The sequence below is a fragment of the Zea mays genome, chromosome 8, assembly GCF_902167145.1.
Source record: "Zea mays cultivar B73 chromosome 8, Zm-B73-REFERENCE-NAM-5.0, whole genome shotgun sequence".
Taxonomy (NCBI): Eukaryota; Viridiplantae; Streptophyta; class Magnoliopsida; order Poales; family Poaceae; genus Zea; species Zea mays.
The window spans coordinates 135,045,715-135,106,662 of record NC_050103.1 but is presented as its reverse complement, the minus strand read 5'-3'; the positions used below and the strand labels follow the sequence as shown (position 1 = coordinate 135,106,662).

At 50.5% G+C, this 60,948-nt stretch overlaps 1 protein-coding gene and 1 non-coding gene across 2 annotated transcripts; one reads left to right on the top strand and one right to left on the bottom strand.

Moving 5' to 3' along the window:
- The first annotated feature begins 16,371 nt into the window (after positions 1-16,371).
- LOC100381404 (uncharacterized) lies at positions 16,372-17,422 on the top strand. Its single transcript, NM_001174245.1, has one exon. It carries the CDS (start codon positions 16,570-16,572, stop codon positions 16,843-16,845), a length of 276 nt encoding a protein of 91 aa, NP_001167716.1. The 5' UTR covers positions 16,372-16,569; the 3' UTR covers positions 16,846-17,422.
- A 966-nt stretch (positions 17,423-18,388) lies between these two features.
- Positions 18,389-19,429, bottom strand: LOC103637297 (zinc finger CCCH domain-containing protein 14). Its single transcript, XR_002264422.1, has 2 exons — positions 19,425-19,429; positions 18,389-19,112 (listed from the first exon to the last, which is right to left on the bottom strand). It is a non-coding gene; the product is annotated as a zinc finger CCCH domain-containing protein 14 (transcript).
- Between the last annotated feature and the right edge of the window lie 41,519 nt (positions 19,430-60,948).

Sequence of the window (60,948 nt, the reverse complement as noted above, 5' to 3'; positions counted from 1 at the left end):
TTTTCTTTACATACATAAATAAAGTCTAACTGTCAAGGAAGGATCAGCCTTGCCTCGGCAAAGCCCGACCCTCCCTCGGGGGCTAGAAGGGGGGAACCCCCTCTGCGTCAAAATTTTCCTCGGAAAAGTCTTTTGCCAGAACGTCTTTCGCGCTTTTCGACTGCTTCGATAGCGGGGTCCTAAAAACGACGAGAGTACACGTAAGCGGCAATGCCGACCGAGCTGAGGGACTCCTACGCCTCCGGGATACGGATACCTCACTCATCACCTTCCGCGAAAAGTAACTCACGCTCGAACGAGGGATTCTGCTGCCGTACAAGTCCTAACGCTTGAAAACTTTTCTGCCAGAACGACTTTCGTGCCGCTTCGACTGCTTTGATAGCAGAACCCTAAAAACGACGAGAGTACATGTAAGCGGCAAGGCCGACCGAGCCGAGGGATTCCTACGCCTTTGGGATACGGATACCTCACTCATCACCTTTCGCGAAAAGTAACTCACGCTCGGACGAGGGACTCTGCTACCAAACAGGTCCAAACACACGAAACAAGAGGAAAGAAAACACAGCTTTATAATCCGGCGTTAAAATGTTTAGGCCCCAGCGGCCGCGAAAAAACATATGCATACTTCAGACAAACTGTTCCTGCAGGTTCAGACATCGGCAGGGGGAGCAGCAGCACCCTCGGCGACGTTTCCACCCTCGGCAGATCCTGGCCCAGCCTTGGACGGCGACTCGGGCTGAAGGATCTCCACCTCGGAGGAGGACGCTAGCACCGCGCTTGGGCCCTCACGACCAGGTTCTCCGCAAGGGTTTCGGCCCGAGCAGACACCCCGGCTAGCCGCTCCGTAGCCTCAGCCGGCTGTCCCCCAAGGACCACAATCTGGCTCCTAGCCTCGGCGGCGTGACTCCGGATTGGTCTCGCTCGCGGACGACCTGGCCAAGCTCCAGCCGCCGCTGCTGCACCTCCTCGGCCTAGGAAGCCACATGCTCCCGGGCCGACGAAGCCTCTTTTTGAGCCGACTCCGCCTCTGTCCACGCTGACGCCGTTGCCTCCGGCTCCAGCTCATCGCAGAGCGGCCGAAGGTTCTAAAACTGAGCAAGAGAAGCCTTGAGCGGCAAGGCCGACCGAGCCGAGGGACTCCTACGCCTCTGGGATACGGATACCTCACTCGTCACCTTCCGCGCAAGGCAACTCACACTCGGTTAAGCGGTTCAGTTAGCGGACAGGTGAGTCCTAGTGCTCAAAATGAGGAAGAAACACGGTATTACACTCAAATACCCAGATGTTCAGGCCTCGATAGCCACAATGAACAAACACCCATACTCAGGGTACCATTACAAACGGGACTCCGGTTCCACTCCCGCGGGTATGAACAACCTCCACACCAGAGGTCCTGCGGGACAACAAACTCCAGGTGGCTCGTCGGCGACCGCTGCACCAGCAGCGCGGCAACGACCTCCGTCTCAGGTGGCTAGACAGCAGGAGCGATGGCCCCAGGGCAAACGCTACCGCTGGAAGGCCCTCGTTCACGTCCCCTCATGGGGGACAAGAACCAGTCATTAAAGCCAAAGAGCCGGAGGCCCAGAGCGCAGGTGGCACTGACGGTCTCGTCAGCGGGGGCAACCGCTTCAGCAGAAGCAGCCTCACCTATGGCAACCACCACCTCAGCACCGACGACAGCAGCCACCTGCCCACCAACACCGCACCAGCAAGCAGCGGCCGCCCCAAAGCGCACCGGCAGGTCCTCACTCCCGTTCTCGCTACAAGAACGAGAACGAGACCGTCCCAGAACACGAGTACCGCCCTCGCGGCGTACGACGTGCTGTGCAGCCGACAGCGTAGGGAGGGCCTGGACGTAGCCGGCCCGCGCACGGCACGACCGCTGCTCGGGCTGGAGGACGGACAGCTGCACCCTGTCCAAGCAGTAGCAGTTCACCTTCCCCTGCATGGCTGGAGGACGCCTCCTCCACACAGTTGGAGGATGCCCCTCTCCCCCGAACGCCGGTCGCCAACCCACGCGGAGGCAGGGCCCAACTCGGTGCGCCCCCTCCCCATCCTGGATGATGAACATCCTTGAAGCTGAGGGCGGGGCAGAGGCCGCAGCCCGGCTTGCTTCTCCCCACCACGAAGCTGGTGGTCATCATCTTGGATGACCATTGGTGAGGGAATGCAGCACGACTGCATGATGAAAATCCTTGAAGCCAAGCGATGGCTGAAGGGCGCCAACCCCCACGAGGTCGCGCTCCTCCAACAGCAGCAAGACGAAGGCAATGCGGGTGCTCCCCATCCGGGGGCTCGGAAGGCGGAAGGGCGCGATGCATGAGGGGAGTGCGAAGACATGGCTACCGCTCGGGGGATCGACCCCATTTTAAAGGCGGCTCTCCCCACTCGCATCCTCAAGCGTCACGGGCAAAGTCTTCACCGACGTGCTCCAGGGTCCTCCCCCTACGACACGGGGGCTGGGTCCCACACGTCATGCAAGCTGACCCGAAACGGAAGAAGCCAAATCGCCGCAAGCGGAGCATGTAACCGCCCCGCGGTTACAAGCACTCCTCCACCCTCGCCGAAACCAGCGGTCGAAAGGGCGGACAGCCATGCAGGTGGCGTGCAACCGCACCGCGGTGGCGCACCCCTTCGGCTTCGTCGCATCCGGCATGGAGGCCCAGGCCCACACGTCATGTAACCGACGCGCCGGTTACTACGTGCAAGAAACCGCACCGCCACTTGCGCCAATGTCGCGCCTTCTCGACTGCGGAACCGGTGCCGCGACTCGAGGCAGCCCTGCGCATGACCCAACAGTGCCAATCGAGCACAACGATCACGGGTCACTCAGTCGCAGGAGGAGGCGCGACGGTTGATGTGGCCAAAAGTGGACCGGCTGTAATGGCGGCAGCAGACGAGCGGAAGCAGCGGTCAAATCGCCTGCAGGCTCGCGTCCCCTCCTGAAGTGACAGGGGAGCCCTCTCCCACGGCGTGAAGATGACGCGCCCGTGTTCCGTTCCTCGAACGACCCGCCCACGCGGCCGCCCCGCGAACCGCCCGTCCCATCGCATTAACTCCTCGGCAGGGCAAGCGACACCTTTGGCAGGCGAAGCGGGCGTCGTTTCACATCCGCCATAATGACCGCGTCAAAAAAGGTGCGCCACACTATTTAAATTCATATCCTTTTCCTCTTCCCCTTTCCCTCTCTTGCTAACAAGGACCGGGAAAGGGGATATTTCGAAAGGGATCCTTCTCCGCGAAGGAAGCGGGCCCTGAGCCCTCCTACTGATCAGGGGTTCGAAGGCTGGCCCCTCGGAAGGGTTCGACAGCCGCCCCAGAGCACTCGGGCTCCGTGCCCACTACTGATCAGGGGTTCGAAGGATGGCCCCTCAGAAGGGTTCGACAGCCGCCCCAAAGCACTCGGGCTCCGCGCCCACTACTGATCAGGGGTTCGAAGGCTGGCCCCTCGGAAGGGTTCGACAGCCGCCCCAGAACACGCAGAGTGAGGGATGACTCTGGGTACGTCAGTTACATGGCTGAGGCTCGAGCTACGCTTCCGAGGTACCCTAGGACATTTCGGAGACCATCAGGAGCAATTTTGTAACGGAATCCCACCAAAGGGAGGCATCGAGCCCTCGGACCCTATCAAACGGGTCCGGGTCCGGCAAATCACCTACAGGTACTTTTGGAGCGTGCCTCTGGGCCACTAGCCGACCCTTATCGAACGGGGCACGGGCGTCCACTCGGATCACCCGTTAGCAACTCACTGGAGACACCATGTTCGGCGCCCTCCAAGGGCAACATGGCGCTTCCCCCCCTTCCTCCTTGCGGAAAGGCGACGAAGGGGCGTATAATAAAAGTCGAGACAGTCCTTGATCGTCCTCTCGCTCCGTGCAGAGGCTCAGGGGCTGCTCTCGCAACCCGGCTACGGCCAAACCGTTGACAGCGTCAACAAACCAGCCTAAAAACTCGAAACCTGACCATGCACCCGGGCTACAATCAGGTCGCATGAGGGAACAACCAGGCCGGCCAAGGCATCACGAAAGGCATTAAGACCTCAGAGGAGTCAAACCACTCCTCCGAGGCCTCGGGGGCTACACCCGGCGAGTGCGCTCGCGCGCACCCACCGGAACAAAGTATAACCGAGAAAGGCTGGTCCCCTCGCAAAAAAGTGTCGCAAAGCCTCCAAGCGAGTACCAACACTCCCTTCAAGGCTCGGGGGCTACTGTCGGGTACCGTAATTAGGGGTACCCCCAACACTCCTAAACACGGCTGGTAACGACCCTCAGCACAAACCGCAAAGACTAATGGGCACGGTTCAGGTCAAGGCTTCGTCTACCCAAGGGACGCGATCTCGCCTCGCCCGAGCCCAGCCTCGAACGGGAACTGTAGTCCCGGACAAAGTTACGTCTCGCCCGAGGGCCTCCTCAGGCAGTGGGCACACCCTCGGCACGCCCGAGGCCCAGCTCGGGCAGGCTTCGTCGAGAAGCAACCTTGGCTAAATCGTCTGTCCAACCGACCGTATCGCAGGCGCATTCAATGCGAGGATCGCCTGACACCTTATCCTGACACGCGCGCCTCAGTCGGCAAGGTCGAAGTGACCGCAGTCACTTCGCCCTTTCACTGACCGATCTGACAGGAAAACAGCGCCGCTCACCCCGCTCCGACTGCTGTGCCAGCCACCCGGGCAAGGCTGACAACAGCAACTTCAGCCTCGGGCGCAACAGGAAGCTCCGCCTCGTCCGACCTTAGGCCTCGGCCTCGGGAGGAGGTCTCTGCCTCACCCGACCCCAAGACTCAGCCTCAGCCTCGGCCTCAGGAGGAATCGCGTCCTCGCCCGACCCCGACCTCGGCCTCAGGAGAAGTCTCCGCCTCGCCTGACCTTGGGCTCAGACCGACCGCGCCACAAGGGATACATCATTACCCTCCCCTAGCTAGCTCAGGCTACGAGGGAACAAGACCGGTGTCCCATCTGGCTCGTCCCGGTAACAGGTAATGATGGCTCCCCACGTGCGTCCATGACGACGGTGGCTCTCAGCCCCCTACGGAAGCAAGGAGACGTCAGCAGGATCCCAGCAGCACCGTCAGCTGCGCTTCTACAGGGCTCAGGCACTTCTCCGACGGCCACGTTATCGCCTACGCAGGGCTCAAGCACTTCTCCGACAGTCACGTTGGCATGTACACAGGGCTCAGGCACTTCCCTGGCAGACACGTTAGCGCCTAGCTACACCCCCCATTGTACACCTGGACCCTCTCCTTGCATCTATAAAAGGGAGGTCCAGGGCCTTCATGCGGGAGGGTCGCGCGGGGGAACGAGCTAACGAACAGGCTCTCTCTCTCTTGCGAACGCTTGTAACCCCTACTACGAGCACCCCCCTGGTGCGAGATAACACGAGCCGCGTTTCCCTCTTGTGTTCTATCTTGCGCCAACCCATCTGGGCTGGGACACGCAGCGACAAATTTACTCGTCGGTCCAGGGACCCCCCGGGTCCGAAATGCCGACAATCTTTTTTATAAGTTTGAGTTCATGTGACTTATTTTAGAAACTTGAGCTCACAAACTTTCTCTTATTTGGTCTCTATATAGTGGAATTATCCCATTTTATAATCTTTGTTCATTCAGTCAGTCGTTGTGAACTCTTTTCTAATCGCTTACTTCATTGGTCGTATTGTACCATGACATATTGAATGGAGTAAACAATAACATCAGTTAACCAAATCAAATAAAAATTATACGGAGAGCGGAGACAATCAATAAAAAATCTTGAATTTTTTTGATGGATAGTTTACGTGGGTATTGTTGTAAGCCGTCGCAACGCACGGGCAACCGACTAGTATGGTTTAAACTGACTTCGTATCTAGTGAATCTGGTTTTGATTGGCCTAGCTGAGCGCATGTAATATAGCGTATTTGGTTATTTGTACATATTCCTCGTGGTTCATAAGAAATGTTGTTTGGTTGCTCGTATGAATACTTGTTGTATGAGTTAAAAATTATTAAATAAATATATAAAACTATTAATAGATGCTAATTATATGTTAAAATTACTTAATAGATACTAAATACATGTTAATAGACACTAATTACATGTTAATCTTAATCCCATAAATTTTTAAAATTATATATATATAGTATGAGTGGTTTAGTTTTATTCGAAAATCTCAGAAACATAAATATAAAATCGGTTCGGTGATTAAATATTTTAAATAAAATATATAGTAAAAACAAAATAAAAGCTCCTCAATTCGCGTGCACGAGCAACCAGCCAGCCGGTGCCTCTCGGTTCGGTGATTAAACATTTTAATTAAAAGATATAGTAAAAACAAAATAAAAGCTCCTCAATTCACGTGCACGAGCAACCAGCCGGTGCATCTCCCTGCACGTGCGCAAACGAACTCGGCGGACGTTTCTCCGGGGCCTGACTGAAGCTGCTTTAGGGCCTGTTCGGTTGTCAGGGAATAGAAGACCGGAACTGTTCCGGCCCGGATTACTTCTCTAATTTGTATAAGTTTTGATCAACAGGAATAATTCTTGATGCAATCCTACGGAAACGAACAGGCCCTTAGGCTTTGTTCGTTTACGTCGGATTGCGCCTAAAATTGTTCCAGCTAATCAAAGTTTATATAAATTAAAGAAGCAATCCGCCTAGTAATCATTCCGACCCACCAATCCAACACAAACGAACAAGTCCTTAGGCCTGCCGGATTGATGGGTCGAAATGATTCTGTTGAGCACCATATTGAGCGGGCGGACGGTCCGGCCCTGAGGCCGGACGGTCCGCGGTCCGGACAGTCCGCGCCTGTGGGCCGGACGGTCCGCGCATGCGCAGAGCAGTTTAGGGTTCCGAGTTTTGTGCTATGTTTGTTGGCTAAATTTGCGGAATTAACCCGGAATCCAGTCGTGTAAAGGGTCCAGCCCCCTCCTCTATATAAAGAGAGGTCTACGGCCGATTTGTAATCAACAATCGAATCAATACAACTTCTATTTCGTATTTTATCCTAGGAGTAGTTCTAGTCTAGTTTAGGATTAGCCTCTCGATCCCTAAATTCTTCGTCTCTCTTCGACTCTACGTCGATTAGAGGAGTCTAGGTCGGCCGGCCGGCCCGGGCCTAGACACCACCTAGGATCTCTACTCCCCGACGGGATCCCTCCCGGGAGCGAGATTCAGGCGCCGTCGGCGATCTTCCGCCGCCCCTGCGTACGCGCGGACCGTCCGGCCCCAGGGCGCGGACCGTCCGGCCCCAGGGCGCGGACCGTCCGGCCGTCAGGCAGGGAACCCGGGCTCCTGCACCAGGCCGCGGACAGTCCGGCCCCTGCGCGCGGACCGTCCGCCCCTGACCAGAGAGCACCGCCGCCTCGCACCAGGCCGCGGACCGTCTGGCCCCCGCGCGCGGACCGTCCGCCCCTGTGCAGAGAGCACCGCCGCTGGTTCTCTTGAGTAATTGGCGTCTCCAAAAAGGCGTCAACATACTTTTTGGCGACTCCGCTGGGGAAAAACACATCTAAGCTCCTCAAATCGACCCTCAATGGCCGGTTCAAGGGATAGCTCTGATATTTCTCCAAGCAACATCATAGAGCCGACTTGGGAAACCTTGCCGGCTGACGAGCAGCTCCAGTTCGAGGAGCACAAGGAGCGGATGATCCAGGAGGCGAAAGCAAAGTTCTTGGCCAACTTCAAAGTGGACAGGAACAACAAGGTCGTCCGACATCGGGCGACGGATCCAGCTTCGCTCCAACCCACGCCAGATATCCCCAATGTAAGTAATACCAACGATCTGCAATCTCTTAGAAATTATGTAGAAGATCAGCGTGAACAAATGCAGAACATCATAGGGGGTATGCAAAGCGATCTTAAGAGACTAGTACGTGCATTTGATAAATCTAGTATCGCAAATTTTCCTTCGCACGAGGTTGAGTTAGGAGGTAACACGGGTAACACATCGGCTACAGGTTGTCACGACCAGTCACAACCCCTTTATGGGATGCCGATGGACACATGCCCTAAGCAACCGCAAATCGGCAGCAAATCAGCCGATCTGCACATGCCCGGACAGTCCGCACGTGAGCGCGGACCGTCCGGGCCAGCGACAGTCGGGCCTATTTCTAATGAGTTACCTAGATATGCACCTGAGCCACCACACACGGCACAGGACCCAAACTACCCAGTCGGACGGTCCGCATACAACGACGGACGGTCCGCACATAACCACGGACGGTCCGGGTACATATCCGGACAGTCCGCGCATGAGTCTTTTGAGAAGGATTATTACCTGAATCCTCACCCGTCCCAGCAACACTTCCCATCACACTATGCAATGCACCAGCCCATTAATTCAAGATCCAGAGCCCAGGAAAGCTTTCCGGCCCCACCCAGGAGGCCGGAAAGAAACGATCAAACCTATGACCCATATAGGGCAAATGAAAATGCACCACGTAACTCAAACCAATGGGGGGAAAGACAACATGCTAATATCCAGCCAACCCCACCGATGTTTGACCAGAGAGCCGGTGGTCTCGCACTGGCTGCCATTGATATAGTAAGGGAAGAAATAGCCGGGGCGTTCCGAGATAAGCTCGGAGTAAGCATGGTCCCTGGGGGGCAATCATATCGGAAACCTTATGACAACCGATTTGATCACCACCCGTACCCACAGGGAACTAGAATACCCGAATTCGCAAAATTTTCGGGTGATCAAGGGAAAAACACGCGAGAACATATAGGCCAGTTCTTAGCACAATTGGGAGAATTGGCTGACACAGAGGCATTTCGCGTGCGTTTATTTTCATTATCTCTAACAGGAACCGCGTTTGCATGGTATGCCACTTTACCTCCTAATTCCATTTCATCATGGGGAGATCTAGAACAAAAATTTCATGATCATTTTTTCTCCGGTGACTATGAGTTGGATTTGGAAGATTTAGTGTCATTACGACAAACAAAAGATGAATCGGTTAATGATTACATCCGGAGATTCCGAGATACAAGAAACCGATGCTTTCAAATTCATTTAGCAGAAAAACAGCTAGTAGGATTAGCCTTTAATGGTCTACGATATTATTTAAAAGAAAGACTAGAAGGAATCCAATTTTTTACACTAGCACAGTTACACCAGAGAGCTTTGGCTTGCGAAAGCCGGAGCAAAGAAACTGCTAAAACAATGTGTCATAACGTACACATAGTAGAATGCGACCAAAGTAGCTCAGATGACGAATCAGCAGAAGTGTACGCTGCTGAAATGGTTTGGCCGAAGCAGGCCAAATCTTCGGCTTATGCTTCCTTACAGCCAGTTCAAAAGAAACGGCAAGAGGAGGTAAAGTTTACATTTAATGTTGGTAAATGTGATAAAATATTCGATGAGTTACTTAAAAATGGCAATATTATAATAAATCACACTGTTCCATCCGCCGACGAGCTAAAACGTCGTGCATACTGCAAGTGGCATAACTCATTTTCTCATGCCACTAATGATTGTAATGTATTCCGTCGACAGATTCAATCGGCCATTAATGAGGGACGATGAAATTTCAGGAAATGCAGGTGGATACAGAGCCCTTTCCAATGAACATGATCGACTTCGAGGGCAAGAAAGTCCTGGTTCGGCCAAACACGGCCGATAAAGGCAAAGGCAAAGAGGCAATCATTGGCAATTCTAAAAAAAGCCGATGAGGATCATAAAGTTTCTTGCAGGAAAGTGGTAGCCGAGAAGACTCCCGATGGAGGGGAGACCCTAAAGGTGACCATCACAACCTCCAGTACTGGGGGGCAAGCACAGACAGGAAGACAGATACATGAACCCATGCTGCGTATCCCGGACGGTCCGGAGGGCTCCGGCGGACGGTTCGGCTGTACTCAGGACTCACAACGTCCACGTACTTTCAAACCACGACGACTAGAGATAGGTACGTGGAAAACAAATACGTTCAAGGCAGCTGGTCGGTTGGTTAAAGCCGACCCAACTTTTGATCAATTATTGTCTAAATACGTAAAAAAGAAGGCCGGCCCCAGTGACCGGCCAGCAAAGCGACCCCGCTCACCCATTCATGAGCAGCGTCAGGTCAGGCCGATTGGACCACCCCACCAATCGGAAGAAATGAAAAGTCATATTGTACAAGTGAGACCTAACATACCTGCATGGACACCTCCACCTCCATATCCACCTATGCCATATCCATACACATATTTACCTCCGCCATATGTCCCAAATCAAATGTGGGGCATGCCACCATATCCATTTGGGATGCCACAGTACCCCGCCTGGGGGGCACCTCAAACATCTGTTTTTGACAGGTTGACGCCACCAGTACAAAACCGATTGAGCACTGCTCAATCCGGTCACTAGGCACAAACCCAACAGGATTGCCGGACTACTCGGCCTTCAAGGCCGACCAATCCGGCAGGGGGGCATATGCCTGTAGCAACTCAAAGAACAAAAAAGAAGGACGTCATCAAAATAGGTACTGCAGACGTCGTCATACAAGAAGACAATAAAGGGCCGATGATTTTTGGTGAATCGGCCGACATAACCAAAAAAGAAGATACGGCTACCATCAAAACAGCCGATCCAAAATACTCCATGCCTCGATGGTGCCCAGCGGGATTGACACGGTCCCAAAAGCGGAAATTACAGCGCCTAAGAGCGAAGGAGAGCCAGGAAAAGGAGGCGGAAAAGATATTCAATGACACACACCCACAGTACCCGCCACCGCAAAAGAGATGGAGACCAAAGGCCGTTGAGGAAAATCAAACGGCCACAAAAATAGAAAATGAAACAACTTTTGTACAACACCCTGCAGGTATGGCAGGGAGCCCGGCCAGCAAGACTGGGCAATCTGCACCAGGCGCGGACTGTCCGCTCCCGGAGTCCGGATCGTCCGCACCGCACCAGGAAGCCTCCAACGACACATCAACATCAATGGAGGAAGACGACCTGCTGGGAGAAGACTTGGTCGACTATGAGGCTTCTCCAGAACGCCCAGGTATGGATGTAAATGTTATTACATTTTCTGCCGATTGTACTATTATCGGCGACGATGAACCTGTTGTTGCCCAGTTCGATTTCGGTCCTAAAGAAGCCGCCTTTACTAAACCAAAGGAATCGGTAAATCATTTAAAGCCGCTCTTCGTGCGCGGTCACATTGATGGAATACCGATTGCTAAGATGTTGGTAGATGGAGGGGCGGCTGTAAATCTAATGCCTTATTCATTATACAGAAAATTAGGAAAACAAGATGACGAACTTGTCAAGACCAACATGACCCTCAGCGGTGTTGGGGATAGTTCGATTAAAGCCAGGGGAGTCACGTCCGTTGAATTAACCATCGGGACTAAGACCCTTGCTGCCGCATTCTTCGTCGCTGATGTAGAAGGGAATTACAGTTTAATTCTAGGCAGAGATTGGATTCATGCCAATCAATGTATACCTTCTACATTACATCAAATGCTAATACAATGGGTAGGCGATGAGGTAGAACAAGTACATGCTGATGTATCGGCCTGCATCGCTGTGGCCGATGCCCCTGTACTCTGGACCTATGAGACTGCTACATGTCTCACAGGAGTAGATTTTTCTGATTATCAGTTCATAAGTATAGATAAGAAAGGTTTCATTCCTGTAATGCTAGAGCCGATGGAGAATCGGCTGAATCCTAAATACAGTTTAAATGATGAATGCTCACAAAGTTTATGAGTCTTGGGTCGCAGACAGTTCGGCTCCCAAAGCCGGATGGTCTGGTCTTTCCCAAAATAGTTCGGACGTTAAGACCGAACATCTGCCGCAGCGAAAAGACAGTATTACGGATGATCCGGTCCATGAGACCGGAAAGTCCGCCATCACACAAAGATCATCTAATTCCTCTGTGGGGGATATGATAGAGGAATTCAGAGATTTTGATAAACTAGGACAGGGATTTACATCGGCCAATCCTTTGGAGGAGATTGACATAGGAGATGGTAAAATTCCAAGGCCGACTTTTGTAAACAAGACCCTGGAGACCGATCCTAGAGATGAAATGATCGGTCTATTGAAGGAATATTCAGATTGTTTTGCTTGGAATTACACTGAGATGCCTGGACTAAGCCGAGAGATCGTCGAACATCGGCTGCCTATTAAGTCTGGTTTCAGACCTTTCAAGCAGAAAGCTAGAACATTTCGTCCAGATCTTCTCCCGCGAATCAAGGACGAAATCCACCGGCTATTAGAAGCTAATTTTATTAGACCTTGCAGATACGCAGAGTGGGTCTCCAATATTGTGCCAGTAGAGAAGAAGGAGTCAGGTAAACTTAGAGTATGCATTGATTTTCGCAATTTAAATAGAGCAACTCCTAAAGACGAATATCCCATGCCCATAGCCGACACATTAATCAATAATGCATCAGGAAATAGAATTATTAGCTTCCTTGATGGTAATGCCGGATATAATCAGATTTTCATGGCCGAAGAAGATGCGTCTAAAACGGCCTTTATATGTCCAGGCTTCATTGGTTTATTTGAGTGGGTTGTCATGACATTTGGTTTGAAAAATGCTGGTGCTACTTATCAAAGGGCTATGAATTTGATCTTCCATGAATTGTTAGGAAACACTGTGGAAGTTTACATTGATGATATTGTAGTCAAATCGGCCGAGTTTAGTTCTCATATAGCTGATTTGCGCAAAGCCTTTGATAAAATGCGTCAGTATGGTTTGAAAATGAACCCACGTAAATGTGCTTTTGGAGTGTCGGCTGGTAAGTTTTTAGGATTTGTCATACATGAACATGGTATAGAGATAGACCCTGACCGAATTAAGTCTATTCGGAATGTGGGACCTCCGACCTGTAAGGTCGAGGTACAAAGGTTTCTCGGCAAGGTGAATTATTTACGAAGGTTTATTTCTAACCTAGCTGGGAAGATTGATGCATTCACCCCTATTCTTCGGCTTAAGAATGATGCCGAATTCGCTTGAGGGCAGAACAAAAAGAAGCATTTGATCTTATCAAAAAATACTTATCTTCGGCTCCCGTATTAAAAGCACCACGAGCAGGAGTACCATTCCGATTATACATTGCAGCTGAAGATAAGGTCATTGGGGCTGTTCTGACACAAGAAACTGAGGGGAAGGACCATGTGGTGACATATCTGAACCGAAGGTTGGTGGATGCTGAAACAAGGTACACTTTTATTGAAAAGTTATGCTTATGTTTGTTTTATGCATGCACCAAATGTAGATGTTATTTACTATCTAGTCATTGCACTGTTTCTGGTCAAGCCGATGTAATCAAATACATGTTGCATAACCCAATTATGAGTGGTAGAATTGGTAAGTGGGCTTATGCACTAATAGAATATGACTTGGCCTATGAACCATTGAAATCTATGAAAGGCCAAGTCGTAGCGGATTTCATTGTAGAACATCGGGTTAATGATATTCATGAGCTAGACATGTCATACCTCACTATTACTCCTTGGACTTTATATTTTGATGGATCGGTTTGCAATGAAGGGCAAGGAATTGGCATTGTACTTGTTTCACCAAGTAATGTCTCCTTTGACTTCTCTAGCCGATTGAAAACTTATTGCACTAATAATCAAGCTGAATATGAGGCCCTCCTATTCGGTTTAGAACTTTTAAATGGTATGGGAGTAAAACATGTGATGGTATTTGGTGATTCTCAGCTGGTTATCCAACAAGTGTTAGAAGAATATCAATGTTTTGATGGTACTCTAAATAGTTACCTTGAGAAATGTTGGAGCATAATCCATTCTTTTGACGAATTCAGTATTTGGCATATCTCTATAGTTGAGAATCATAGAGCTAATGATTTGGCACAAGATGCATCAGGTTATCGGAAAAAGAGAGGGAAGTTTCACAAAACTGAAAATCTGATAACCAGTGCAAAGCCAAATTCCCAGGTCGCGGACCGTCCGCGTGATGACGCCGGACCGTCCGGGGTTACCAGAAATGTTCTTTTCATTAATTCAGCTGACAATGAAGCCGATGCAAGTGATTGGAGGACACCTATACTTAATTATTTACGAAATCCCAATATCAGGACAGATAAGAACATTCGGCGAACAGCTTTCAAGTATGTTTTGATGAGTGATGAACTTTACCGCCGAACAGTCAATGACATCCTGCTTAAGTGCTTGGGCCCATATGACGCTATATTAGCCATGGCCGAAGTACATGAGGGAATTTGTGGTACTCATCAATCAGCTCCAAAGATGAAGTGGTTGTTGCGAAGGTCTGGTTTTTATTGGCCTAGTATGATAGCTGATTGTTTCAAGTACTACAAGGGTTGCCAAGTGTGTCAAAAATTCGGCGACCTATAGTTGGTCCCTGCAGCCGAATTACATCCTATCATCAAGCCTTGGCCGTTCAGAGGATGGGGATTAGACTTTATTGGAGAAATTCATCCTTCATCATCAAAGGGGCATCGGTTTGTGTTAGTTGCCACTGACTACTTCACCAAATGGACTGAAGCCGTTGCTCTAAAGAACATGACACACAAGGAGGTAATTGAGTTTATAACTGAGCATATCATTCATAGATTCGGCATTCCCCAGACCTTAACTACAGATCAAGGTACTTCTTTTATGTCAAAGGAGGTACGTGAATTTGCTGAATTATACAGAATTAAGCTGCTTAATTCATCTCCATATTATGCTCAGGCCAATGGTCAGGCCGAGTCTAGCAATAGGACATTGATTAATTTGATAAAAAAGAAAATATCTGATAATCCTAAACATTGGCATAAGATTTTGTCTGAGGCCTTATGGGCTCATAGAATATCTAAACATAGGGCTACTAAAGTATCTCCTTTTGAGCTTGTCTATGGGCAGGAAGCAGTGTTGCCTGTGGAAATAAGTTTGAATGCTATCAGGTTCGCCAGACAAAATGATCTAACTGCTACCGATTATTATGATTCAATGATGGATAATATTGATGAGGTGACTGACAAAAGGATGATAGCTTTGGGAGCAATAGAAAAGGACAAAATCCTGGTAGCCAGGGCCTACAACAAGAAGGTCAAAGCAAAATCATTTCAAGTAGGGGACCTGGTGTGGAAGACCATTCTGCCTCTAAGGAATAAAGACCGGAAGTTTGGGAAATGGTCACCAAGCTGGGAAGGCCCTTATAAAATAAAACAGGTGATGTCTGGCAACGCCTATTTGCTACAAACATTACAAGGCAAGGACTTGCCTAAGGCTTTGAATGGGTGTTTCCTCAAACAGTACCATCCTAGTATGTGGCAGGATGCCTAAGAGAACCGATGTAATCACATCGAGTTAGTTGCTTTTGGTTTGCTCAGCTCCACCAAAAGGCAGGGGCATATGTTGAGCACCATATTGAGCGGGCGGACGGTCCGGCCCTGAGGCCGGACGGTCCGCGGTCTGGACAGTCCGCGCCTGTGGGCCGGACGGTCCGCGCATGCGCAGAGCAGTTTAGGGTTCCGAGTTTTGTGCTATGTTTGTTGGCTAGATTTGCGGAATTAACCCGGAATCCAGTCGTGTAAAGGGTCCAGCCCCCTCCTCTATATAAAGAGAGGTCTACGGCCGATTTGTAATCAACAATCGAATCAATACAACTTCTATTTCACATTTTATCCTAGGAGTAGTTCTAGTCTAGTTTAGGTTTAGCCTCTCGATCCCCAAATTCTTCGTCTCTCTTCGACTCTACGTCGATTAGAGGAGTCTAGGTCGGCCGGCCCGGGCCTAGACACCACCTAGGATCTCTATTCCCCGACGGGGTCCCTCCCGGGAGCGAGATTCAGGCGCCGTCGGCGATCTTCCGCCGCCCCTGCGTACGCGCGGACCGTCCGGCCCCAGGGCGCGGACCGTCCGGCCGTCAGGCAGGGAACCCGGGCTCCTGCACCAGGCCGCGGACAGTCCGGCCCCTGCGCGCGGACCGTCCGCCCCTGACCAGAGAGCACCGCCGCCTCGCACCAGGCCGCGGACCGTCCGCCCCTGTGCAGAGAGCACCGCCGCTGGTTCTCTTGAGTAATTGGCGTCTCCAAAAAGGCGTCAACTGATTCCTAACTGGATTGCTTCTCTAATTTATATAAACTTTGATTAGGTGGAACGATTCCGGGTGCAATCCGATGGAAACGAACAAGGCCTTAGGCACCGTTCGGTTTCTAGGGGTTAGAGTCCCGGATTGATTTCTAGCCGGATTACTTATCTAATTTATATAGATTTTGATGAGCTGGAATGAATCCTAGTTTATTCCTGTACAATTGAACGGGCCCTTAGACCTCGTTCATTTCAGTCGGTTTGGCCTGTTCCAGGGCTAATTCCGGGTGAAAAAATTGAGCCAGTTTGAAATTCGATCGTTTCTGCATGAACCATTCATTTCGACCCGAATCTAAAAAAATGATCCGGTTTGAAGTTTCCTCTCCCACTACTGCCCAGTACGAATCCCGGTCTTCTACCCTCCGGATCAAACCTTGGCGGGACGGCGCAACATTGGCGAGTGGCGACCGAGGAGGCGGAGCGAAGTGACATCGCAGCGCAGCCTCGACGGTGACCCTCCTCGTCTTCTTCTCACTAGTAATTGCCGCATCCTACCCTCGTGTTCTTGATGTCGCTAAGCACCACGACGACGGGGATTAATGTCCGATCGCCGCCGCCCAGAGAACCAGACCCGCACGGGGGGCTCTGTCCGGACGCTCGATGCAGGTGCGCCCCCTCGAACTCGTAGCCCCATCTTTGCCTCATCTGCCCCTTTTCTCCTCATCCCATCCCTGCTAAGGTTCGTCGTTACTGCTAAGGTCCGACAACGATGGCTCCAACACGTGATCTCCTCCTATTTCTGTTCAGTCTCCTGCTCATGTAGATCCATGAGAATCCTCATCAGTAGATATTTGATGGGTAATTTCGATCTATAATCTTTTCGGTAGAGATTATGCGCCTATCTACTATGTTGCTGCTCGATGGGAACTTGGCAAGCATCAATGACAGCGAGGAAAACATAAATAAAGCGATATATTCCTAGTTTTCTTCTAAGTTGAATAGTTGCAGTCAGTTTTTTTAGATTGTGCTACTTTTTTGCTGTTGTTCATGGAAAGGTCATTTAAGTTGAATTGTTGCAAGTACACGCTACTCAGTTTCTGAATGGTTTTTGAATGTACATGCTACTACTCAAATCCTAAAGAAATACCCAAGTAATACCAAATCAGTTTCTTTTTACAGGAAAAAGAAAGAGCAGCAATACCACCATTCTTGCTTCCATTGGAAAGTGCAGCGTTCAGTTACTGGTAACCCCGCAAGCTGATTGAAAATGATGGATATACACTGCATCTGAATAGTGTGAGAATCCACTAGTTGCAAGCTGATTCAAATAGTTTCAGTTTGAGTTTCAGTTTCTGCTTGAGATTGTCACCATTCTTACAAGTGTATCCATGGTTTATATAAACAAATACACTAGTTGCACATTTGGATGTAAATATATGAGCAGTTCATGTTTCTGCAATAGAATACACTAGTTCATTGTCTGAAAAAATATGAAGTGAGGCATATTTAATAGAAGGCTTTGATAGCAATGTGGTTCATGAGGTAAATGATGAAGTTGATGATGTACTCACTGAAAGGAATGAAGACGTGCTTACAAGCGCAGATTGACTCATGAAATTGCTTTGTTTCTATTGGTGTACCAATTTTTGAGTTTTGTTTGTGACATTGTGTGTGGCTGAAAATTTGATTTCAACTGAAGTGACAGGATTCAATCCTTTGCTACCAAACAGATAAAAATTGCTTCCCTAGGTTTATTCCAGCCGGATTAATTACATGTCCGGAACAAGTGAAAGGGTCGGCTCCACTGAATCCTGGCTTGTAATTGTTCCTGGTCTAGATCCGGTCCTGAGTTGCCGAACGGCCTCTTAGGGCCCGTTGGTTTGTTTCGGTTTGAAAACACGCATGTTTCTATTCCTGGCCCAGATAGAGTGGATCCAAGTGGTTTACTTAAACCTGGTAGTAGAATAGATTCAGCTCTAGAATAAAACCTGGCTAACAACAAAGCCAGTTTGTTTCAGTCAGGATTGAAGACACGCCTGAATGCAGTTAAAAAATGTAAGGATTCCAAAGGAACAAAAACAACTACGAACTAAAGACAATCCTGAATGCAGTTCTCCATGTAGTCAATCGAAGTATTGATTTGAACAAGACAATTAAAAGCTGATAGATCCATTCAGTGCCTACACATATCAAAGGTGCTAAGACAACAATTAAACAAGAAACAATTCAATAAAAAACACAGAAAACAAATTTAGTTGGCCAACAACGAAGGCCTAAAGAAGTCAGTAAATTCAATAGTAGGACTGAAGACACCAATTCAGTAGCGTAGGCCTAAAGATGTCAGCAAATCCTTCATCGGTGGCCAAGTTTAGAGTTACATTGACTAGTGACTATGAGGTATGAAACAGGGCATGGATCTCAAGCAGCAGTAGGCTTGCACAGCTCACTCTCACCGTGTGCAAAGTGGCATTTGCCGCCAAAAGAGCACAACCCTTTCACTAAGTTCTCACACATCTTGGTCTTGAAGTTTCTTCCTATGCCTCCACCATGATGAGTTCTATCAGCTGGGTTCTTGACCTACGGGGGAGCACTGCCACTGACACATACAATCAACTCACTGACCATAGCGCTAGCGTTCCTGATCTGATAAAGGTGCCCTCAAGCTCAATGTTTTCAAGCTGGTGTATGATTCATGGTCTCAGATGGCCAGCTTGGCTCCTATGACGAAAGATATTTGCTTTGTGTTAGCTCCACCCCTCCCAATGATGCTACCTGCAAAGGATGCATCAACATTGATCTTGGTTGTGGCAGAAGCGCTGAATCTAGTTAGAGTGGCCAAGCCAGGGTTAGCCATAGGTGGAGGCACAAAATAACCAGTGGGTCTTGGTTCGATTGAGGTGGCATATAGTTGTCCATCATAGACTTGCCAAGCTCCCTTTCACCATGTGCAAAGTAGCATTTGTCCCCCGTTTGCATCCCTTTGCAGTGTTGTACTTGTTGCACAAGCGAGTCTTCACGACGGGTGTAGGTGACCCATCCATCATCATACTTCCAGGAGGTTGGTCATTTTTAAACGGCCTGGTAGCCACTAAGAAAGTAATGGATAAAATGGCAACCCTCACCAAAGGGGCAACCAGAAGTACTGCACGATGAGAATATTATCAGGATAAGCAACTGAAGAACCATCTAAATATTGAATATATAAATACAAACGATTATAACAAAAAATGAGCAGCATTCTTAAATGTGATAGGTTTCAAAAATTATATCAGTCTAGTGGGATATGTTTCTTCTTTGGTTTTTTCTTTGTATTCTTCTTTGGTATTCTCCATATGTTCCATGTGATAGGTTTCAAAAATGTGTTTGAAGACGCAAGTCCTTGGAAGTTGGCATATATCTCATAAATCTGATCTATGATGTATGTGATGTCCATTACTCACATAACTGATCTCACTCCATTGTTCGATATCACAAGCTGATTTCTCCTTCCCTTTCATCATAGGTAGTGAGTTGTTAGAAATGATAGTGACAGATCTTATTCCGTTTTCAGACATGCTATTCAGTTACTATCACCTGCCAGCGTGATTGCAAAGACTAATGGAAGAGAAAAGATCTACAATGTATATCTACCAAGCTTTCATTCCTAGTTGATTCTTGTTCTAGCAAGATTATATTTTTGAACTCATTATCTCTATATCAGGCTGATCTCGAGGAAGTTATTGGTCTCTACTTGGCTGTCAAATCCTCGGCTCGTCTGCTCTAGGAGCAACGAGACAAATACAACAACTAGATTTCTCTTGTAGAAAGCTCGAAGAAAATGTAGTTGCCAGTCCAAAGCCATGTTTTGCATCAATCTCCTTCACAGGTTCAAGAACACACGGGGATAGGAGAGGGGAAGGAAGAGAGGGCCCTTACTGGTGAGAAGGCGACGGGGAGGGTCACCATTGGGGCTATGCACTGTCGCCTCTTCGCCTCCTGTTCCTATGTCGCCAACGTCTCGCCTTGCACCGGTCATGATTGGATCCAGAGGGGACGATGCCAGGGTTTGTATCGAGCCTTGGAAGGAAGAGAAAGTCTAAACCGGGCCCAATTTGCTTCCGGGTTCTGGTCCAAACGAACGCTTTCAGCCATCCCGATCAAATTTCAATCCGGGCCAACTTATTTCACCCGGAACAAGGTCAGAAACGATCCAATCCGACGGAGACAAATGGGTCCTTAAGAATCATGCTAGCATGTACCCCAGTGTATAAGCTACCAAACAAGTGGTGCTTTGAGGACGTGCGAATGCAGCTACATGCATTAGGAAGGCAACCAAGCGCGCCCAGAAGTAGCATATGAGAGCCTGTTTGGAGGAAAAGTAATTAATAGTTTCTAAATAATATCCATGATATATAGGAAAAATATCAGAGTATTTATGTGGTTTGGTTGCATTTTAAAAACTACGTTTTCAAAAATATTATATTCTAGATACTATAATATTGTTAGAGTATTGTAAACTCTACTCTAAAGGCTAATTTGACAACCTCATTTTTCTAAAGGATTTCTATTTTTTAAGAGAAATCAGTTCATTTTTCCTTGAGAAATTAATAATCCCTTGGAAAAATGGAGTTGCCAAACTAGCCCTAACCTAAAGTTTTTATGGCATGACTAAGTTTTTTTTAAAAATTATTATAGTTTTAAACATTGTATCTAAACAATACTCAAGATCATGGTATTTTTGGAGCTGCTAAAACTACAATATTGCCATGACAATTATAAAGTATAGTTTTATAAAATCATGTTTGTGTGAAACATTGTTGTCAAACATGTCTTAGTTTTTCTTCTTCTGCATTGCACTTTCGCAGTACATCTGAAACACGCATCCGTGAACTAGGAACTACTCATTGTCTCACCCAAGATTTTAAATCTCGATCGAATTTCGCCAAAATTTCTCGTTCTCGATGTGTGATGGTTTTGAAAACGACGTTTTTTCAAAAATTTTGTTCCAATTTTTTGATTTTTTTTAAAAAAAATCCACAAAAAATGTATTAAAAACTAGAGGGTCCCAAGAGTTCGAATCATTTTTTGTGTAAAAAATTGAGCTCATTTAGACTTTTTTTAACAGAAAGAAGGTCTACCCCATTTCATTAAGAAATAGGAACCAACAACGTTTTACACACCATCCAAAACCATCAGAAATTTCTGACCGAACGACAAGCCAGGTAAGAGGCCCTAACAGTTGCGCTCCTATTCAGAAACCTACTTGAACAAGACAGAACGCAAGGACGGCGATTACAAAACATGGGCCTCTCACCTCCAAACAAAGAGCTTAGAACAGCTCAACAAATAGACAGAAACTGTGACCTAAGTAAGACAACAAGACAATACTAAGATCCTACTGTTGGAACTTGCTAATCTGGGGACAACAAAACCCAATAGGAAGAAAAGGGGATGGTTTGATAAATTTGAGCCAAAGTGTTAGGACAACAATGTTTTTCTTCTCGTCCCCCGCATTGGCACAATGCGGGGGTATTTATATATAACTGAGAGACCGTCCGGCCCCGCCAAGGACAATTAGACCCTCAATTACCTAGTTTATCCTCAGAATATTCCCTCACAAGGGGTTACAACGTGTCTGTTATGGTCGTTAGATCGATGAGGGATTAGAGAGGGGTATCAATGGACAGGAACACCGGCCGGGGGCCTCTGCCCACGGCCGAGCAAGGGGAGGGTATCTCCCTTCTAATTCTTGTCTACTTTATTTCTCATCCATTGATTACATAAATAGGCCGGCTGGCCGCCCCTATCTAGATAGAGATCCATATCTCCTTAAAACTCTCCTAAAAACTCTCAACAAATTACTAACTGATAACATTCCTAGATAATCTCAACTAATCTTCTAAATAATCTCAACTAATCTTCTAATTTTATCTCTAACTATCCTTATCTAATCCCCTTGGAGGGCCCATGGCTGCTGCTGCCGCAGCCCCTCTGTGGGCCTCATTAGGCCCTGACACTACACCCCTCTTAGACAAGTAGCTCGTCCTCGAGCTGCAGCATAACGGGTGCTCAAAGATCGAGTCTACTTGACCCAAAACCAGACACCTAGAAGACAAGCCTTTTACGTCTCGGCTTATCTTATTATTCTGAATCTGAATTTTTTTGACCCCATAAGATAAGGCGGACACCCTCCGCACATTGGAATTGCACATGTGTAGCCACCTGGATCTCATGGACGCCATCTGCACGAAAGGAGAGCACATGGACAGGCAGCTGGAATAGGTCGCAACAATAACCAGCGGAGGCGCCCTCGTGGCGGCCGTAGCGGAATGTGGTAGCGCTAAATAGTGCGCCCTTGTCGATGACGAGGTGAGTGCCTTCCCTACCGCCGCTGCCGTAGAGTTGAAGTTCGTCGCCACCGGACACGTACCGTGCTCACACTTGAAGATAGCGACCCGGTGCCGCTGTTGATGGCTGTTCGACAGCGCGAGATCACGCCCCCGTGTGCCGAGGTCAACCGTCACCAAGGCTGCTTCGAGCATCTACCGGCGTATCTCCCACACTTTCTGTCATGCAAGAAAGCCACGAGCACCAGCTTGTATGCCCATAGACGCCGACGTCTGGAGCCATGTGGACAACGCCAGCTGGTGCTGTTCATGTTGCACTGTTGCCTTGATTTGCAGCAGCCCTTGCTCAACCTTTTGGAGCGTGGCTTGCATCTTTGCGAGATCAGCCCTTATGTTGGTCCACAAGTCCCCCATCGATGTAGCTGGTGATCGCTGAGCCATGGTTGCCCGTAGTGGCGTTGCCCATGGGGACAGAGACGTCGTCAACGAAGATGATGTGATGAAATTTGGCATTGTCCCTAGGGATGGGCACGCCGGCGTCCAGGATGTGGTGACAAAATTGGCAGGCGATGCTGCCCATGGAGATAGGGACGCCGGTTGCCAGGATGGCGTGACGAAGGTGGCATGCGGCGCAGCCCATGGAGATGGGGACGTTGGTTGCCAGGACGGCGTGACGAAGGTGACATGCGGTGCAGTCCATGGAGATGGGGACGTTGGTTGCCAGGATAACTTCACGAAATTGGCAGCAGAAGCCATGGGATCAGATCGAAACCCAAGCTAGTTGATTCCAGATGTTATGGTTGCTAGATCGATGAGGGATTAGAGAGGGAATTCGATGGTTGGAGCTGCTGGTGAGGTGGTGTGGTACTCGCGGTTACTGTTCACAGGGCACCGACCGAGGGCCTATGGTCGTTAGATCGGTGAGGGATTGAAGAGGGGTATCGATGGTAGGAACACCGGTCGGGGGCCTCTACCCACAGCCGAGCAAGAGGAGGGTTTCTCCCTTCTAATTCTTGTCTGCTTTATTTCTCATCCATTGATTACATAAATAGGCCGGTTGGCCGCCCCAATCTAGCTAGAGATCCTTATCTCCTTAAAACTCTCCTAAAAACTCTCAACAAATTTGTCGGGTACCGTAATTAGGGGTACCCCCAACACTCCTAAACACGGCTGGCAACCACCATCAGCACAAGCTGCAGAGACTGATGGGCACGATTTAGGTCAAGGCTTCATCTACCCAAGGGACGCGATCTCGTCTCGCCCAAGCCCAGACTCGGGCGGGAACTGTAGTCCCGGACGAAGTTACGTCTCGCCCGAGGGCCTCCTCAGGCAGTGGACGCACCCTCGGCACGCCCGAGGCCCAACTCGGGCAGGCTTCGTCGAGAAGCAACCTTGGCCAAATCGCCTCTCCAACCGACCGTATCGTAGGCGCATTCAATGCGAGGATCGCCTGATACCTTATCCTGACACACGTGCCTCAGTCGGCAAGGTCGAAGTGACCACATTCACTTCACCCTTTCGCTGACCGACCTGACAGGAAAACAGCGCCGCTCGCCCCGCTCCGACTGCTGTGCCACCCACTAGGGTGAGGCTGACAACAGCAAGTTCAGCCTCAGGCGCAACAGGAAGCTCCGCCTCACCCGACATTAGGCCTCAGCCTCGGAAGGAGGTCTCCGCCTCGCCCGACCCTAGGGCTCGGCCTCAACCTTGGCCTCGGAAGGTGGTCTCCGCCTCGCCGGACCCCAGGGCTCAGCCTCAACCTCGGCCTCGGGAGGAATCGCGTCCTCACCCGACCCCAGCCTCGGCCTCAGGAGAAGTATCCGCCTCGCCTGACCTTGGGCTCGGACCAACCGCGCCACGGGGATACATCATTACCCTACCCCTAGCTAGCTCAGGCTACGGGGGAACAAGACCGGCGTCCCATCTGGCTCGCCCCAGTAACAAGTAATGATGGCTCCCCGCATGCGTCCATGACGACGGTGGTTCTCAGCCCCCTACAGAAGCAAGGAGACGTCAGCAAGATCCCAGCAGCACCGACAGCTACGCTTCTACAGGGCTCAAGCACTTCTCCGACGGCCACGTTATCGCCTATGCAGGGCTCAAGCACTTCTCCGATAGCCATGTTGGCGTGTACACAGGGCTCAGGCACTTCCCTGCCAGACACGTTAGCGCCTAGCTACACCCCCACTGTACATCTGGACCCTCTCCTTGCATCTATAAAAGGGAGGTCCAGGGCCTTCATGCAGGAGGGTCACGCGGGGGAACGAGCTAACGAACAGGCTCACTCTCTCTCTCTCGCGAACGCTTGTAACCCCTACTACGAGCACACCCCCCTGGAGCGAGATAACACGAGCCGCGTTTCTCCCTTGTGTTCCATCTCGCGCCAACCCATCTGGGCTGGGACACGCAGTGACAAATTTACTTGTCGGTCCAGGGACCCCCCGGGGTCGAAACGCCGACAGTTGGCGCGCCAGGTAGGGGCCTGCTGCGTGTTAACGAACAACTTCCCGTTGAGTTCCAGATGGGTAGTCTTCAGCAACCTCTTCAGCTCGGGACGGTGCTCCGCTTCGGGAGTCTCGAGTTCATGTCCCTAGACGGCAGCTACGACATGGTACTCCTCCCCCCGCAGCGCGACATCAACCACGACGGTCGTCAGCTCGCCCGGCGGCGGCGAACTCGACGACGTCTTCCCCCCGTGGCGGAAGAGCAGCATCCGGGTTTGTCCCGCCACCCTCCTCGCCGCAGGAGGAGGAGACGGGGCAACCATAGCCAGGTAAGAGGCGGCACCTCGTCGGCTGTCGAGCGAGTTGGCGATGCCGGCACCCCAGCGGGGGACATGTCGGGCGTTGTCCTTGCACCTGAGACAACGACGGAGGTCGTTTCCCCGCAACGTGCCAACCCCAAGTGGACAGATGATGCCAGCACACTCGCGAAGGGCTTGTTGGGCATTAGCCTCGTACCTGAGATGACGGTGCAGTCCGTTCCCGACGCGACTTCGCCACCGTCCATCGATCAAGAGGTACCGTTCGTTTTCCACCCTGTGCCTTTTAGATTCAGCTTCGATCCGCCAAGCGACCCCTCTTCGGTGAGCGCTTTCGTAAAGGCGTACCCTAACCTTCCGGGGTACCACATGTGGTCGTCTTGGGACCGACTGACGGCCGTCTCAACCTATGGGCCCCCAGGTTCCAAGGAAGAAGACGAGCCCGACTCTGGTTAGGATTTCTTCGGGCTCAGTAATCTCAGTGCCATGCGAGACTTCATGACCGCATGTGACTACTGCCTCTTCGATTGCTCCGATGATGGCCACAGCCTTGACGATGAGGGTTGTGGCCCAAGTCACGAATGTTTCCACGTCGATCTAGGGGGTCACGATGAAGGCAACCACCTCGGTATGCCGGAGGATGACGATCCCCCTGGGGCTGCGCCTCGCTTTGACATCCTGCGGGAGCTAGCTGTGGTCCCAGTCCCTGCGAGGGGGGGTCAGGACACACAACTCGAGCAAATTCGCGAGATGCAGGCCAAGCTCGACGAGGAAGCAGGGCAACTTGTGCAGCTCCGACAAAACATCGAGCAGGAGTGGGCAGGCCGAGCACTCGCCAGAGAAGTGCGTCATCAGGCCCGGGACATCCAGCGCCGTATCGTTGACGATGCCAGGGCAAGGCTGCCCCCGGCCTCCAGCGGGGTCAGCCAGAATCTGGCTGCAGCGGCAATACTACTCCGAGCAATGCTGGAGCCATCCACCACCGAGGGGCGGCGTATCCTGGGAGAACTCAAGAATCTCCTGGGGGATGCCGCGGTCCGACGGGCCAAAAGCTCTGCCTCCCGAAGGCAAGGGTGCCCCCTGGAGCATCGCGCAACGACTTCCCGACTCATGCGGGAGGCCTCGGTCCACACCGGGCGCACACGGGACGCGACGCCTGCAGCCCCAGGTCGCCTCGGCAACGAGCACCACCGCCACGACCGTCGAGCCCGCCTCGACGAGAAGGTGCACCGAGGCTACCACCTCAGGCGTGGGGGACGCTATGACAGCGAGGAGGATCGGAGCCCCTCGCCCGAACCACAAGGTCCGCAAGCCTTCAGCCGGGCCATACGACGGGCGTCGTTCCCAGCTCAGTTCCGAGCCCCGACTACCATCACCAAGTAATCGGGGAAACATGGCCGGAGTTGTGGCTTGCGGACTACCGGCTGGCATGCCAGCTGGGAGGGACGGACGACGACAACCTCATCATCCGCAACCTCCCCCTGTTCCTCTCCGACGCTGCCCGGGCCTAGCTGGAGCATCTGCCTCCCGCGCAGATCTCCAACTGGGACGACCTGGTCAAGGCTTTCGCTGGAAATTTCCAGGGCACGTACGTGTGCCCTAGGAACTCCTGGGATCTCCGAAGCTGCCGCCAGCAGCTAGGGGAATCCCTGCGAGAGTACATCCAACGGTTTTCAAAGCAGCGCACCGAGCTGCCCAACATCACCGACTCGGATGTCATCGGGGCGTTCCTCGCCGGCACCATTTGCCACGACCTGGTGAGCAAACTGGGCCGCAAGACTCCCACCAAGGCGAGCGAGTTGATGGACATTGCCACCAAGTTCGCCTCTGGTCAGGAGGCGGTCGAAGCCATCTTCCGGAAGGACAAGCAGCCTCAGGGACGGCAGCAGGAAGACGTCCCCGAGGCGTCCGCCCAGCGGGGCACGAAGAAGAAGGCCAAGAAGAAGGCGCAAGCAAAGCGCGACGCCGCTGACGCGGATCCCGTCGTTGCTGTCGAGCACAGGAACCCACGGAAGCCTCCTGGAGGGGCCAACCTATTCGACAAGATGCTCAAGGAGTCATGCCCCTATCACCAGGGTCCCGTCAAGCACACCCTTGAGGAATGTGTCATGCTTCGACGCTACTTGCATAAAGCCGGGTCCCCGGCGGGAGATGGCAAAGGCCAAGACAACAACAAGAAAGAGGGCGACAAGGAAGAGGAGTTCCCCGAGGTCCACGGCTACTTCATGATCTACGGTGGGCAAGTGGCGAACGCCTCAGCTCGGCACCGCAAGCAGGAGCGCCGGGAGGTCTGCTCGGTAAAGGTGGCGGCGCCAGTCTACCTAGACTGGTCCGACAAGCCCATCACCTTCGACCAAGGCGACCACCTGAAAGGGAAATGTGCCCTTGGGTCATTTCTAAGCATTTTGGTGATTGAGTGCAAACACAAGTGCTCAAATGTGAATCTATGCCCATGGGTGAACAAAGTGCAAATCACAAGTAAAGGTATGTTTCTAAGTCTTAGTACATTGGTTTTGTGTACTAATATACCTATCTAAGTGTTAGAAACAGAAAGAAGAAAGAAGAGAAGAATTGGCTGTGTACAGCCAAAAGGCTGTTTCGGTCTGGGGCACCGGACTGTCCGGTGGTGCACCGGACAGTGTCCGGTGCGCCAGGCTGCCTCGGGCGAAGTGGTCGCTCTCGGGAATCAGCCGACGGCGTACGGCTATAATTCACCGGACTGTCCGGTGTGCACCGGACTGTCCGGTGAGCCAACGGTCGGTCGGGCCAACGGTCGGCCGCGGAATCTGCGCGTGACACGTGGTCTGGCCAACGGTCAGAAGGGGGCACCGGACTGTCCGGTGTGCACCGGACATGTCCGGTGCGCCAACGGCTCCCAGATTTGCAACGGTCGACTGCGCTGCTTAAGGAAGGAAATCGGGCACCGGACAGTGTCTGGTGTGCACCGGACTGTCCGGTGCGCCCGACGACAGAAGGCAAGGATGGCCTTCCAGATTTGTTTTCAACGGCTCCTAGCTGCCTTGGGGCTATAAAAGGGACCCCTAGGCGCATGGAGGAGTACACCAAGCATTCCTACAACATTCCTAAGCACCAAGACATCGATCTCGCGCATTCGTTTCATTGTGATAGCATATAGAGCTCTTGTGGAGTTGTGAACTCTTTGAGTTGTGTTGCGAGCTCTTGTTGCTACTTGTGTGCGTGTTGTTGCTCTGATCTTTTGAAGTCTTGTGTGCGTTGCTCATTCCCCCCTTGCTCTGTGTTTCTTTGTGAACTTCAATTGTAAGGGCGAGAGGCTCCAAGTTGTGGAGATTCCTCGCAAGCGGGATTGAGAAAAAGCAAGCAAAACACCGTGGTATTCAAGTGGGTCTTTGGACCGCTTGAGAGGGGTTGATTGCAACCCTCGTCCGTTGGGACGCCACAACGTGGAGTAGGCAAGCGTTGGTCTTGGCCGAACCACGGGATAATTCACTGTGTCATCTCTGTGATTGATCTCTTGTGGTATTGCGGTGTTGAGACTCCTTTATAGCCACTTGGCAACTATTGTGCTAACACTTAACAAGTTTTTGTGACTATAAGTTTAAGTTTCACAGGATCACCTATTCACCCCCCCTCTAGGTGCTCTCAATTGGTATCGGAGCCGTTCTCTTCAAGAAAGGGACTAACCGCCCGAAGAGATGGATCCTAAGGGGAAGGGAATCGTGATCAACGATAAGGAAAAGGAGTCCTTCGTCAACGAGCCCAAAGATGACAAGCCTACCGACTCCGGCTCGGGCCATAGACGGAAGGAAGGGAAGAAGAAGAAAACAAGGCGCATCAAGGAGATCGTCTACTACGACAGCGACGAATCTTCCTCTTCCCAAAAGGACAACGACGACAACGACTATGACAAACAAAAGACGGTTAACTCAAACTTTTCTTTTGATTATTCGCGCATTCCGCATAGCTCAAATGCTCATTTGCTTCCCATTCCACTTGGCAAGCCTCCTCACTTTGATGGAGAGGACTACGGATTTTGGAGTCACAAAATGCGTACTCACCTATTTTCTCTCCATCCAAGCATTTGGGAGGTTGTGGAAAGTGGAATGAAATTTGATAGCTCGGATAGCCCTTCGTTTATTAATGAACAGATCCATAAAAATGCACAAGCTACTACTGTGTTGCTAGCCTCTTTGTGCAGGGACGAATATCACAAGGTGAGCGGCTTGGACAATGCCAAGCAAATTTGGGACACCCTCAAGATCTCTCATGAGGGGAATGATGTCACCTTACTCACCAAGATGGAGTTGGTGGAGGGTGAGCTCGGACGATTCGCGATGATAAGGGGCGAGGAGCCGACACAAACATACAACCGGCTCAAGATCCTTATCAACAAAATAAGGAGCTACGGAAGCACGCGATGGACGGATCACGACGTCGTCCGCCTAATGCTAAGGTCATTTACCGTTCTTGATCCTCACTTGGTGAACAATATTCGTGAAAATCCTAGGTACATCAAGATGTCGCCCGAAGAAATTCTTGGAAAATTTGTAAGCGGGAGAATGATGATCAAGGAGGCGAGGTACGTGGACAACGCGTTGAATGGCCCAATCCATGAGCCTCAACCTATTGCTCTCAAGGCAACAAGGAGCAAGGAGGCACTACCCAGCAAGGTGGCGCAAATTGAGGCGGCCGGTCTTAATGATGAAGACATGGCCCTCATCATCAAAAGATTCAAGACGGCACTAAAGGGTCGCAAGGGACAGCCAAGCAAGACTAAGACCAAGGGAAAGCGATCATGCTTCAAATGCGGTAAGCTGGGTCATTTTATTGCTAACTGTCCCGACAATGATAGTGACCAGGAACACAGGAGCAAGAGGGAAAAGAAGAAGCATTACAAGAAGGCCAAGGGCGAGGCACATATCGGAAAGGAGTGGGATTCGGATTGCTCCTCCTCCGACTCCGACAATGAAGGACTCGCCGCCACTGCCTTCAACAAGTCATCCCTCTTCCCCAACGAGCGTCACACATGCCTTATGGCAAGGGAGAAGAAGGTATGTAATCAAAACAATGTCACTTATGATTCTTCCAGTGATGATGAGTCTAGTGATGATGAAATAGATTACTCTAGTTTGTTCAAGGGATTGGATAGAACTAAAGTAGATAAAATTAATGAATTAATTGATGCCTTGAATGAAAAAGATAGACTCTTAGAAAAACAAGAGGACCTTTTGTATGAAGAGCATGACAAATTTGTAGAGGCACAAAAATCTTATGCTTTAGAAGTTAAAAGAAATGAAGTGCTTTCTAGTGAACTATCTTCTTGTCATGAAACCATTGCTACTTTAAAGAGTGTTAATGATGACTTAAATGCTAAACTAGAAGTAGCTAGTAAATCTAATTCTTGTGTAGAACATGTTGAGATTTGCACTAGGTGTAAAGATTTCGATGTTGATGCTTGTAGTGAACACCTAGTTTCAATCTCCAAATTAAAAGATGAATTGGCTAGTCTTAATGCCCAACTTAAGACTAGCAAAAGTGATTTTGAGAAACTAAAATTTGCTAGGGATGCCTACACGGTTGGTAGACACCCCTCAATTAAGGATGGACTTGGCTTCAAGAGAGAAGCCAAGAACTTAACAAGCCATAAGGCTCCCATTCCCGCTAAGGAGAAAGGGAAGGCCCCTATGGCTACTAGTGCTAAAAAGAACCATGCCTTTTTGTATCATGATAGGAGACAAACTAGAAATGCTTATAGGAGTTATAATGCTTATGATGATTTTGACTCTCATGCCATGTTTGCTTCTAGTTCTTCCTATATGCATGGTAGAAATATGTCTAGGAGAAATGCTACTCATCATGTGCCTAGAAAGAACTTTATTCATGCTCCTAGGAAAGTAGTAAATGAACCTTCTACAATTTATTGTGCTTTAAATGCTTCCTTTGCTATTTGTAGAAAGGATAAGAAAATAGTTGCTAGGAAGTTAGGGGCAAAATGCAAGGGAGACAAAACTTGCATTTGGGTCCCTAAGGATATTTGCACTAACCTTGTAGGACCCAACATGAGTTGGGTACCTAAAACCCAAGCCTAAATTTGCCTTGCAGGTTTATGCATCCGGGGGTTCAAGCTGGATTATTGATAGCGGATGCACAAACCATATGACGGGGGAGAAGAAGATGTTCACCTCCTACGTCAGGAATAAGGATTCCCAAGATTCAATTATATTCGGTGATGGGAATCAAGGCAAGGTAAAAGGGTTAGGCAAAATTGCAATTTCCAATGAGCACTCTATCTCTAATGTGTTTTTAGTAGAGTCTCTTGGATATAATTTGCTATCTGTTAGTCAATTATGCAACATGGGGTATAACTGTCTATTTACAAATGTAGATGTGTCTGTCTTTAGAAGAAGTGATGGTTCACTAGCTTTTAAAGGTGTATTAGACGGCAAACTTTATTTAGTTGATTTTGCAAAAGAAGAGGCCGGTCTAGATGCATGCTTAATAGCTAAGACTAGCATGGGCTGGCTGTGGCATCGCCGCTTAGTACATGTGGGGATGAAGAACCTTCACAAGCTTCTAAAGGGAGAACATGTGATAGGTTTGACTAACGTGCAATTCGAAAAAGATAGACCTTGTGCAGCTTGTCAAGCAGGTAAACAGGTGGGAGGAGCACATCACAGCAAGAATGTGATGACCACATCAAGGCCCCTGGAGCTGCTGCATATGGACCTCTTCGGACCCGTCGCCTATCTAAGTATAGGAGGAAGTAAGTATGGTCTAGTTATTGTTGATGACTTTTCCCGCTTCACTTGGGTGTTCTTTTTGCAGGATAAGTCTGAAACCCAAGGGACCCTCAAGCGCTTCCTCAGGAGAGCTCAAAATGAGTTTGAGCTCAAGGTGAAGAAGATAAGGAGCGACAACGGGTCCGAGTTCAAGAACCTTCAAGTGGAGGAGTTCCTTGAGGAGGAAGGGATCAAGCACGAGTTCTCCGCTCCCTACACACCACAGCAAAATGGTGTGGTAGAGAGGAAGAACAGGACACTAATCGATATGGCAAGGACGATGCTTGGAGAATTCAAGACCCCCGAGCGTTTTTGGTCGGAAGCCGTGAACACGGCTTGCCATGCCATCAACAGGGTCTACCTTCACCGCCTCCTCAAGAAGACTTCGTATGAGCTGCTAACCGGTAACAAACCCAATGTATCTTACTTTCGTGTATTTGGGAGCAAGTGCTACATTCTGGTGAAGAAAGGTAGAAATTCTAAGTTTGCTCCCAAAGCAGTAGAAGGGTTTTTGTTAGGTTATGACTCAAATACAAAGGCGTATAGAGTCTTCAACAAATCATCGGGTTTGGTTGAAGTCTCTAGCGACGTTGTATTTGATGAGACTAATGGCTCTCCAAGAGAGCAAGTTGTTGATCTTGATGATGTAGAAGATGTTCCGACGACCGCTATACGAACCATGGCGATTGGAGAAGTTCGGCCACAGGAACAAGATGAACGAGATCAACCTTCTTCCTCAACTATGGTGCATCCCCCAACTCAAGACGATGAACAGGTTCATCAACAGGAGATGTGTGATCAAGGGGGAGCACAAGATGATCATGTGATGGAGGAAGAAGCGCAACCGGCACCTCCAACCCAAGTTCGAGCGATGATTCAAAGGGATCATCCCGTCGACCAAATTCTGGGTGACATTAGCAAGGGAGTAACTACTCGGTCTCGATTAGTTAATTTTTGTGAACACTACTCCTTTGTCTCTTCTATTGAGCCTTTCAGGGTAGAAGAGGCCTTGCTAGATCCAGACTGGGTGTTGGCCATGCAAGAGGAGCTCAACAACTTCAAGAGGAATGAAGTTTGGACGCTGGTGCCTCGTCCCAAGCAGAATGTTGTGGGAACCAAGTGGGTGTTCCGCAACAAACAAGACGAGCACGGAGTGGTGACAAGGAACAAGGCTCGACTTGTGGCAAAAGGTTATGCCCAAGTCGCAGGTTTGGACTTTGAGGAGACTTTTGCTCCTGTGGCTAGGCTAGAGTCCATTCGTATCTTGCTAGCATATGCCGCTCACCATTCTTTCAGGTTGTACCAAATGGATGTGAAGAGCGCCTTCCTCAACGGGCCAATCAAGGAGGAGGTGTACGTAGAGCAACCCCCTGGCTTCGAGGATGAACGGTACCCCGACCACGTGTGTAAGCTCTCTAAGGCGCTCTATGGACTTAAGCAAGCCCCAAGAGCATGGTATGAATGCCTTAGAGACTTTCTAATTGTTAATGCTTTCAAGGTTGGGAAAGCCGATCCAACTCTTTTTACAAAGACATGTGATGGTGATTTGTTTGTGTGCCAAATTTATGTCGATGACATAATATTTGGTTCTACTAACCAAACGTCTTGTGAAGAGTTTAGCAGGGTGATGACGCAGAAATTCGAGATGTCAATGATGGGCGAGTTGAACTACTTCCTTGGGTTCCAAGTGAAGTAACTCAAGGACGGCACCTTCATCTCCCAAACGAAGTACACGCAAGATCTGCTAAAGCGGTTTGGGATGAAGGACGCCAAGCCCGCAAAGACTCCGATGGGGACCGACGGACACACTGACCTCAACAAAGGAGGTAAGTCAGTTGATCAAAAGGCATACCGGTCAATGATAGGGTCATTACTTTACTTATGTGCTAGTAGACCGGATATTATGCTTAGCGTATGCATGTGTGCTAGATTTCAATCCGATCCTAAGGAGTGTCACTTAGTGGCGGTGAAGCGAATTCTTAGATATTTGGTTGCTACGCCTTGCTTCGGGCTCTGGTATCCAAAGGGGTCTACCTTTGACTTGGTTGGATACTCAGATTCCGACTATGCTGGATGTAAGGTCGATAGGAAGAGTACATCGGGGACGTGCCAATTCTTAGGAAGGTCCCTGGTGTCATGGAACTCTAAGAAACAAACTTCTGTTGCCCTATCCACCGCTGAGGCCGAGTATGTTGCCGCAGGACAGTGTTGCGCGCAACTACTTTGGATGAGGCAAACCCTCAGGGACTTTGGCTACAATCTGAGCAAAGTCCCACTCCTATGTGATAATGAGAGTGCTATCCGCATGGCGGAAAATCCTGTTGAGCACAGCCGCACAAAGCACATTGACATCCGGCATCACTTTTTGAGAGACCACCAGCAAAAGGGAGATATCGAAGTGTTTCATGTTAGCACCGAGAACCAGCTAGCCGATATCTTTACCAAGCCTCTAGATGAGAAGACCTTTTGCAGGTTGCGTAGTGAGCTAAATGTCTTAGATTCGCGGAACTTGGATTGAATTGTAGCATACATGTGTTTATGCCTTTGATCATGTTCATTCTGCATTTTGTTGCTTATTGTGGTGCTCAAGTTGTACAAACACTCCCTGGACCCCACAAGTCCGTTGCAAAGTGATGCATATGTTTAGGGGGAGATATGTTACAACTTGACCCTTTGAGACTAATCATATGCTTGAGTTTGATGATTTAGTCTCGAAGATGGATTGAAAGGGAAAAAGGTGGACTTGGACCATGAAAGACTTCCACTGCACTCCGATGAGAGGGTAACTTATTCCAAGTTCATCTTTAGACTCTTATTGCCTTTGTATTCTTATTGAAGATTTTGGTGAGGCAATGGGGTTAAAGGGCCAAGATTGATCCCGTTTTGGTGCTTGATGCCAAAGGGGGAGAAAATAAAGGCCAAAGTGAATGGATCAGCTACCACTTGAGTGAATGGATCAGCTACCACTTGAGAAATTTTGAAAATAGTAGAGTAGAGCTTTTGGTTTGTCAAATCTCTTTTGTTGTCTCTTTGGTTTGTCAAATCTCTTTTGTTGTCTCTTTTGTCAAAAGTTGGCTTCTTGTGGGGAGAAGTAGTGATTATGGGAAAAAGGGGGAGTTTTTGAAATCTTTGATCAGTCTCTTTTGGAATGACTCTCTTTATGCTTCAACATGTGTGTTTGACTTAGAGATAGAGATTTGAGTTTGATTTGCAAAAACAAACCAAGTGGTGGCAAAGAATGATCCATACATGCCAAAATTGAATAAAACTCAAATTCATTTTTATTTGAAGTGATTTTGCACTTGTTCTAGTTGCTTTATGTTGTGTTGGCATAAATCACCAAAAAGGGGGAGATTGAAAGGGAAATGTGCCCTTGGGTCATTTCTAAGCATTTTGGTGATTGAGTGCAAACACAAGTGCTCAAATGTGAATCTATGCCCATGGGTGAACAAAGTGCAAATCACAAGTAAAGGTATGTTTCTAAGTCTTAGTACATTGGTTTTGTGTACTAATATACCTATCTAAGTGTTAGAAACAAAAAGAAGAAAGAAGAGAAGAATTGGCTGTGTACAGCCAAAAGGCTGTTTCGGTCTGGGGCACCGGACAGTGTCCGGTGCGCCAGGCTGCCTCGGGCGAAGTGGTCGCTCTCGGGAATCAGCCGACGGCGTACGGCTATAATTCACCGGACTGTCCGGTGTGCACCGGACTGTCCGGTGAGCCAACGGTCGGTCGGGCCAACGGTCGGCCGCGGAATCTGCGCGTGACACGTGGTCTGGCCAATGGTCAGAAGGGGGCACCGGACTGTCCGGTGTGCACCGGACATGTCCGGTGCGCCAACGGCTCCCAGATCTGCAACGGTCGACTGCGCTGCTTAAGGAAGGAAATCGGGCACCGGACAGTGTCCGGTGTGCACCGGACTGTCCGGTGCGCCCGACGACAGAAGGCAAGGATGGCCTTCCAGATTTGTTTTCAACGGCTCCTAGCTGCCTTGGGGCTATAAAAGGGACCCCTAGGCGCATGGAGGAGTACACCAAGCATTCCTACAACATTCCTAAGCACCAAGACATCGATCTCGCGCATTCGTTTCATTGTGATAGCATATAGAGCTCTTGTGGAGTTGTGAACTCTTTGAGTTGTGTTGCGAGCTCTTGTTGCTACTTGTGTGCGTGTTGTTGCTCTGATCTTTTGAAGTCTTGTGTGCGTTGCTCATTCCCCCCTTGCTCTGTGTTTCTTTGTGAACTTCAATTGTAAGGGCGAGAGGCTCCAAGTTGTGGAGATTCCTCGCAAGCGGGATTGAGAAAAAGCAAGCAAAACACTGTGGTATTCAAGTGGGTCTTTGGACCGCTTGAGAGGGGTTGATTGCAACCCTCGTCCGTTGGGACGCCACAACGTGGAGTAGGCAAGCGTTGGTCTTGGCCGAACCACGGGATAATTCACTGTGTCATCTCTGTGATTGATCTCTTGTGGTATTGCGGTGTTGAGACTCCTTTATAGCCACTTGGCAACTATTGTGCTAACACTTAACAAGTTTTTGTGACTATAAGTTTAAGTTTCACAGGATCACCTATTCACCCCCCCTCTAGGTGCTCTCACCACCCCGACTGCGTGCCGAGCCCAGTAAAGTACCCTCTCGTTGTCGATCCCGTCATCGGCAACGCCAGGCTCACCAAGGTCCTCATGGACGGGGGCAGTAGCCTCAACATCATCTACGCCGAGACTCTCGGGCTCTTGGGGATCGATTTGTCGACGATCCGGGCTGGTGTCGCACCCTTTCATGGGATCATCCCCGGGAAGCGCGTCCTGCCCCTTGGACAACTTGATCTGCCCGTCTGCTTTGGAACTCCCTCCAACTTCCGCAGGGAAACCCTCACGTTCGAGGTGGTCGGGTTCCGAGGGACCTACCACGCGGTGCTGGGGAGACCGTGCTACGCCAAGTTCATGGTCATCCCCAACTACACATACCTCAAGCTCAAGATGACAGGCCCCAACGGGGTCATCACCGTTGGATCCACGTACCGACACGCGTATGAATGCGACGTGGAGTGCGTGGAGTACACTGAGGCCCTCACCGAGTCCGAGGCCCTCATCGCCGACCTGGAGTGCCTCTCCAAGGAGGTGCCTGATGCGAAGCGCCACACCGGCAACTTCGAACCGGCTAAGGCGGTTAAGTCCGTCCCTCTCGACCCCAGCAACGACGCCTGCAAGCAAGTCCGGATTGGCTCCGAGCTCGACCCCAAATAGGAAGCAGTGCTCATCGACTTTCTCCATGCAAACGCCGAAGTTTTTGAGTGGAGTCCCTCGGACATGCCCGGCATATTGAGGGATGTCGCCGAGCACTCACTCGATATCCGAGCCGGTGCCCGACCCATGAAGCTGCCTCTGCGCCGTTTCGACGAAGAAAAGCGTAGAGCCATAGGCGAGGAGATCCACAAGCTGATGGTTGCAGGGTTCATCAAAGAGGTATTCCATACCGAATGGTTAGCTAACCCTGTGCTTGTAAAAAAGAAAGGTGGGAAATGGAGGATGTGCGTAGACTACCCCGGTCTAAACAAGGCATGTCCGAAGGTTCCCTACCCTCTGCCTCGCATCGACCAAATTGTGGACTCCACTGCTGGGTGCGAAACCCTGTCATTCCTCGACGCCTATTCAGGTTATCACCAAATCAAGATGAAAGAGTCCGACCAGCTCGCGCCTTCTTTCATCACACTTTTTGGCATGTACTGTTATACTACTATGCCATTTGGCTTGAGGAATGCAGGTGCAACATACCAAAGGTGCATGAACCACGTGTTCGGAGAGCACATCGGCCGAACGGTCGAGGCTTACGTCGATGACATTGTTGTCAAGACGAGGAAAGCCTCCGACCTCCTCTCCGACCTTGAAACGACATTCAAGTGTCTGAGAGCGAAGGGCATGAAGCTCAATCCCGAGAAGTGTGTCTTTGGAGTCCCCCGAGGCATGCTTCTGGGTTCATCGTCTCCGAGCAGGGCATCAAGGCCAACCCGGAGAAAATCGAGGCCATCACCAACATGGGGCCTATCAAAGATTTGAAGGGAGTACAAAGGGTCATGGGATGCCTTGCGGCTTTGAGCCGCTTCATCTCGCGCCTCGGCGAAAAAGGCCTACCCTTGTACCTCCTCTTGAGGAAGGCCGAGCGCTTCACTTGGACCCCTGAGGCCGATGAAGCCCTCGGAAACTTAAAGGCACTCCTTACGAATGCGCCCATCTTGGTGCCCTCCGCTGCGGGAGAAGCCCTCTTGATCTACGTAGCCGCAACCACTCAGGTGGTCAGCGCCGCGATCGTAGTCGAAAGACGAGAAGAAGGGCATGCACTGCTCGTCCAGAGGCCGGTTTACTTCATCAGTGAAGTGCTATCCGAGACCAAGATCCGCTACCCGCAAATTCAGAAGCTACTTGTCGGGGACCATAATTAGGGGTACCCCCAAGACTCCTAAACTCGGCTAGTAACCACCATCAGCACAAGCTGCAAAGGCCTGATGGGCGCAATACAGGTCAAAGCTCCGTCCACTCAAGGGACACGATCTCGCCGCGCCCGAGCCTAGCCTCGGGCAGGAACAGTAGACCCAGGCGGATTCACGCCTCGCCCGAGGGCCTCCTCAAGCAACGGGCACACCTTCGACTCGCCCGAGGCCCAGCTCGGGCAGGCTTCGCAGTGAAGCAACCTTGGCCAGATCGCCTCGCCAACCGACCGTATCGCAGGAGCATTCATTCCAAGGATCGCCTGACACCTTATCCTGACGCGCGTTCCTCAGTCGGCAGGGCCGAAGTGACCGCAGTCACTTCGCCCTTCCACTGACTGACCTGACAGGAAAACAGCGCCGCCTGCCCTGCTCCGACTGCTGTGCCACCCGCCAGGGTGAGGCTGACAGCAACCGAGTCCAGCCTCAGGCGCCATAGGAAGCTCGGCCTCGCCCGACCCGGGGCTCGGCCCCCGCCTCAACCTCGGAAGACGGTCTCCGCCTCGGCCGACCCCAGGGCTCGGACTCAGCCTCGACCTCGGAAGACGGTCTCCGCCTCGCCCGACCCCAGGGCTCGGACTCAGCCTCGACCTCGGAAGACGGTCTCGGCCTCGCTCGACCCTAGGGCTCGGACTCAGCCTCGACCTCGAAGGAGTCACCGCCTTGCCCGACCTTAGGCTCGGACCGACCACGTTACAGGGGGGCACATCATTACCCTACCCCTAGCTAGCTCATGCTACGGGGGACAAGATCGGCGTCCCATCTGGCTCGCCCCGGTAAACAAGTAATGATGGCACCCCGTGTGCTCCCATGACGACGGCAGTTCTCAGCCCCCTACGGAAGCAAGGAGACATCAGCAAGGACCTGACAGCCCCGACAGTTGTGCTTCTACAGGGCTCAAGCGCTCCTCTTATGGCCACGACATCATATGAACAGGCACTAACACCTCTCCGACAGCCACGTCGGCATGTACATAGGGCTCTGGCTCCTCTCTGCCGGACACGTTAGCACATTGCTAAACCCCCCATTGTACACCTGGACCCTCTCCTTACATCTATAAAAGAAAGGTCCAGGGCCCTCGTACGGGAAGGTGGTCGTGCGTGAGGATGGGCTGACGGACAGTCTCTCTCTCTCCCTCTCCCTCGTGAACGCTTGTAACCCCCTACTGCAAGCGCATCCGCCCTGGGCGCAGGATAACACGAGCCGCGGTTCCCCTTTTTTCCCCCTTGTGTTCCATCTCGCGCCAACCCATCTGGGCTGGGACACGTAGCGACAATTTACTCGTCGGTCCAGGGACCCCGTGGGGTCGAAACGCCAACAGTTGGCGCGCCAGGTAGGGGCCTGCTGCGTGTTGACGAACAGCTTCCCGTCAAGCTCCAGATGGGTAGTCTCCAGCAACCTCTCCAGCCCGGAACACTGCTCCGTTTCGGGAGTCTCGAGTTCATGTCCCTCGACGGCAGCTACAACATGGTACTCCTTCCTCCGCCGCGTGACAACGACAACGACGGCCGTCAGCCCGCCCGGCGGCAACGGAATCGACGACGTCTTCTCCGCGTGGCGGAAGAGCGGCATCCGGGTCTGTCCCGTCACCTTCCCTGCCGCAGGAGGAGGAGGCGGGGCAACCATGGCCAAGCAGGAGGCGGCACCTCGTTGGCTGTCGAGCGAGTCGACGACGCCGGCGCCCCAGAGGGGGACATGTCGGGCGTCGACCTCGCGTCTAAGACGAACACGAGCGTCGTTTCCCCGCAACACGCCAACCCCAGGCGGACGGATGACGCCAGCACGCTCGCGAAGGACTTGCTGGGCGTTAGCCTCGTACCTGAGATAACGGTGCAGTCCGTCCCCGACGCGACTTTGTCACCATCCGTCGATCAAGAGGTACCGTCCGTTTTCCACCTTGTGCCTTTTAGATTCAGCTTCAACCCACCAAGCGACCCCGCTTCGGTGGACGCTTTCATAAAGGCATATCCTAACCTTCCGAGGTACCATATGTGGTCAACCTGGGACTGACTGACGGCCGTCTCGACCTACGGGCCCCCGAGTTCCGAGGAAGATGACGAGCCCGACTCTGCTTGGGATTTCTCCAGGCTCGGTAACCCCAGTGCCATGCGGGACTTCATGACCGCATGTGACTATTGCCTCTCCGATTACTTCGATGGTGGCCACAGCCTTGACGACGAGGACTGTGGCCCAAGTTGCGAATGTTTCCACGTCGATTTAGGGGGTCTCGACGAAGGCAACCACCTTGGTATGCCAGAGGACGGCGATCCCCCTAGGCCTGCGCCTCGCGTTGACATCCTTCGGGAGCTACCTATGGTCCCAGTCCCTGCGGGGGGTTAGGACACATAGCTCGAGCAAATCCGCGAGATGCAGGCCAGGCTCGACGAGGAAGTAGGACAACTTGTGCAGCTCCGGCAGAACATCGGGCAGGAGTGGGCAGGCCGAGCACCAGCCGGAGAAGTGCGTCATCTGGCCCAGGACGTCCAGCACTGCGTCGCTGACGATGCCAGGGCAAGGCTGCCCCCGGCTTCCAGTGGGGTCGGTCAGAACCTGGCTGCAGCAGCAATACTACTCCGAGCGATGCCGGAGCCATCCACCACCGAGGGGCAGCGTATCCAGGGAGAACTCAAGAATCTCTTGGAGGATGCCGCGGTCCGACGGGCCGAAAGCTCTGCCTCCCGAAGGCAAGGGTACCCCCCGGAGCATCGCGCCGCGACTTCCCGATTCATGCGGGAAGCCTCGGTCCACATCGGGCGCACGCGGGACGCAACGCCTGTAGCCCCGGGTCGCCTCGGCAACGAGCACCACCGTCGCGACCGTCGAGCCCACCTCGACGAGAAGGTGCGCCGAGGCTACCACCCCACGCGTGGGGGGACGCTACGACAGCGGGGAGGATCGGAGTCCCTCGCCCGAACCACCCGGTCCGCAAGCTTTCAGCCGGGCCATACGACGGGCGCAGTTCCCGACCCGGTTCCGAGCCCCGACTACCATCACCAAGTACTCAGGGGAAACAAGACCGGAACTGTGGCTCGCGGACTACCGGCTGGCCTGCCAGCTGGGTGGAACGGACGATGACAACCTCATCATCCGCAACCTCCCCCTGTTCCTCTCCGACGCCGCCCGGGCCTGGTTGGAGCATCTGCCTCCTGCGCAGATCTCCAACTGGGACGACCTGGTCAAAGCCTTCGCCAGAAACTTCCAGGGCACATATGTGCGCCCTGGGAAATCCTGGGACTCCGAAGCTGCCGCCAGCAGCCGGGAGAATCCCTGCGGGACTACATCCGGCGATTTTCGAAGCAGCACACCGAGCTGCCCAACATCACCGACTCAGATGTCATCGGCGCGTTCCTCGCCGGCACCACTTGCCGCGGCCTGGTGAGCAAGCTGGGTCGCAAGACTCCCGCCAGGGCGAGCGAGCAGATGGACATCGCCACCAAGTTCGCCTCTGGTCAGGAGGCGGTCGAGGCCATCTTCCGGAAGGACAAGCAGCCTCAGGGGCGCCAGCAGGAAGACGTCCCCGAGGCGTCCGCTCAGCGCGGCACGAAGAAGAAGGGCAAGAAGAAGTCGCAAGCGAAACGCGACATCGCCGACGCAGATCTTGTCGCCGCCGCTGAGCACAGGAACCCTCGGAAGCCTCCCGGAGGGGCCAACCTGTTTGACAAGATGCTCAAGGAGTCGTGCCCCTATCATCAGGGTCCCGTCAAGCACACCCTTGAGGAGTGCATCATGCTTCGGCGCTACTTCCATAAGGCCGGGCCCCCAGCGAAAGGTGGCAAAGGCCATGACAACGACAAGAAGGAGGGCCACAAAGCAGAGGAGTTCCCCGAGGTCCACGACTGCTTCATGATCTACGGTGGGCAGGTGGCGAACGCCTCGGCTCGGCACCACAAGCAAGAGCGCCGGGAGTTCTGCTCGGTGAAGGTAGCGGCGCCAGTCTACCTAGACTGGTCCGACAAGCCCATCACCTTCGACCAAGGCGACCACCCCGACCGCGTGCCGAGCCCAGGAAAGTACCCGCTTATTGTCGACCCCGTCATTGGCAACGTCAGGCTCACCAAGGTCCTCATGGACGGAGGCAGCAGCCTCAACATCATCTACGCCGAGACCCTCGGGCTCTTGCAGATCGACCTGTCCACGATCCGAGCTGGTGCGGCGCCCTTTCATGGGATCATCCCCGGGAAGCGCGTCCAACCCCTTGGGCAACTCGATCTGCCCGTCTGCTTTGGGACTCCCTCCAACTTCCGAAAGGAAACCCTCACGTTCGAGGTGGTCGGGTTCCGAGGAACCTACCACGCAGTGCTGGGGAGACCAGGCTACGCCAAGTTCATGGCCATCCCCAACTACACCTACCACAAGCTCAAGATGCCGGGCCCCAACGGGGTCATCACCGTCGGATCCACGTACCGACACATGTACGAATGCGACATGGAGTGCGTGGAGTACGCTGAGGCCCTCGCCGAATCCGAGGCCCTCGTCACCGACCTGGAGAGCCTCTCCAAGGAGGTGCCAGACCCGAAGTGCCACGCTGGCAACTTCGAGCCAGCAGAAGCGGTTAAGTCCATCCCTCTCGACCCCAGCAACGACGCCTCCAAGCAAGTCCATATCGGCTTCGAGCTCGACCCCAAATAGGAAGCAGTGCTCGTCGACTTTCTCTGCGTGAATGTCGAGGTTTTTGCGTGGAGTCCCTCGGACATGCCTGGCATACCGAGGGATGTCGCCGAGCACTCGCTGGGTATCCGAGCTGGAGCCCGACCCGTGAAGCAGCCTCTACGCTGATTCGATGAAGAAAAGCACAGAGCCATAGGCGAGGAGATCCACAAGCTGATGGCTGCAGGGTTCATCAAAGAGGTACTCCATCCCGAATGGCTAGCCAACCCTGTGCTTGTGAAAAAGAAAGGTGGGAAATGGAGGATGTGTGTAGACTACACTGGTCTAAACAAAGCATGTCCGAAGGTTCCCTACCCTCTGCCTCGCATCGATCAAATCGTGGATTCCACTGCTGGTGCGAAACCCTGTCGTTCCTCGATGCCTACTCAGGGTATCACCAAATCAGGATGAAAGAGTCCGACCAGCTCGCGACCTCTTTCATCACACCCTTTGGCATGTACTGCTATATTACTATGCCATTTGGTTTAAGGAATGCAGGCGCGACATACCAAAGGTGCATGAACCACGTGTTCGGAGAGCACATTGGCCGAACGGTCGAGGCTTACGTCGATGACATCGTAGTCAAGACGAGGAAAGCCTCCGACATCCTCACTGACCTTGAAACGACATTCAAGTGTCTGAGAGCGAAGGGCATGAAACTCAATCCCGAGAAGTATGTCTTCAAAGTCCCCCGAGGCATGCTCCTAGGGTTCAACGTCTCCGAGCGGGGCATCGAGGCCAACCCGGAGAAAATCGCGGCCATCACCAACATGGGGTCTAGCAAGGACTTGAAAGGAGTACAGAGGGTCATGGGATGCCTTGCGGCTCTGAGCCGCTTCATCTTGCGCCTCGACGAAACAGGCCTACCCTTGTACCGCCTCTTAAGGAAGACCGAGCACTTCACTTGGACCCTCGAGGCCGAGGAAGCCCTCGGGAACTTAAAGGCACTCCTTACAAGCGCGCCCATCTTGGTGCCCCCCGCTGCCGGAGAAGTCCTCTTGATCTACGTAGCCGCAACCACTCAGGTGGTCAGCGCCGCGATCGTGGTCGAGAGACGAGAAGAAGGGCATGCATTGCTCGTCCAGAGGCCGATCTACTTCATCAGTGAGGTACTGTCCGAGACCAAAATCTGCAACCCGCAAATTCAGAAGCTATTGTGCGCGGTAATTCTGACGCGGCAAAAGTTGCGACACTACTTCGAGTCTCATTCGGTGACTGTGGTGTCATCCTTCCCCCTGGGGGAGATCATCCAGTGCCGAGAGGCCTCGGGTAGGATTGCAAAATGGGCGGTGGAGATCATGGGCGAGACAATCTCGTTCGCTCCTCGGAATGCCATCAAGTCCCAAGTCTTGGCGGACTTTGTGGCTGAATGGGTCGACACCCAGCTTCCAGCAACTCTGATCCAACCGGAACTCTGGACCATGTTTTTCGATGGGTCGCTGATGAAAACAGGAGCGGGTGCGGGCCTGCTCTTCATCTCACCCCTCGGGAAGCACCTCCGCTACGTGCTGCGCCTCCATTTCCCGGCGTCAAACAACGTGGCCGAGTACGAGGCTCTAGTTAACGGGTTGCGCATCGCCATCGAGCTAGGGGTTCGACGCCTCGACGCTCGTGGCGACTCGCAGCTCGTCATCGACCAAGTCATGAAGAACTCCCATTGTCGCGACCTGAAGATGGAAGCCTACTGCGACGAGGTTCAGCGCCTGGAAGACAAGTTCTACGGGCTCGAGCTCAACCACGTCGCCCGACGCTACAACGAGACTACAGACGAGCTGGCTAAAATAGCCTCGGGGCGGACAACGGTTCCCCCAGACGTCTTCTCCCGAGACCTACATCATCCCTCCATCAAGACCGACGACACGCCCGAGCCCGGGGAGGCCTCGGCCCAGCCCGAGGCACCCTCGGCCCCCGAGGGTGAGGCACTACACGTCGAGGAAGAGTGGAATGGGGTCACGCCTAATCGAAACTGGCAGACCCCGTACCTGCAATATCTCCACCGAGGAGAGCTACCCCTCGACAGAGCCGAAGCTCGGCGACTCGCGCGGCGCGCCAAGTCGTTCGTCTTGCTGGGTGAAAAAAAGGAGCTCTACCACCGCAGCCCCTCAGGCATCCTCCAGCGATGCATATCCATCGCTGAAGGTCAGGAGCTATTGCAAGAAATACACTCGGGGGCTTGCGGTCACCACGCAGCGCCTCGAGCCCTCGTTGGAAACGCCTTCCGACAAGGTTTCTACTGGCCAACCGTGATGGTCAACGCCACTAGGATTGTACGCACCTGCCAAGGGTGTCAATTCTACGCAAGGCAGACACACCTGCCCGCTCAGGCCCTGCAGAAAATACCCATCACCTGGCCGTTTGCTGTGTGGGGTCTGGACCTCGTGGGTCCCTTGCAGAAGGCACCCGGGGGCTTCACGCACCTGCTGGTCGCCATCGACAAATTCTCCAAATGGATCGAGGTCCGACCCCTAAACAGCATCAGGTCCGAGCAGGCGGTGGCGTTCTTCACCAACATCATCCATCGCTTTGGAGTCCCGAACTCCATCATCACCGACAACGACACCCAGTTCACTGGCAGGAAGTTCCTAGACTTCTGCGAGGACCACCACATCCGGGTGGACTGGGCCGCCGTAGCTCACCCATGACGAATGGGCAGGTAGAGCGTGCCAACGGCATGATTCTGCAGGGACTTAAGCCGAGGATCTGCAACGACCTCAACAAGTTCGGCAAGCGATGGATGAAAGAACTACCCTCGGTGGTCTGGAGTCTGAGGACGACGCCAAGCCGAGCCACGGGCTTCACGCCGTTTTTTCTAGTCTATGGGGCCGAGGCTATCTTGCCCATAGACTTAAAATACGGTTCCCCGAGGACAAGGGCGTACGACGACCGAAGCAACCAGACCAGCCGAGAGGACTCACTGGACCAACTGGAAGAAGCTCGGGACATGGCCTTACTACACTCGGCATGGTATCAGCAGTCTCTGTGACGCTACCACGCCCGAGGGGTTCGGTCCCGAGACCTCCAGGTGGGGGACTTGGTGCTTCAGCTACGACAAGACGCCCGAGGGCGCCACAAGCTCACACCTCCCTGGGAAGGGCCGTTCATCATCGCCAAGATTTTGAAGCCCGGAACATACAAGCTGGCCAACAGCCAAGGCGAGGTCTACAACAACGCTTGGAACATACGACAACTACGTCGCTTTTACCCTTAAGATGTTTTCAAGTCATTCATATGCCTCATTCTCTTTACATACACAAATAAAGTCTAACCATCAAGGAAGGGTCAGCCTTGCCTCGGCAAAGCCCGACCCTCCCTCGGGGGGCTAGAAGGGGGGAACCCCCTCTGCGTCAAAATTTTCCTCGAAAAAAGTCTTTCTGCCAGAACATCTTTCGCGCTTTTTGACTACTTCGATAGTGGGATCCTAAAAACGACGGAGTACACGTAAGCGGCAAGGCCGACTGAGCCGAGGGACTCCTACGCCTCCGGGATACAGATACCTCACTCATCACCTTCTGCGATAAGTAACTCACGCTCGGATAAGCGATTCCGCTGACCGAACAAGTCTTAACGCTCGAAAACTTTTCTGCCGAAACAATTTTTCGTGCCTTCTCGACTATATCGATAACAGAATCCCGCGGACGAGTAAGAGTACACGTAAGCGGCGAGGCTGACCGAGCCAAGGGACTCCTACGCCTCCGGGATACGGATACCTCACTCATCACCTTCCGCGATAAGTAACTCTCGCTCGGATAAACGATTCTGCTACCGACAAACAAGTCCTGATACTCGAAACAAGAGGGAAAGAAACACAGCTTTATAACGCGACAATGATATCTTTGGGCCTCGGTGGCCGCAAAAAACATACGCGTAATACAAACAAATTGTTCCTGCAGGTTCAGACATCAATAGGGGAGCAGCAGCACCCTCGGCATCGTCTCCACCTTCAGCGGAATCTGGCCCGACCTCGGACGGCGACACGGGCGGAGGATCTCCACCTTGAAGGAAGATGTCAGCACCACGCCCGGGCCGTCGCCGCCAGGGTCTCCTCCAGGAACCCGGCCCGAGCAGACGGCTTGACCGATCGCTCCGTAGCCTCAGCCAGCTGTCCCCTGAGGACATCAGCCCGGCTCATGGCCTCGGCAGCCCAACTCCGGGGTCGGTCCCGCCAGAAGACGACCTGGCTAGGTTCCAGTCGCCGCTGCTATGCCTCCTCGGCCTAGGAAGTCACCTGCTCCTGGGCCTATGAAGTTTCTTCTCGAGCCAACTCTGCCTGTGTCCATGCTGACACTGCTGCCTCCGGCTCCGGCTCATCGCAGAGCAGCCGAGGGTTCCTTAACTGAGCAAGAGAAGCCTTGAGTGGCAAGGCCGACTGAGCTGAGGGACTCCTACGCCTCCGGGATACGGATACCTCACTCGTCACCTTCCGCACAGAGCAACTCATACTTGGTTAAGCGGTTCAGCCAGCCGACAGGCGAGTCCTGGTGCTCGAAATGAGGAAGAAACATGGTATTGCACCCAAAATACCTGGATGTTCAGGCCCCGACAGCCACAATGAACAGACACCGGCACTCAAGGTGCCATTACAAACGGAACTCCGGTTCCACTCCCGCGGGTATGAACAACCTCCACATCGGGGGGGCTGCGGGACGACAAGCTCCGGGTGACTTGCCGGTGACCTCTGCAGCAGCAGCGATGGTCCCAAGGCGGACGCTACCGCTGGAAGGCTCTTGTTCGCGTCCCCACTCGAGGGACGAGAACCAGATATTAAAGCCAAAGAGCCAGAGGCTCGGAGCACAGATGGCGCCGACGATCCCATCGGCGGAGAGGCCTTCTCCGGCTGCCACCACCTCAGCACCGACGGCGGCGTCCACCTACCCACCAACACCGCACCAGCGAACGCCAGCCGCCCCAAAGCGCACCGGCAGGTCCTCACCCCCGTTCTCGCCATGAAAACGAGAACGGGACCGTCCCAGAACACGAGTACCGCCCTCGCGGCGTACGACGTGTTGTGAGACCCTCCGGTGCGGCCGACCTATGACGGAACCTCCCAAGTAATTAGGCCCACCTACAGTTGTCCTTGTCCAATGGACCTCAGACAACCCTGTAGGTGCCCCTGAATCACTTGACAAGTTTGGTATCTGCTTTTCTTACCTTTCCCAAGAGCGTTTCACCCGTCACGCAGACATTACAAGCATCGGAGTTACGAGAATGCGGAAGCAATTACATAAACTTACCTTTATTTTAAAGTAAGATAAAGTTGAATATGTACAGACCAGATTATATCCTAGGAGTGCAGAGTAATATTATTACACATACCAAGGGAGGCAAAAACTCCTCCCGATAAGTTCTTACATAAAAGTTCTAAATGGAGGATCCTTTCCTCCCGCACTTCATTCCTTGCATTCTTCCTTTGGTACCACCTTAGAACAGAAGCAACAAAAGTTTGTCGCTTCCTCACCTAAAAACAATGGGGAATAAAACCCTGAGTATGGAATTACTCAGCAAGTCTTACTCGACTAAAGAAAAGACTCTCAAGGGTATGCTGGTTATAAGGGAGTCAAGGTAAGGCTTCTCAATAATCAAAGACTCTGTTTTGCAGAAATGCTTACTAAAGTGGATCCTTAAAAATCCAGTTTTATTTGTCAAGTTAAGTAAAATTACCTGCAACTAGAGTTCTTTCTACCCTAGTTCAATCACTTGACCTGTACTAGCCAATTTCTTAACAAACCCTATGATCTTTAATGGATTGCTACGTGTAAGTCAGTGACCAAGTCTTCATAACCGCGAAGGTACGGCGATCCGAATCGGTTATACTCAACTGAGGATCTCCAATCACACGACATATGTACCACTTAATCCTTGCATATGTCAACCCGCCACCGGGGTTCTTAAGACCAGATCAGGTTCACGCGAACTGAGATCATAGATACACCACCGTCCAGCCTCTTGCCATGGAGGGTACACGCTACTCTCGCCACCGCTCCACGCCCATTCCGTGTTATCTTATTCTGGCCTTAGTCTGCCCGAGGCAAGGCTTACCCATGACAAGGCATGTGACCAGTTAAAGGGTCCCTGGTCAGCAGGCCTACATCGAGACAGTCCTTAATCGACTCAGACGGAGACACTACACTGAGACTCCTTTCTCGTGCAAGTCACCTGCCCTGTCTCGGCTTAATCATTTCAAACCCAAAGTTTGGTACCTGGCAGAGGTACATCTTTTCCGATGTTGAACCCATCACAGCCGTGATGGATCCACCATCAAGTTTTATTTTCGAAAACATCCCACCCACGTTTTGCCACATCATCTTTTTGTAAAAACAAAACATTTTGTTTTTCTAAAGCAAAGCTAAGCATCAAAATCTTTTGTAAAACGGGTGATCAAGGAAGGTAATCAAATTCAAGGAAGGTAATGCAGGAATTGTTTTAGCAATCAACTCCTATCACCTAATGCATCAAGTAAGTGAGAAAGATTTTAAAACATCAAGGAAGGTGGCAAATGCACCGGGGCTTGCCTTCGTTGATAGGTGAGTCAGGCTCGGATCCGCAGATATCAAAATAGAAACAATTTCCTGCCTGAGATTCCGAAGGTGGTGGTGTCTTCTCTTCTGTCACTTCGACTTCTTCTTCGTTTTCTAAATATAACCATATAGGTATATATATAAGAATGAATGCCATGTAATGCTCATGAGAGTGCAAAGATAATAAGGATTTATTATCTAAAGTCTTGAATACAACTTTCCTTCATGGAACTCCGAGAACTTAGGGTTTCCGGAGTCAGTAAAGGAGTTCAAAGGGCAGGGGGTGGGGTTTTGGGTTCTAGTTATCAAACAAGGTCCAAATTAAACTAAACTCTACCCAAGGCTTCTAAATAATGTGTAGAGCTCATATAAAAAGTTTGGGCATTTTTGGACTTATTATATATTTTCTAAAAATCCAGAATCAATGCTTTAGGCTATTTTAAATACCCCAAAATTCCTTGTTTAATCTAAAAATCATGAAATTATTTTTATTAAATACTATGGAAAGTAAGAAGTCTAGGAAAATTAGTTTGCTATTTTTATCATTTTTCTATAATTTTCTACAATTTCCTAAGGCTTCACTGAAAAAGAAAAAGGAAAATATTAAACAGTACTGGGCCGGTTTCAGCCCAGGCGGCCCAGTAACACAGGGAAAACGGGGCGTGCCCGCGCCCGCGGTGGAGATTTTGCAATAACGTCCTCGGGGTTTTGGCTAACTGGGAACGGGTTCTTTTACTATTTCATTGAGTCACTGACGGTTTGCACATAAACCCTCCATATTCTATTTCTTCGCAGGGGGAGGCCCACGACGACGGTGAGCGTGGTGGAGCTCCGGTGAGCTAGCAGACCGGCCTAACGGGGCAACGACTGGTGTTCCCGAGCGGCGGACACCAAATCAGACCTACTCCGAGCATTTCCCCTAAGTTAATCTCACGGTTGGTGACCTACTCCGCCCTGCCCACGAGAACAGCAAAGGCTAAGGACTTTTTCTTGTGTTCCCGATAATGGGTGGTAGCCTAATTCAATTGGACGGGTTGGAGAGCATCACCAGCATACAGAGACACGAGAACAATGCGCGAATTGGATGGTGCCTTACCAGAACGGACTGGCCATGGTGGAGTTGTGCTTTGCGGTGGCGGAGACCAATTTGGGGGAAAAGGGGAATTCTCTGGCTATGGTGGGCAATTGAGGGGAAGAACGGGTGTGTTGGCTTCGTGATGACCTAGTGAAAGGGAAATGTGCCCTTGGGCCATTTCTAAGTATTTTGGTGATTGAGTGCCAACACAAGTGCTTAAATGTGAATCTATACCCATGGATGGACAAAGTGCAAATCAAGAGTAAAGGTATGTTTCTAAGCCTTAGTACATTGTTTTGAAGACTAATGTATTGTGTCTAAGTGCTTGAAACAGGAGAAATTGAGTCAGAGAAAAGTTGGCTATGTACAGCCAAAAGGCTGTTCGGTCTGGAGCACCGGACTGTCCGGTGGTGCACCGGACAGTGTCCGGTGCGCCAGACTGACTCGGGCGAACTGGCCGCTCTCGGGAATTTACCGGCGACGTACGACTATAATTCACTGGACTGTCCGGTGTGCACCGGACTGTCCGGTGAGCCAACGGTCGGCCAGGCCAACGGTCGGCCGCGCGATCTGCGCGGGACACGTGGCCGAGCCAACGGCTAGAAGGGGGCACTGGACTGTCCGGTGCACCAGTCGACAGAAGGCAAGATCAGCCTTCCAGATTTGCTCTCAACGGCTCCTAGCTGCCTTGGGGCTATAAAAGGGACCCCTAGGCGCATGGAGGAGAATACCAAGCATTCCTACAACATTCTTAAGCACCAAGACATCGATTTCGCGCATTTGGTTCATTGTGATAGCATCTAGAGCTCTTGTTGAGTTGTGAACTCATTGAGTGGTGTTGCGAGCTCTTGTTGCGACTTGTGTGCGTGCTGTTGCTCTGATTTTGAGTCTTGTGTGCGTTGCTAGTTCCTCCCTTACTCCGTATTTCTTTGTGAATCTCAAGTGTAAGAGCGAGAGGCTCCAAGTTGTGGAGATTCCTCGCAAACGGAATATTGAAAGGCAAAGCAAAACACCGTGGTATTCAAGTTGGTGTTTGGACCGCTTGAGAGGGGTTGATTGCAACCCTCGTCCGTTTGGACGCCACAACGTGGAGTAGGCAAGCGTTGGTCTTGGCCGAACCACGGGATAAACCACTGTGTCATCTCTGTGTTTGATCTCTTGTGGTATTGTGTTTTGTTGAGACTCCTCTCTAGCCACTTGGCGATTATTGAGCTAACACTTAACAAGTTTTTGTGGTTATAAGTTTAAGTTTCATAGGATCACCTATTCACCCCCCCCCCTCTAGGTGCTCTCAATTGGTATCAGAGCCGTTCTCTTCACAAAGGGACTAACCGCCCGAAGAGATGGATCCTAAAGGGAAGGGAATCGTGATCAACGACAAGGAGAAGGAGTTCTTCGTCAACGAGCCAAGGGATGACAAGTCCAACGACTCGGGCTCGGGCCACAGACGCAAAGATGGGAAGAAGAAGAAGACAAGACGCATCAAGGAGATCGTCTACTATGACAGCGATGAGTCTACTTCCTCCCAAAAGGACGACGACCACAACGAATACGAGAGAAAGAAACCGGTCAATTCGAACTTTTCTTTTGATTACTCTCGTATTCCTCAAAGTACTAATGCTCATTTATTATCTATTCCACTTGGTAAACCTCCTCATTTTGATGGAGAGGACTACGGATTTTGGAGTCACAAAATGCGTAGTCACTTGTTCTCTCTCCATCCTAGCATATGGGAGATTGTAGAAAGTGGAATGCACTTTGATAGTACGGATAGTCCCATGTTTATTAATGAACAGATTCATAAAAATGCACAAGCTACTACTGTGTTGCTAGCCTCTTTGTGCAGGGACGAGTACCATAAGGTGAGCGGCTTGGACAATGCCAAGTAGATCTGGGACACCCTCAAGATCTCTCATGAGGGGAATGATGTCACCTTGCTCACCAAGATGGAGTTGGTGGAGGGCGAGCTTGGACGGTTCGCAATGATAAGGGGCGAGGAGCCAACTCAAACATACAACCGGCTCAAGACCCTTATCAACAAAATAAGGAGCTACGAAAGCACGCGATGGACGGATCACGACGTCGTCCGTCTAATGCTAAGGTCCTTTACCGTTCTTGATCCTCATTTGGTGAACAATATTCGTGAAAATCCTAGGTACACCAAGATGTCGCCCGAAGAAGTTCTGGGGAAGTTCGTAAGCGGGCGAATGATGATCAAGGAGGCAAGATATGTGGACGACGCGTTGAACGGTCCTATTCATGAGCCTCAACCCATTGCTCTCAAGGCAACGAGGAGCAAGGAGGCGCTACCAAGCAAGGTGGCGCAAGTTGAGGCGGCCGGACTAAATAATGAGGAGATGGCCCTCATCATTAAGCGCTTCAAGACGGCGCTTAAAGGTCGCAAGGGACAGCCAAGCAAGACCAAGACAAAGGAGAAGCGCTCGTGCTTCAAATGTGGTAAGATTGGTCATTTCATTCCTAACTGTCCCGATAATGAAAGTGACCAGAAAAAGGGGAACAAAAGGGAGAAGAAGAAGCATTACAAGAAGGCCAAGGGCGAGGCACATATCGGAAAGGAGTGGGATTCAGATTGCTCCTCCTCCGACTCCGACAATGAAGGACTCGCCGCCACCGCCTTCAACAAGTCATCCCTCTTCCCCAACGAGCGTCACACTTGCCTCATGGCAAGGGAGAAGAAAGTAAGCACTCATGATACTAGTACTTATGCTTCTTCAAGTGAGGATGAGTCTAGTGATGATGATGAGATAGATTACTCATGCTTATTCAAGGGATTAGATAGATCTAAAATTAGTAAGATTAATGAGTTGATTGATGCTTTGAATGACAAGAATAGATTACTAGAAAAACAAGAGGATCTTTTATATGAGGAGCATGATAAATTTGTTAGTGCACAAAATTCTCTTGCTCTAGAAATTAAAAGGAATGATATGCTCTCTAGTGAATTATCTACTTGTCATGAATCCATCTCTAAATTAAAAAGTATTAATGATGATTTGAATGCTAAGTTAGAAATAGCTAGTAAATCAACATCTTGTGTAGAAATTGTTGAAAATTGCAATAGGTGTAAAGATTTTGACATTGATGCTTGTAGTGAACACCTAGTTTCAATTTCCAAACTTAATGATGAATTGGCTAGTCTTAATGCTCAACTTAAGACTAGCAAGAGTAATTTTGATAAGCTAAAATTTGCAAGGGATGCCTACACAATTGGTAGACACCCCTCAATTAAGGATGGACTTGGCTACAAGAAGGAAGCCAAGAACTTGACAAGCCATAAGGCTCCCATCTCCGCCAAGGAGAAAGGGAAGGCCCCTATGGCTAGTAGTGTGCAAAAGAACCATGCCTTTATGTACCATGATAGGAGACAATCTAGAAATGCTTATAGGAGATGTAACGCATATGATGCTTTTGATTCTCATGACATGTTTGCTTCTAGTTCTTCTTATGTGCATGATAGAAATGTTCCTAGGAGAAATGTTGTTAATGTTCCTAGGAAAGTAATGAATGAACCCTCTACAATTTATCATGCTTTAAATGCTTCCTTTGCTATTTGTAGAAAGGATAGGAAAATAGTTGCTAGGAAGTTAGGGGCAAAATGCAAGGGAGACAAAACTTGCATTTGGGTCCCTAAGGATATTTGCACTAACCTTGTAGGACCCAACATAAGTTGGGTACCTAAGACCCAAGCCTAAATTTGCCTTGCAGGTTTATGCATCCGGGGGTTCAAGCTGGATTATCGACAGCGGATGCACAAACCATATGACGGGGGAGAAGAAGATGTTCACCTCCTACGTCAAGAATAAGGATTCCCAAGATTCAATAATATTCGGTGATGGGAATCAAGGCAAGGTAAAAGGATTAGGTAAAATTGCAATTTCTAATGAGCACTCTATCTCCAATGTGTTTTTAGTTGAGTCTCTTGGTTATAATTTGCTATCTGTTAGTCAACTATGCAATATGGGATATAATTGTCTTTTTACAAATGTAGATGTGTCTGTCTTTAGAAGAAGTGATGGTTCACTAGCCTTTAAGGGTGTATTAGACGACAAGCTTTACTTAGTTGATTTTGCAAAAGAAGAGGCCGGTCTAGATGCATGCTTAATTGCTAAGACTAGCATGGGCTGGTTGTGGCATCGCCGCTTAGCACATGTGGGGATGAAGAACCTTCACAAGCTTCTAAAGGGAGAACACGTGATAGGTTTGACTAACGTACAATTCGAAAAAGATAGACCTTGTGCAGCTTGTCAGGCAGGTAAACAAGTGGGAGGAGCGCATCACAGCAAGAATGTGATGACCACATCAAGATCCCTCGAGCTGCTACATATGGACCTCTTCGGACCCGTCGCCTATCTAAGCATAGGAGGAAGTAAGTATGGTTTAGTTATTGTTGATGACTTTTCCCGCTTCACTTGGGTGTTCTTTTTGCAGGATAAGTCTGAAACCCAAGGGACCCTCAAGCGCTTCCTCAGGAGAGCTCAAAATGAGTTTGAGCTCAAGGTGAAGAAGATAAGGAGCGACAACGGGTCCGAGTTCAAGAACCTTCAAGTGGAGGAGTTCCTTGAGGAGGAAGGGATCAAGCACGAGTTCTCCGCTCCCTACACACCACAGCAAAATGGTGTGGTAGAGAGGAAGAACAGGACGCTAATCGATATGGCGAGGACGATGCTTGAAGAATTCAAGACCCCCGAGCGTTTTTGGTCGGAAGCCGTGAACACGGCTTGCCACGCCATCAACAGGGTCTACCTTCATCGCCTCCTCAAGAAGACTTCGTATGAGCTACTAACCGGTAACAAACCCAATGTATCTTACTTTCGTGTATTTGGGAGCAGGTGCTACATTCTAGTGAAGAAGGGTAGAAATTCTAAATTTGCTCCCAAAGCTGTAGAAGGGTTTTTGTTAGGTTATGACTCAAATACAAAGGCGTATAGAGTCTTCAACAAATCATCGGGTTTGGTTGAAGTCTCTAGCGACGTTGTATTTGATGAGACTAATGGCTCTCTAGGAGAGCAAGTTGTTGATTGTGATGATGTAGATGAAGAAGATGTTCCGACGGCCGCTATACGAACCATGGCGATTGGAGAAGTGAGGCCACAGGAACAAGATGAACGAGATCAACCTTCTTCCTCAACAACGGTGCATCCCCCAACTCAAGACGATGAACAGGTTCATCAAAAGGAGGCATGTGATCAAGGGGGAGCACAAGATGATCACGTGATGGAAGAAGAAGCGCAACCGGCACCTCCAACCCAAGTTCGAGCGGTGATTCAAAGGGATCATCCCATCGACCAAATTTTGGGTGACATTAGCAAGGGAGTAACTACTCGATCTCGATTAGTTAATTTTTGTGAGCATTACTCCTTTGTCTCTTCTATTGAGCCTTTCAGGGTAGAGGAGGCCTTGCTAGATCCGGATTGGGTATTGGCCATGCAGGAGGAACTCAACAACTTCAAGCGCAATGAAGTTTGGACACTGGTGCCTCGTCCCAAGCAAAATGTTGTGGGAACCAAGTGGGTGTTCCACAACAAACAGGACGAGCACGGGGTGGTGACGAGGAACAAGGCTCGACTTGTGGCAAAAGGTTATGCCCAAGTCGCAGGTTTGGACTTTGAGGAGACGTTTGCTCCTGTGGCTAGGCTAGAATCAATTCGTATCTTGCTAGCATATGCCGCTCACCATTCTTTCAGGTTGTACCAAATGGATGTGAAGAGCGCTTTCCTCAATGGGCCAATCAAGGAGGAGGTGTACGTGGAGCAACCCCCTGGCTTCGAGGATGAACGGTATCCCGACCACGTGTGTAAGCTCTCTAAGGCGCTCTATGGACTTAAGCAAGCCCCAAGAGCATGGTATGAATGCCTTAGAGACTTCTTAATTGCTAATGCTTTCAAGGTTGGGAAAGCCGATCCAATTCTTTTTACTAAGACTTGCGACGGTGATCTTTTTGTGTGCCAAATTTATGTCGATGACATAATATTTGGTTCTACTAACCAAAAGTCTTGTGAAGAGTTTAGCAGGGTTATGATGCAGAAATTCGAGATGTCGATGATGGGCGAGTTGAACTACTTCCTTGGGTTTCAAGTGAAGCAAATCAAGGACGGCACCTTCATCTCCCAAACAAAGTACACGCAAGACTTGCTGAAGCGGTTTGGGATGAAGGACGCCAAGCCCGCAAAGACTCCGATGGGGACCGACGGACACACCGACCTCAACAAAGGAGGTAAGTCCATTGATCAAAAAGCATATCGGTCAATGATAGGGTCTTTACTTTATTTATGTGCTAGTAGACCGGATATTATGCTTAGCGTATGCATGTGTGCTAGATTTCAATCCGATCCAAAGGAGTGTCACTTAGTGGCGGTGAAGCGAATTCTTAGATATTTGGTTGCTACGCCTTGCTTCGGGCTCTGGTATCCAAAGGGGTCTACCTTTGACTTGGTTGGATACTCAGATTCCGACTATGCTGGATGTAAGGTCGATAGGAAGAGTACATCAGGGACGTGCCAATTCTTAGGAAGGTCCCTGGTGTCGTGGAACTCTAAGAAACAAACCTCTGTTGCCCTATCCACCGCTGAGGCCGAGTATGTTGCCGCAGGGCAGTGTTGCGCGCAACTACTTTGGATGAGGCAAACCCTTCGGGACTTTGGCTACAATCTGAGCAAAGTCCCACTCCTATGTGACAATGAGAGTGCTATCCGCATGGCGGAAAATCCTGTTGAACACAGCCGCACAAAGCACATTGACATCCGGCATCACTTTTTGAGAGACCACCAGCAAAAGGGAGATATCGAGGTGTTTCATGTTAGCACCGAGAACCAGCTAGCCGATATCTTTACCAAGCCTCTAGATGAGAAGACCTTTTGCAGGCTACGTAGTGAGCTAAATGTCTTAGATTCGCGGAACTTGGATTGAATTGTAGCATACATGTATTTATGCTTTTGATCATGTTCCTTTTTGCATTTTGCTGTTTAGTATGGTGCTCAAGTTGTACAAACACTCCCTGGACCTCACAAGTCCGTTGCAAAGTGATGCACAGTTTTAGGGGGAGATGTGTTACAACTTGACCCTTTGAGACTAACCATATGCTTGAGTTTGCTTGTTTTAGTCTCGAAGGAGAATTAAAAGGGAAAAGGTGGACTTGGACCATGCAAGACTTCCACTGCACTCCGATGAAAAGAGTAACTTTTCCAAGTTCATCTTTTAACTCTTATTGCCTATTTGCTCTTAATTGAAGATTTTTGTGAGGCAATGGGGTTAAAGGGCCAAGATTGATCCCGTTTTGGTGCTTGATGCCAAAGGGGGAGAAAATAAAGGCCAAAGTGATAAATGGATCAGCTACCACTTGAGAGATTTTGAAAATAGTAGAATAGAGTTTTTTGTTTTGTCAAAACTCTTTTATTGTCTCTCTTGTCAAAAGTTGGCTTCTTGTGGGGAGAAATGTTGATTATGGGAAAAAGGGGGTATGGGAAAAAGGGGGAGTTTTTGGAATCCTGAATCAAATACTCCTGAAATGACTCTCTTTATGACTTAACATGTGTGTTTGACTTAGAGATAGAAATTTGAGTTTTCATTTGCAAAAACAACCAAGTGGTGGCAAAGGATGATCCATATATGCCAAAATTGAATCAAAATAAATTTGAGTTTTATTTGAAGTGATATTGCACTTGTTCTAGTTGCTTTATGTTGTGTTGGCATAAATCACCAAAAAGGGGGAGATTGAAAGGGAAATGTGCCCTTGGGCCATTTCTAAGTATTTTGGTGATTGAGTGCCAACATAAGTGCTTAAATGTGAATCTATACCCATGGATGGACAAAGTGCAAATCAAGAGTAAAGGTATGTTTCTAAGCCTTAGTACATTGTTTTGAAGACTAATGTATTGTGTCTAAGTGCTTGAAACAGGAGAAATTGAGTCAGAGAAAAGTTGGCTGTGTACAGCCAAAAGGCTGTTCGGTCTGGAGCACCGGACTGTCCGGTGGTGCACCGGACAGTGTTCGGTGCGCCAGACTGACTCGGGCGAACTGGCCGCTCTTGGGAATTTACCGGCTGTAGGAAACGGGTGACGCCTAAGAGGGGGGGGGGGTGAATTAGGACTTCTAAAACTTTCGCTAAACTAGGCCACAATTAAATCCCTAGAGCAAAACCTATGCAAATAATCAAAACTAGAATGTGCAAACTAGATTTTGTCTAAGTGTTGCTATCTCTACCGCAAAGGCTAAGTTTCAATCTACACTAAATAAGTATGACTACAAGATTGAAACTTAAATGCTTAATATAAATGCGGAATGTAAAGAGCTAAGTAGAGAAGCAAACTCTCGTGGATGACGCCGGTATTTTTACCGAGGTATCCGGAACCACGCAAGGTCCCGACTAATCCTCGTTGGTGCCCCTACGCAAAGGGAAGCCCACGCGAGGGCCAAGCACCACGGTCGAGTAACTCCGTAGAGAGCCACGGGCCTTCTCCACGCGCAAATGGTGCTCCGCTTCCGGCTCCTCTCGGACGCTCCCCGCCGTCTCCACTATCGAGCTTCCGGCCGAAACGCCGCGGGCCTCGTTCCCTCCGGTACACGGTGGCGGCCGTGACACAAACACGGTTGTCACGGTCTCGCAAGACTCCCGCCCTACTCGGTACAATTACAACGGCCCACGCAAGAGCCGAGGGGTTGTGTGGTTTGTCTAAACTCACTCAACTAACTAGGGTTCACCTAGAGCAAGCGCTAATGCGGTCTAACTAACCTAAGCACTTCGCAAAGCACCTACGCTAATCACCGAGTGATTCTATTAAGCACTTGGGTGTTTGAGCACTTGGAAATGTCTACAATATGCCTTGGTATGTTGCTTGGGCTCCCACACATGAGAATGGCCGGTTGGGGTGGTATTTATAGCCTCCACACCCCCAACTAGCCGTTGGACAGAAAGCAGCAGCTTTCTGTCGTCGGGTGCACCGGACAGTCCGGTGCACCACCGGACACTGCACAGTAGATGTCCGGTGCACGCCACGTCAGCCGACCGTTGGCGCCTGTAGCAGTCGACCGTTGGATCCGACCGTTGCCGTCTGCCCGTTGGCACACCGGACAGTCCGGTGCACACCGGACAGTCCGGTGCTACAGCCAGAGAGCGCCTGTCTGCGGCCTCTCTGCGCAGGCTGTCCAGTGCCTCACCGGACAGTCCGGTGCACACCGGACACCAATGTCCGGTGTGCCACCAGGCGCTGGCTGACAGCCCTTATCTTGGAATTCTTCGCTGATTTCTTCGGGCTTCTTTGTTCTTGAGTATTGGACTCCTATGCATCTTTTTATGTCTTCTTTTGAGGTGTTGCATCCTCATTGCCTTGGTCCAATTCTCTTCGCATCCTGTGAACTACAAACACAAACACTAGAAAACTTATTAGTTCACAGATTGTGTTGTTCATCAAACACCAAAACTCAATTAGCCAAATGGCCCGGGGTCCATTTTCCTTACAATCTCCCCCTTTTTGGTGATTGATGACAACACAACCAAAGCAAGCAAATAATACAAGTATTTGAGTGAAAATATGCAGTCTACTTGCTAAGATGCATGATTGTCCCACAATGTGATATTATGGACTTAAGCCTCCCCCTAACTCCATAATTCACTTACTTCCTATTTTTGGACCAAATAACCAAAACCACTTGAAAAACCATTTGTAGATATAAAATTTTAAATTGGTGGTGTTTGGTGTTTGATATAGTTTTCATTGCTTTGGTCCCTAAACTTCTCCCCCTTTGGCATCAACCACCGAAAAGGAAGACATTAAAAAGCATGCAGGAAGTAAATAAAAGCTTGCCCTCATCAAGAATTGTATCAAATGATATCACTAGAAGGATATTAAATTGAACTATGTGAATGATACCACTTGAAGGAGTCCTCAAAAGATTACTCCCCCTAAATGAGTTGTCTCCTTTAGAAAGAGTTTTTCTCCCCCTTTAGAGATGAAGAAATACTCCCCTTGACAGAGATCCTCTACTTAGGAAAAAGTATGTGAAAATTAGAGGTGTAAGACATGATTTGAAAAGACTAACTTCCCTTATGCATAGGTAACAGAATGTGAGTTAACTACTTATGCATTTTTAGCAACATGGAAGCATATGATATGAAATATAGTCTAATCAAATATTGGAGAAGACATGTAAATGATACTGAATGTAGTCTCAAAAGATACCAATTGAAGATCAATGGCGAGCTTGAGAGACATGAGAGTTCTTGGAGATTTCGCAGTGGAAGATTGTTGTCTTTCTCCGGGGACTTCATTTTCCTTACAATGAGACTATCACATGAACTAGACTTGAAAAAGGTGTTAGTCTCAAAGTGTTAGATTATAGCGTAACCTCCCCCTAAAGGTGTGCATACAAGTTGTGAATACTTGAAGGAGACATGCACTTT

Bases quoted from the DNA above. Each gene is read 5' to 3' on its own strand.
- LOC100381404 (NM_001174245.1), top strand. From the start codon at position 16,570: ATGTCCGATCGCCGCCGCCCAGAGAACCAGACCCGCACGGGGGGCTCT.